The sequence below is a fragment of the Trichosurus vulpecula genome, chromosome 1, assembly GCF_011100635.1.
Source record: "Trichosurus vulpecula isolate mTriVul1 chromosome 1, mTriVul1.pri, whole genome shotgun sequence".
Taxonomy (NCBI): Eukaryota; Metazoa; Chordata; class Mammalia; order Diprotodontia; family Phalangeridae; genus Trichosurus; species Trichosurus vulpecula.
Window position 1 is genome coordinate 178,358,219 of NC_050573.1, and position 72,089 is coordinate 178,430,307.

Genomic DNA, 72,089 nt, shown 5'->3' on the forward strand with positions numbered 1-72,089 from the left:
ACAAGATTACGTAGAAATCAGGGATGGGGAGATGCCTATTTTGTATGCAGATGTATACGGAGGACATAGGACTGTGATGACAGATACAGGGGACAGAAGTCCTGTAAATCCCAAACATGCCTACACGATACTTCCTACCAATGAGGATATATTAAACATCACAGAAGTAACAAGATAAAGATTGAACACATTTGTAGGTCTGTAAGCAGGTCTCCTCTTTTCTATCTGAAACCAACATTCCATCTACACTAGAAAGGAAATCTCTAGATAATTCATGGTTGGTTTTTCAACTTGGTAACCTGTTACATACATGGGAGATGGAAATTTTGCAAATTTTCTTACCAGCAAATTTTCAGATTTTTAAATTTCTAGGATTAGCAATCATAAGGTTGTCTTTTCTTTTGTAATTATTCCAAATAATTTTCATTTCCTCTTTATTCAAAGAATATGAATTCCTACAATCTCACTCTTATAGTTTTTTTGTAGAAATTATATTTTCAGTAAAAAGAAATTTTATCTTATCTCTTTGACTCATTGTAAAGAAAATCTCTTGACTCTAAGGAATATGTTTAAGGTATATATTTAAGATCTCTACAGAGATGAAAAGCACTTGCGAGATTTTTCTTCTATTTCTGACATTTGTCCTACCCGAATCTGCTGTTATTCTAAAGAAACAGCTGGCATACCATTTGTTTTGTTGTGTTTTTAAAAAATATTACGTGCCTGTGTGTTAGGCAAAAATAAGAATAATAACACGAATTGGTAAAAGTATATTGCAAAGATTTTGAAGATAGGAGGATAATGTTAAGAAGTTGGGTTATATACTTGGATGTTTACTTCCACAAGGGTCTCTTGTTACTAAGTACTATTTTCAGCATGTGGGATATGGCAAGATGTAACATTGACCTTTTTCTTTTGAAAATATTTTTAATTTCCTTCCTCTTCTTCTGAATGGTTAAAAACTACTCCCATGCTCCACATAGTTCCTTCTCCCTCAGCTTCTCTCCTTTCTCTTCTTTTTTCTTTGGGAAAGAGAGAAGATCAAGAGAATTCATTCCAATTCTTTTTTTTTCTCCCACCATAAAGTCTAATTTTCAGAGATCTATGATGCCAGAGTATTCTAGCACCGCTGATTATATAAGTCAGTCCATTCAGCCTTCAATTTATATAAGGGAAGGATTCAATGAAAGCACCTTTAAGTAAGTTGTTTAAAACTTGGAATGAATGCATTTCGAACAACAACTCATATTTCTGAAGCATTTTGAGGTTTAAAAAGTATGCTCCTCAAAATAACTCTATGAGGTAGATAATAAGATATTATCCTGATTTTTCACAAGGAAACTGAAATATACAGATCTTAAGTTAAGGAACACAGTGTTAGTAAGCATTGGAATATGAATTCATAGAAACTCTACATTATAAATGGTGACTGTATTTCCAGGTGATTTCATAAAAGTATATTTAATTCCTAATGTACCTGAAACATACTATAGATGGTCAGGTTCTCCAGATGTTTTTGTTTGTGGATGACATTGTTCTAATTACAACAAGCTCTACCAGTACTGCAAGACTTCTTTAGAGCATATGATTAGAGGAAAGTCCTGGATTTGGAGTTTTTTAAAGTGGGATTGTCTCAGCTCCACTATATATGCTCTCCATGTGAACAACTCACTTAAAACTCTCTGTGACTCAGTTTCCTTATCTGTAAAGTGAGGGTGTTGGACTTGCCCTATAAGGTAGGTCCCTTCCAGCTCTAAATCCCTGATCCTATGTTCTTAATGATCTCTCAAAAGAAATTAGTGTAACAATCCACATAGAAAAACCAAGTAGATGAAGAATATGTATTGCTCAAATTATAACATTCAGTTGAACAGACAGTCTATGAAGTTAGTTTATCAGAATACATATTTTGGATAATTACTGACAGTGAGCTAGGCCCGGAAATGAACAGAAGAATGATTAGATCAAATTTGGAAAATGTCATAGCTTTCAATAATTATGAGCTACGTGGGACCACAAAAGGCTATCTTTTTTTAAATCCCAATATTGTTCCAGTAATGCTTTGTGGTTGTTAAGCATGAAATACTAAGGTCTCAGTTAAAAAACAAATATAAGTCACCCAAAGGGCAAAGGAGAAATACATGATGGCCATAAGCATATTGGCAATGATGACTTGCATTCAAAAAGTTTCACGAAATAGATCATCATAATTGGAAAAGGAGTTGGGCTAAGTGTGTAGGAAGAGCAAAGCGTTGTAAATAAGTGGACAGATGAGTGCTGTACTAGTATTCATGAAATATTAAGAGAATAAGAGGAAGGTCTCCAGGGAATTTGGTAGATCCTCTCTATCTGAGGTTTATTGAAAAATGTGGGCAAGGATTGCATAGATTAAGATGTGGAACTATCTGTCCTGAGGGAGGGATGCTTTCACTGATGGTATTGTTAATCCCCTGAAGCCATCAGCATCATCAAAATGGAAGGGAACTCATAGGCCCTGGAGTCTAATCCATACCAGAGTAAGAACCTCTTATACAACATTCTCAACAGGTATGTAGAGCCTTTTCTTTCAGACTTCTAGAATGATGGAACATACTCCATTCTGATGCAGCTCATACCACTTTGGGAAAGCTGTCACAGGTAGACAGTCTTACTTTATGCACAGCTAAAGGCCTGGGATTTCTCATACATAAAGTTTTGAGATGTACAGAGAGTTTAAGACCTCTTTGATGCAGTTTGCAAGAGAGGAATATGAGACTGGGAGTTAAGTGAAGCTTTGTGAAGACTTGCTTGAAATAGTAGGACAGGTAAGGCACTCACCAATCAAGATGGCGGGGAGGGGAGTCAAGCTGGCATTTAAATCTTACAATCCTAAAATATGCTACTAGGTAGGATGTGTTAGCAAAAGAGAAATTTACATTAGATGCCTTAAGTGATTTGGCTTTTTAAAAGAACCCGTCTTTGGTGATATCAGGCCCTAATTTAAATTTGGCAAATAGAGATCTGGTTCTACTACTAACTAGATGCATGACCTTGGGAAAATCCATTAACTTTTCATAGACCTAGGACTTCTATCTGTAAAGTCAGCTTTATGTCCTTTTTATTACTAAGATTCTATGAATGTGTTTCACTAAAATCTCAAAGTAACATATATACATATATGTATACTACATAAAATATGTTAACATATTGGCTTATATGGCACAAAGATGAGGTTAAAATAAATGCCGGCAGGTGTTGGGTTAAATGAACCCATCCTCTGCGGTTGGAACCACCCACATGAGTAGTTCAAGATGCAGGGACAAATGAAATCTAATGATGCCATGGGTTATGCAGTGCACCCTTGAAAGAAAAAGAACGGATAGAGTAGGAAATAAATTTGAAAATTATGCTTGTCTCAATAGCTCAGTGTTCTCTGCGTATTTTAATTAGGTTTAAAAGCTTTTCTGGTGGGCTCATTGTAGTAAATTAGCAAGGAGAATACTTAATAATATGTGTGTTTTCCTATTTACATGCAAGTATATTTGGAATGGGTTGTATATTATTGGCTAAATAATACATGATTTCAATTCTAGGGCTGAAACAATTCTAGAGAAATCACTTGGTCTCTCAGTTACTTGCTCACATGACTGTGTCTAAGCCACCCACACTGAGGGATCTATGCTATTCTAAAGAAAAAAATCCCAAGGCTTTCATTCACATCACAGGGACAGCTTTCAAGGAGGGACCCAGATACGTGGACTGGAAGTCTGGAGCAAGTCATCTCACTTTCTTGTGTCTCTCTCATTTTCTCAATCAATGTAATTAGGGAGTTGGACTAAATGATGTATGAGATTCCTTTGACCCCTGACAGTCTTTGGTTCTATGAAAACATTTTTGGGCATCTCACAATCCTTGCTTTTAGGGAAAATTATAATTAATTGAGAGGAGATAGTTTTTCATGATGTAGCCTCCAAAAATGGTATATTAAAAAGTTTCTGCACATAAATAAAATGTAATAAATATATTTATGAAATACAAGTCTGTCTCCTTTCTAGAAAGACATGATGAGTTGCTAGAAAGCACTTATTACTTTAATACCTTCTTTCATGTGATCAGATATTAAGATTTAAATGCCATTTCTTAATAACACTTGTGAACACTTTTTTACTCGTGAAGCAAATAAAATCTTGCTGTTAAAAAAGTACACAAGTACACCCTCTAAGCTATGTGTTTTGAATGAGAATGAGCTATAATGAAAATTTCGACTACATTGCTAATAAAAAAATCCTTGACATAAATAAGAAAGCCAATGAAGCCTGTCAGAAAGCCCTGCTGGGTTTTCTGAACAGTATGTAATACTAGTTGTTAATGTCTTCTACTCCAGATCAATTTGTACTTATTTTGTATGTATGTGTGTGTGTGTGTATACATACATACATATATGTATATACACAGATATGTATATATGCATACATATATGTATGTATATATACACCTATCATCTATCTATCTATCTACTTACCTATATCATGTTATTTACTTGTCTGTGAACCTTTGCATTCTTTTCCCTCCCTACCTCAGCCCCTGGAGAATGTAAACTTGCCAGCCAGGACTATCTCATTTTGGGATCTGTATCCCCAGTGCCTAGAACACTATCTGGCACATAGAGGAACTTGATAAATGCTTGTTAATTGACTGACTCAATGCTATAAAATCATGGATCACATAGTTATAGAGAGAGTACTACTACCATGGATTAGTAGTAGAGGGCTAGCCTTGGAGTTAGGAAGATGGGTTCAGGTCCTCTCTCTGACAAATTCTACCTATTAGAACCTAATACCCAAGAAATGGATTTGCCTATTGACTGCTCTTGGAAAATGTAATGTTAAATGGAATAGGAAGATCTTTCCCGTCTATCAATAGGCCTATGTGACCACGTGTTCAATCATGGATGTCTTACTGCTTTGAGCTCTGGCCCAGCTCATAGCTGTGATACATCCTGAGTCACATAGAGCCCAGTGGGGGAGGGACTTGCCTAAGGAGAATCTTGCTTGTAGGAAGGCTTTCATACCTTTTGGTACTAAGCTAATTAGGCACTGAGTCACCAGGGTTGTGATGCCTTCTGACTCTGAGCCTATTAGCCAAAAGTGTATATATACTCTGAGGTGAGATTTTGCTTTGGGGGTTCGCTTATGAGGAGGACCTTTTGACTCCCTGGACAGGACTCTGAGTAGCCATTTATTCAGAGTCCCCTGACTATTTAGATCTATCTGTGCTCCCCCGATCCAGTGGTATATGTAGGTGGTTGTATTACTTTGATCAGACATCTGGAGCCCTGTCTGTTGGTATTTGTGCTAATTTCTCTGCTTGTATTTTCTCCACATTCCCCTGAACTAGTAAATGTGAAAGTAAGATTGTTGACTCCTTTAAAAAGTTGCCTTTTCTTTAAAAGCAGATCAAAGAACTTATGCTAACAGGCCATCCTGGGTGCTTGCAGCTACAGAAAGTCTTTAAGATTATAAATTACAGAGAAGGTATCCATTTGTGAGGGTGAGAGGATGGGGATGTGGGGGGAGGAGGGGGCAGGGTGTTGCAAATCAGGCGTTCTCCATACCAATGAAATCACAAGTCAAGACCAAAACCAAAATGAATACACTGAACAAAGACTTGTACAACAATCAGCCAAGTTGAGCTAGCTTTCTAGATCCCTTTCCCCTCCTCCCAAGGTCTGAAGAAGATGGTAGCAGTACAAAAAGAGAAGGTGTAGCATGGTAGAAAGAGCCTTGCAATAGAAGTTGAAGTGACACAGTTTCTGAGTCCTAGTTTTGCAAGGAATTACCTGAGTGAACTCACCAAGTCATTTCACTTCGGTAGGCTTCAGGTTCCTCTTTTGTAAAATGAGAGAGTTAGATTACATGATCTCTAAGATCCCTTTGCAAACATTTCTGTTGGACCACATGAGATTTTAGAGATGGGAGGGAACTTATAGGTCATCTGATCTGATGAGCTTATTGTACAAATGGGGGAAACTGAGTCCTAAAATAACTAGCAGATCTGACACTTGAACTCTTCTCTTCAGACTCCAAAACTAGTGCTACCAAATCTAATTTCTTTGGGGCTAAATCATCAATAGAAACCCTTTATAGAATTAATTCCAATCATTCTTTTTAGGGCATAACCACTCTGTAAGTTGGTAAAATAGTTATCAGCTCATAAGGGGCATGATTGCTTAAATTGCTGGTTTCTAACAAAGGCATTGCAACATCTGGTTTTATTGCTACAGTCTGAGTTTCTTCACTTCCCTATCACCTATTTTGACAATCAGAGTAAAGAGCAGAAGTATGATAAACACATTAGAAACAGGAAGGAAGATGTGTATGTAGATGTGATGTTCAACATATTTGGCTATGGGCTAATGTCCAATATCTCAAGAGGATATCTGATGTTCAATGTTAAATTTGAACAAAAAAAGTTATATGAATACACATAAATCCAAATTCTGCTATCTTGAGTAAGTTACTTCATCTATTCTGTCCTCAGTTTCTTCATCTGTAATTCTAGCCACTTGATTTCTGAGGTACCTTCATTCGCTGACTTCTATGAACCTATGAGAAGGCATAATAGTGAGTAAAATCTTGATTTCCATGATGCTATAGTTAGAACATGATACTTAAAATTAAGTAATTAACTAATTTATAATATATAATTACATATAATAGTATATATATGGTTATTACTATTATATATAATTAATTAAAAATTTAAAAATCAAATTGGGAAAGGCCTATAAATGAAATGACTGCATATTCCAATCTGTTGGGCACTAGGGTAATAACTGATTACTCTTTTGACAATAAAAGAATATTGCAAGTTGGGTCTGTCAGAGCTGCAAATAGCAATTCTAGCCCTTAAGGTAAATTTTGTTGTGAGTAATAGGGGAAGGGAACCAAAAATATAATCTGTATATGTTTTAGGGGGCACATGTGAGTGTGTGTATGTGTGTGTGTGTGTGTGTGTGTGTGTGTGTGTGTGTGTGTGTTAGAACTGGGAGGCCAGGTGGAGAGGACAATAAGCCAGGTACCTGTCTTATTTGGGGAGGAAGGAGAGGAACCTAGAGGTATCTGAATAACAGTAACAAGGATCTGGACAGGATGTAGCAAACTTTAAGAAGAGAGGCAGTTTCTGGATGATTGTAACAGAGGGAATATCTGATCAGAGGGAGGAGTGATGAAGAAGTGTGTTGATTCCTTCTCCGTCTGTATGTTGGGAAAGTGAGAGGAGGACAGGAGCATCAAACTGGAGCTGAAAGGGACCTCCGAGACAGCTTAGTTCAATCCCTTCATTTTGACACAATCCTAGGCAGCATCAGAGGTGGTGATTTAAACCCTGGTGCTCTATAGCCAGCGTAGGTACTCTTGCTCCCATGTCATTATCAAATGAGATCATATTTGTAAAGCTCTTAACATAATGCCTGACACAGAGTAGGTAATTAATGAATAATTGCTATTCCTTCCCTCTCCTTCATGTTGCTTTGGTCAGGGTGTCAAGAAGATGAATTCCCTTCAGGAGAAAATTAGGTTTCTGTGAATACCAGCGAGGAAGGAACATGACAGGAAGAGTTCTAGATCCTAGATTTAGAACTGGAAGTGACTTTGGATATCATGTAGTCTGACCCCTTAATATTATAGTTGAGAAAATCTGTTTTCTTTGGAATTTAAGTTGTATTTAGTTTTCTCAGTTACATGATCCCTATCAACATGGAGTTAAAGCCTCATCAAAAATAAAGTCATAAAATAATAATTTCTTTTTTAATTTTCTAAAAAATCAGACCATCTAGTTGACTGCTTCCTTTTACACTTTTCTATAAAATTTGATGTAAACAATTGTTTCCCATCTTGCAGTGAAGACGCAGCATGAAATGTAAGCAGACTTCTTTGCAGAACTGAAGTGAGAAGTCAAAATTTCATCACTTGCAGTTGATACAGTTATAGCTGAAGGAGTAGAAGCCTTTTTACTTCAAGAGTAATTGGTAGTTATTTGTAAGTAAACTCTCAAATGGATTCCATACTTGCGCATCTTTGGAAAACTGTACCAAATAATATTGTTAATGTACATAAGTAAAATGCTGGTCACTTATGTTGGACATGTGCCAAAATCCATTCATTATCGTGTCCAAACTGAAGGAATAAGAGGGAGAGATAATAGTGAAGCACTGGAAATGGTTTTTAAAAAGGGGACAAAAGATGGGTTATGTATCTGGTCAGTGATGCTACTAGGAAGAAAAAAATGTTAAATATGTAAAAAAAAAACCCTTATTTTGTACCCTTTTATTTGAGTTGTCTTACCTAAAATAAGAATGTAGTAAAAGTCCTCTGTGAAGAAGTATGTGTTATGGTGGGCAAGTAAATATTTTATGAAATTTTACTCCATTTGGTTATAGTTTGCTTTATTTGGGGGGGGGTTAAGGTCATGTACAGGATAATTGAAAATAATGGAAAACACTTCAATTCCAAGGTTTCTGTTGAATCATTGAGTTTTGATAGTGGTTTGGAATCATTAATGAATATTTAAAATAAATCTGACCAGTATTTCCTTGTGGGTGTAGTATGTGCACCTAGCCCCAGGTACTTTGAAACACAGAAGTTCACTTTCTCATTGTTTAACCTTTTTAAAAGTGTCTGAGCAGACAGTTATGTGGTGCACATGTACAACTGCCATTCCATACTATCCTCATGATTTACCCTCATGTTACAGTTATGAAAATGTATTACTGGAAACTAGCTTGACTTTCCTGGTAATAAGTGATTCTAGCTTGAACTGAAAGTTATATAGGAGGAAATAACTCATTACAAGGGACCATTGTCAGAATGAGTAAGATTGGGTGCAGGTTTCTCAAACTATTCTTTAAAAATATTTTATTCTTTGTTGATATTGCTTAAGGCTCTGTACTTCCCTTGTAAAATAAACAAAAAACCCAGAAAATCCTGGAAAAAATATTACAGATTGATAAAGTGATTTTCATAAGGTTCACCAAACTAGTAAATGACACTTGTTTGAAATGAACTTGGATCCTCTGGCTCCAAATCTTGTGATGTGTAGCAAAATAAGGAGTCCAAATGATGCAGTGTACATGGAGGTTGGAAAAGGATAGGGGCCATGAAGGGCTAGTCATGCTTTCTATGGGGATGAGATGAAGAGATATAGCGGCAGGGTGTGTAGCAAGAGGCTGTTGGGAGGGAGGGGGTAAGAGACCCTTTGCTATTGTTGAGAATGATGCATGGTCTAGGTTCCTGGCTAGGCAGAGATGGCAGGCAATCTGTAGCACTCTGATGTAAAGACAACCAGGAGAGAACCATGCTTACCAAGAGATCCTAGGGGTAGCAACCTAATAGTCAAGTAGGGAAGCCAGTGCCAGGGCAGGCCCCCATGCATAGAAATGGCATCCCAGAGATGTTGGCATATGGGGGGGGGCCTCTCCATGCTAGTTCTGGCTTTGCTTTCCATTACATCACCAAGTCAGCTGAGGATCATAGGATTTAGTGCTTAGACATCATATAACCCCTTTCCCTTTACTGATGGGTCACAGGACTACCAGGTTGTAGTCAGGTCCTCTGACTACAAATCCACGGCATTTCCCTAGTTCAAGGTCTTACACTTCCTATCTAAAACAAAACCAGATCTTCAAGCTCATCTTTCTGGGTTAAGGGAAAGAGGTCTTGGATAAACGCTTCTGTTGCACCTTTAGCATAAAAATATGACCCCTGCCAGGCAAGCAATCCTATGAAAACATGCTCTGACACCTCGCCCTCCCAGAAGAACACGGTGGGAAAAATCCTCCACTGCTCAGGTTATATGCATTTCCCTCCCCGCCCTCGCCCCCCTCCCCCGCCCCAACAATTTTACGGGAAAATCCTTAGTGAAAACATCTTTTTTAGGGCAATGGAACTGAAACCCTAACGCGCATTACACGTTCCCAAGGGGCCCTGAATTGAAGGGGGCAGCTGCTTCTCCAAAACTAGAAATCTCTTACCCAAAGTCTCAGTTCTAGCTTCCCACTCAGCGTCCATTTCCACCCCCCACCACCTGCTTCCTCCTTAGTAGGAGAGATAAGTGTCAAAGGGTCTGTGAGTGTGTGTGTGTGTGTATGTGTGTGGCGCACAAGGGGCGGAGTTTCCTTTCAACAACCAATCAAAGCTGAGATGTGGCCGGTGGCGCTGGTGACGTTTGCTTCTGCCCCCACCCCTACCCCGCCTACCTCCACACACACGCGCGGTGGCGCGCGCTTAAGAGAAAAGAGGCGAGCAGGTCGTGGGTGAGAGTAGAATGAGCATGCGCAACAGACTCAAAAAGGCGGGGTTGGCGGCGCTAGGAATCCGTACGCGCGGGCGCGCAGGTGCGCGCACGGGGGGGGGATCGCGGGTCCTGGGTGGAGGGGGCGGTTCCTCGAGTGTCAAGGGCCGGCGGGCGGGCAGGCGGGTGGCAGGTGCCGCCGCCGCCGCCGCGGCCGCAGCGTTCACCTCCCCATCCTCTTCCTTTTCCTCCTCCTCCTTCACCTCTTCTTCTAGTTCCAACGGCGATGAGCGGGATCCCGGCGGCCACAACACCTGCTTGCTGCCTGTCACCCGGAGCTTCCCCGTCCGAGTCCGGCCTCCTCCTCGTCCGGCAGGGCCCCGCGGCGCGGCGCTGCCCCTGAAGAGGAGCGGCGGCCTCCCGGCCTCTCCCCGGTCCTCTAGGGCCTGCCCTCGGGGGCCCCTTCCTTCCCCCGGCCCGCCCGCTGTCCTCAATGTCTCCCCGGCGGGGAGGGGGCTGCCTTGGAGACGCGCTGAGCAGCCCCCCCCGGCGGCCCCTCCGCAGCAGCAGCAGCAGCAGCCCCGGCAGCAGCAGCAGCGGCCCCCGCGGCGCCCCGCCCCCGCCCCCGGCCCCGGCGGCGGTGGCGGCCTGGAGGAGCCGACCCCCGGGCGCCGACCCCCGAGCTTCGCAGCCCCCGCCGCCCCGGAGCCGCGGAGAGAGCGGCGGGCGCCCCCCGGGGAAGATGAAGGCGGAGGGGGCAGATAACTCCATGATCAACCTGTCGGTGCAGCAGGTCCTGAGTCTCTGGGCCCACGGGACAGTGCTGAGGAACCTAACGGGTAAAGTCAGCGCCCGCTGTGCCCCCAGACCGCCCGCCCCTGGGGGAGCCCGGCCAGTCCAGAGGGTGGGGACCGCAGAGGGCGGTGATGTCCACTTTCTTGGCTTGTGCGTGACCTACCTCCCTCACCCCCCCCCCCTGCCCCTTTCCCTTAGGACAAGGGGTCTTCACCCTTGATGACCTTTAAAAATATATAAATATACGTGTGTGTGTATACACATCGATATAGATAGATTTTTTTTCATCATTGGACTCCTTTGTGTTTTATTTTGTGCATGTAAAAACATTCAGAGAAAGGTCCATAGGCTTCAACAGACTGTCACAGGGGTCCATGAAACAAACAAACAAAAAAAGGTTAAGAACTTCTTAGGTTTGTAAAAAGCAATACGCCCCTTCCCCCTTCCCTTATCTCTTGCTTCCTTCCCTCTCCCGAGTTGGATGGCAGATTTCCAAGCTTGGAGAGTAATCATAATACTACTGATAGTAATATTTATATATCGCTCTCAGGTTTGCAGAGCGCTTTGTTTTTATCATCTTTTTTGATCTTCACTACAATCCTGTGAAATAATCCTTTTAGAAATAAGCTGGCAAACCAGAGGTCACAAAATTAGTAACTATCTGAGGAAGGATTTGAACCCTGGGCTTTCTGACTACTAAGTCCAGCACTGTCTCCATTTTGAGCGAGATGTATTACCACTATGTCTGGTCTTAATAGCGGAGAATCTTATTTACGTACCCCGTCCCATTTAGTCAGCCCCTATTCATTTCCTTGAATAGTGTAGAGAGAAGTTTGTAGTCCACCTCTTTGGGGTATCTTAAGGCTTGTTTAGTCTCTGTAGTACTCTTGATAGTTAGACGTGGGAATTGTTATTAGTTAACTGAAGCTCAAAATAAGTTGTTTTTTGTTTCTTTCCAGACATCTCTTCTTAGTCTTCTTAGCATTTGGGGGAGGGGGAGAGTGTTTAGTGGAAGAAATTAGATTTTTTTTTTCAAATCTTCTCAAGAAATATAATGAACTTCTATGAGCATAGCAAGTTGTCAAGTTACTTCAACAGTTCACCTTGCTCATGAGGTTGATGTCTGATTAATTAGACTACAGTGGAAGCAGCGCTGAGCCCAAGGTCTAATGAACATGCATGCACATAATCTAGAAAGGAAACAGTAAATCTGTTAAATAACTGTTAAATAAACAGTTAAATACTGTATGTGCTTGTGGTATATAATTTTCTTTAGAATTATATTTTAAGTTCACATCTAAGGCAATGAAGTATGACCCCATCTTATTTTAAAGTACAGTAACTTAAACTAAATAACTTTTGCATTTCAATCTGGAAGAAGTGATGTCTTCCCCTCTCCTCCCTTTGAAATGTAATATTATCACATCATGTTTGCTTTATGCATCCACAGTTTTTAGAAATTAGTTTGATAATAGAATAATGAAGATAAATATATACATATATGGGAACTTGGTTAGTTTTGTTTTGTGAAGCATTTAATATGAAAGTTGTATTGCTTTTTGTTAATGTGCACACCTTTAAAAGCATATTTTTTCATTACAAAAGGAAGACACAATCATAGCTATGTGCTTAGCACTATAAGTGGCCTTAGATCCAAAAAGACTTTAAGTGTAAGAAGTTCAGTTGTGCTTTATGGTACTCAGTATCAGCAATTCAAAGAATAAACTTGAAAATTTAGGATTTAATTCTTGAGAGTATCTTAGGCACATTCTATTTTTGTAGAACATTAGTATTTCAGAATGTTTGTGGGGAAAGGTAGTATAGAGAGTGCTTTACTCATTCTTGAACACAAAACAAATTAATAAATTTAATGTTTGATATTATGTGGAATGAAATTCCAGAGAGTGGATAGAGGAATTTGAATTGAATTATAGATAAGTATGCCTTAAAGAAATTTAGCTGTCTTCAATTAGAAGTTAACAAATTGTTTTGAATTTTAGGTTACCGATTTGGCTTGACAGCTTCATTTTGAATCCATGGTGTTAAGGATTGTCTTTGGACAAATTGGCATTAAGATAATAACTGTTTTTTATAGTCTTAAGCTATATTCACATAAGAGCTGCATATTATTTTGTGATTTAACTCTTAGTAAGAGCTACAACCTAAGGAAAACCATATAAACCAAACCATTACAGATTCCTTCTTTTTTTCCAGGGTTTGATATGAATGTCAGATGGAGTGTCTTCATCCACAGTTTAGCTATAGGTAACTTCATTTTTCTGGAAATTAATTGAGGAACTAAAAGGAGAAAAAATAGGCCTCTGAACAACCAAAACATATGATCAGTCTTTCAATGGCCTTCAAATCAGAACCCATTTAATCTTTCTTTATGCACAATTTGAACTAACTTTATTATGTAGTTTTCACCAGACCAAAAGATGGACCAGGACAGGGATTGTTTTAGGCTGATATGCCATCAGCAGTATTAGGTGACATGTGATTACTTGTTAGGGAACACTTAGCTTATAGTTTTATAGCTGGGAAGGTCCTCAGAAATCAGCTAATTCAGTCCTCTTGTTTTACAGATAAAGTAACTGAAGTCCAGAGAGGGCAAGTGACTTGCCCAAGGCCACATAAAGAAAGTCACACAGATATGATTCCAGGCAAGATCCTCTTACTCCAAATTCAGTATTTTTCCCTGCAGAACTTTGCAGCTTCATGATTGCAAAAGGCAGAGGTTAGGGCCATTAACTGTAGACAAATAAACTTATAGATTTCAATAGGTTCTGAAAGTACAGGGTGTTCCTAAAGTCTGGACACATAGGCAAAAATGCGTATTTTCAAGAAATGAAATGATTGAAATTTTCAACAATATTTTATTTAATTGGAATATTAGCAAATAACACCTTCAACTTCAAATAACATCATATGATTTCATATTCATATTCCAAGAGTGAATGTGCTAAAATTGATGGCAATGTGGAGTTATTGAGTTACTGCATGGAGTTTACTTGAATCTTGCAAAGCGCATCAACCTTTGCATCACAAATGAGGGAAATCATATTGAAGATGTCATTTGTTAATATTCCAGTTAGATAAAATGTTGAAATTTCATTCATTTCATTTCTTGAAAATACGCATTTTTGCCTATGTGTCCAGACTTTAGGAACACCCTGTATAATTATGCAGTACAATAATCAGTATTTGAAATGACCCTGAGTCATCAAGGAAAGGTAAAATTAGATTTAATATATTCCATTTAAGAAGGCAAACTAGTATATAAAACATTTTTAGAAATATTTTCATCTCAAAAGGTTAGAAAACAAGCTAGCCGAAATTGCTTATTCTGTAAGGATTTGGATTGGGGTTGAAAGGAAGAATTTACTAAGAGCACATATTTATGTACATTCATGCCTATGAGTTGTTAGCATATCTGAAGTGTTTTAAGATGTATTTAGAAAAAAGTAAATTATTTATTGCTTTGTCTCAACACATTTAAAACATCATGAGTTCACATTTATGGAGCACTTTTCTTAAAACAGCTGGTAAGCAGGAAGGCAAGTATTCTGACATTTTTATACAAGAGGAAGCTGAGGTTCAGAGAAGTAAAATGCTCTGACCAAGGCAACACAAATAACAGTTCTAGCATATATTCTGCTCAATCAGTGGTTTCCAAGTTGTGAGTTTGTGTATTCTGTTGAAGCAAGGCAATCCATTCTCTGCAATTTTTTTTTCTCTCAATCACTGGCTATTTATGGTATAATCACTATCATGCAAAGCTGTAAAATTAAAAGGTTGTAGAAGTTGAGAACCATTGGATTCTACTATGTTGAGTATCCTAATTGTATATAACCAAATTGTTTATTTGAAGACTGTTCATAGACTTAGTTCATGTATCAAATACAAATACAGTGGCACTAAAGTTGTACAATATGGAAGCTACAGTATTAAGAAATACTAACTTAAAATATTTACATAGGCACAGGACGAATGATGAAAAAGTATTAAGCACTTACTGCGTGCTAAGCATTGGGGATACAAATAGAAAAGCAAAATAGACACTAGTACTCAGCATAGGTCCACTAAGAACTCTAGTAGTAAGTAATGGAATTGTAGAAATTAATCCAGCATTTTACAGTGCTACTTGAAATTCTTCCTCTTAAAACATCCAAAATAAATCTGGTTAAATTGTAGCTCCCAGGGGTTATCCATTGTATAATTGTAACTCTGCTTTAATAATTCTTTGTTTTAATCTCTAACACAGTAAAAATTATATGCAACTTCAGGTCCTAGGACTGTGATGAACAGTGTCAACTTCATAGTTCAGGGATGACATCAGTTCCTTTGAAAATGGTTCTCATTGTTGTTTGAAAAGAGTAGCTTTCAAATTGAGTTAGGAAAGTTTGTCTGAATCAAATCAATTGTAAATCAAGATACTTTGTTTTTAAAGCAAAGCTTTTAATTTGATATGTCCTAAGTTACAGTTTAACAGGTCTTAAAATTATGATTTTTAAATGTAGTTCAGTAACATTATTTTAGCTGTGACTTTCAAAGGTTATCGATATGTTACTATCTAAGCTGTTAGTGGCATTGCCCACACTGATGAAAAATACAGTTCTTGGAAGTATATTACCAAAAAATGTCATTGGTTATGTTTTGGAATGGTCTGTTAATCAAACAATCTGGTTAATATCTGGACACTAGATGTTCTTAATATGAAATCTCATCCACCAATGCAGATTGTAACTCATCCATATATTCTCATGTTGTTATGATTCATATTCATGTTCTTGAATCAATCCTTCATAGAGAATCTACTCAGCATACTAGAGAACTTCCTTTTGAGTCTTAATATTTTATGAATTCCAAGGCATCACTTGTCTTGTCCATTGGTTCTCTTTCACTCTGTGTAACTAATTCAACTTCTTTTTAGGTCATACATGGCTCTGGTGGATATTTTTATTGTTATTTTGTGTGTACAAATCTTCTTTGGTAGCATGCTACGATTGACTTGTAAACTACCTTGAGTAGTTTCCATATCAGGCAGCTAAGTAGTACAGTAGATAGATTGCTGGACCTAACTTAAGAAAGACCTAAATAGTAATCCAACTCCAGACTAGCTGTGTGACCCTGGGCAAGTCACTTAACCTATGTCTACCTCAGTTTCCTTATTTTTAAAAAGGGGTTTATAATAGCACCTGCCTCCCAAGGCTATTCTATGGATAAAATGAGGTAATATTTGTAAAGCACTTTTAATGCTATCTAAATACTAGTTATTATTTCCATTGACTTTCGGGCGCCTTGCAATTTTGATTCTTCTGAGATTGTAGTGTTTTATCACTAAGTCTACCAAATGTGTGTGTGTGTGTGTGTGTGTGTGTGTGTGTATGTACATATACATCCTCATACACATTTATGTCTACATATATATCTATATATATATATATACATATGTATACACATTGTTAAAAGAGATGAATGCTGGTGGCAGGGAGCAGTTTAGGACCTAAAATTTCGTCTTCATATTTTTTTTTAGTTATGTAGTTAATCAGTTAGCTGCAATTGAACCTCAGTTCCAATTGTTTTTTTTCCTTAATCCCAATAGCATACACAACAGAATGACAAAGTTAGCACCCAAAAACATCTAGACTAGATTGCTTTCCACCTGATATTCAGTTCTCTGCTAAGCCCAGTGTACTTCAAAAATACATCGTAAAGCGATTTTATTGAAAAAAATTTTCAATGAGAAAAAAAATTTATTTTTTCTCCTTCCCACGTATCTCTTTATTGGAAAAAAAGAAAGCAAAAGTCTTTTAACAAATACGTATAGTCAGGCAAAACTAATTCTTGACTGTTTCCAAAAAACCTCCTAGTCTACATCCAGAGTCTATAACTTCTCAGCCAGGAGCTAAGTAGCATGTTTCATCATAAGTCCTCAGGAATGATGATTGGTCATTGTTCACAATTGGTTAAGTGACTTTTCAAAATATGTTTACTGATTGACTCAGAGGTCAGCAAACTAAGTCTAACGACCGAATCTAGGGAAGCTAGTTTTTGTATAACCGTTTGAACTAAGAATGATTTTTACATTTTTGAATACAATAAAACTTTATTTTAAAATGTAAAAAAAAAACATTTTTAGCTTTTTAGGCCTTACAAAAAACAGGCCAAGGCCATAATTTACCGGCTCCTAGGGTAAATCATTAGACTTTCCATTTAACTGCATTTCATAATATTCATTTTTCACCTGTATGTTTTTTCCCAGTATGCAAAATGGCCATTCTTTTTTGTGTGGGCATGGTGTTAATTAAGGAGGTCAAGTCATGTTCCAGGGCTTGATGCAATCAGCACACTGTCCTTTGTAGTCAGAAACAACAAGGGAATCTTACCATCCAAATCTATATGATACACTTCTATAGATTATGCTGGATATCTTTCATGATAATGGCAAACACCCTTCAGTAAGCCTTCCTGTTTGTATGCCTTGTTTTATATCAATAATCAGAAGATTGTTGAACAGTTGTTTCTGTGGATAGCGATAATTTACTGTAATATACTTCAGAAAAGCAGGGTTTCATGAGTTTGGACAGTCTGTTGAACAGCTCAAAAGGCAATCCATCTATAACCTAGGGGATAGTCTTTGAGAATAGCTGCAGCTAAAATATATAGTGTTACTGAACTATGTTAATTTGAAAAATCATAATTTTAAGACCTGTTAAGTTGTAACTTAAAGAAAATCAAACTAGGGACTTTGCTTTAAACTTAAGATACCTTGTTTTAAAACAGAGACTTTCAAATTTCTGATGCATTCAGACTATCTGCCTGAACTATCCAGTTTGACAGCTACTGCTTTAAAGTAACAATAGGAACCATCTTAAAGGTGCCCAGGAGACCTAGAGACTTTACATAGTTTGATTTGTTTTTTTAATCAATAGATTTCAAGCAGAGGGGAATCTTGCATTTTTTATGTTTTTTCAGTTGTGCAGCTTAATATGTGCTTTATTTTAAAGAATATGTGATAGTCTATTTTCTTCTCATGTATTCATTAAGGATACAGTAGGTATGTACATAGATTATTCCATAATGAGTTTATAGAGATGTAAGAGGATATGGGTCAGTAGTTCCTAGTGTAATTGAAAGAACTAGCAGATTGTTGAGACACCGTGAGGGATCCTTAAAGGACAGTAGTTAGTCAGTAAGCACTTATTAAGAGCCTACTATGTACCAGGCCCAGTGTTAAGTACTGGTGATATAAAATGAAGCAAAAGACAGTTCTTGCTCTCAGGAAGCTCTCTGTGTAATGGGGATCACATAGTTTAATGAGTAAAACGTGGAGAATAGGAAAGGTGCTACGGAACTAGAACTAGATAAGGTGATTTTTTTAAAGAGACTGAGGAGCTTGTTCTTGATTTCTGTTAAAATTCTAGAATATATTACTAAAGAGATGGTTTGTTAACATCTAGAAAGAGAAATGAATTGCCAAATGACTCAATAGTCAATACCAGATTAACATCATTTTCTTTTCTTTTTTTTTGACAGAGCTATTAGATTTGTAGACCGGGGACTATCATCATAAACATAGTTTACTTAGATTTGAACAAAGAATTTGACAGTCTTTTTGTGGATAAAATGGAAAGAAATGGTTTAGAAGATGGTACAGATAGGTGAATTCAGGACATGATTAATGACAAGATCAAAAGAATAATTATTAATAGGCCTAATGTCACCCTGGTAGGAGGTCTCTAGTAAGAGTTGTGCAGGGGAAAATCTTGGATCCCATATTGTTCAACACAGTGATTTGATTGAAGGAATAGATGGCATGCTTATCAAATCTGCAAGTGTCATAAAGCTGGTAGATGTATCAGTAATACTTTGAATGACAAAGTTAGCATCCAGAAATCTCTGGACAAGCTTGATTGATGGACTGAAACTACCAAGATTCAGTTTAATGGAGATAAATATAAAGTCAGAAACTTAAGTTGAAAAGAATCTGCTTCTTGAGTACCAGATGGGGAATCATTGCTATGCAGCACTTTCTCTCAAAATGGGCTGTTGTCCAGAATATTAGAGGTCCACTGTACTCTGCTGTGGTCAGACCACATTTGAAGTAGCCATTCATTATTAATAAGCTGAAGATCATTTAAAGAAAAGTGTGAATAGGGGAGATGTGTTTTGAGTTAATTTCCTAGGAGAATTAGTTGAAATATAGGGATGATAAGCGTTAAAAGGTTGTCGTGTGGAAGAGGGATTAGATTTGTTCCTCTTGGCTCCAGAGGGCAAAACTCTGTAGGAGCAATGGGTAGAAGTGGCATGAAGGCAGATTTTGACTGTTGTAGGGAAAAGCTTCATAACTATTGGAGCTGTCCAACAGTGGAATGAGATGCATTGGTCTTTTTACAATTTTATTGAAATTATTTTCATTAGGTTTTTAGATTTGAAGTCTCATCATAATGCCTTTTTAGTTATATAATCAGTCACCTGAAACTGAATCTCAATTCTAGTTGATTTGTAGAAAAATCTCAATAGTGTGCAAAAAGTTTTTGTATATGTTTCTTCAAAATATAAGGACATTATTACCTGGCAGGTCCTGTGTTATGGCTTTATTTCTGTAGTGGTTTAAACTTGAATTCATATTCTTGTATTTAGCTTGGGTTTTGATTGTTTAATTGTTGGATGTGTAAAAATAGTAATTTCAGTGTTTACTATAGGATAAAGCCTACTTCAATAAACCTGACCCATTATAAAAGCAAAAGCAAAAGAAATAGTCCTCATTTAAATACTTCTTGTAGAGATAGTCTCCAACTACAAATCAGGTTCTGGAAATTTTTTTGGTAATTTTGAATTTAGAATTGTTTTTTCTTAGAAAAGCTATATGACAGAAGCTTTTTGAAAAAAAGTATAATATACCTGGAAAGTATGATACTCTACGAATAGTACTGCAGAGTGAATTACTGTATGTATCAATGTTTTGCTTGAGAAAATGCATTTTGTCTTAAAATTTGCCATACCAGAAACATGTCTACCCTTGTTGAAATTATATCAGAGACTTGCCACTTCCTAGCCTGTAGGATCAAGCATCACACCAGCTCCTAGTTATTGGTGATGACATTGAAGGACAGCATGGGGTAAAGAGTAGAAAGAGAAATGGGGACAGGAACTCTAGAGAATCACTGGATAAATTAACAATGTAGGGAAGTGAGAAAGAACACTGGTCTTGCAACCAGGAGAGCTTGAGTTCAAGTTCTAGTCTTAAAACTCAGGAGTTCTGCAACCTTGTGCCTCAGCTTTTTCATCTGTAAAATGAAGATAACTGTCACCCTCATAAGACTTCAAGGAAAAATTACTTGTAAACTTTAAAGAGCTATATAAATGAATTTTCCCCTTTTCTTTTTAAAAAATTGTTTATTTATACACACATATCTGTATTTCTTTTTTCTATATTTGTAAAACCATACTATGTATACTTCTATTTATCAGTTCTTTTTCTGGAGGTTGATAGCATCTTCCTTCCTAGGTCCTTTGTAGTTGATTTGTGTATTTATAATACTCAAATTAAATTAGTTGTTCACAGCGGTTCTTTGAACAGTATTGCTGTCACTGTACAGAGTGTTCTCTTGCTTCTACTCATTATTTCATTTAAGTCTTTTCATGTTTTTCTAAAATCAACCAGCTCCTCATTACTTAGAGTTTTCCTCCTTTAAAAAGACACCTTGTGTGGGTATGTGTGTGGGGAGGGTGGAGTTTGCAGCCTCTTAGTAATAGTAACACCCCCTCTCCTGTTTTATTAATTGAGTGACAATTCACCTTTTTAGCTTTAGAGACTGGTAACTTGGTTTTCTTTTCTTTTTTAAAAAAATAATATTAGCTAATAGCTTAATTATTTTCTTGATTTTAAAAAAACTAGCTCCTACTTTTCATTATTATTATTAGCTTTCATTTTTGTTTTTTACCTTTGATTTTCAAAATTTCTATTTTTGTGTTTATTTGGGGGTATTTAATTTGTTGGTTTTCTAGTTTTTGTAGTTTCATGTCTGTTTATTGATCTACTTTTTTGCCCTTTTACTGATAAACTATGTGTTACGTATTGGTATGCTGTCTCATTGTTGCCATTACCTTTAATGAAATTATTTATTATTTCTATGATTTGTTCTTTGGATAACTCATTCTTTAAAGTTATTTAGTCTCCAATTAATTTTTATTCTTTGCTTCAAGACCCTTTACCAAAAGCAATTTTAATATATTTTGTTCAGTAAAAACATGCATTTAATATTTCTCCTGTTCTGATTTTTTGTGAGTTTTTTAATGCCCTTATACGTGGTCAATTTTTGGTAAAGGTATGATATACAATTTGGAAATAGGCATATTCCTCTTAATTTAATATTCTCCAAAGATCTATCAGATCTAACTTTTCTAAAATTCTGTTTGGAGCCTTCATTTCTTTTTTGTTTATCTTTTGGATAGATTCATCTAGGATTCATAGTAGTGAATTGAGGTCCTCTACTGTTACAGTTTTATTGTTTCTCTCTGTAATTAATTTAACTTTTCCTTCAATAATTTATCAATAATTAATAATTTATATTTATTTATATAAATAATATATATTTATAATTTATATATAATAATAATAATTTAATAATGCTATACCATTTGGCATATATGTTTAGTGTTGCTATTCATTGTCTACCAGCCCTTCTTAAACTGTGGGTCAGGACCCCAAATGGGGTCTTAAATTGTGTGGTTGTGACGCACAGTTTTAAGAAGTGCTGAAGGGGTCACAAGTGGAAAAAATTTAAGAAGCCATGGTCTATGGTTATGGTTCCTTTTAACAAAATAATAGTTTTCCTATTTATCTCTTATAAGTGAGTCTATTTTTGCTGTTGCTTTGTCTGAAATCATGATTGTTGCCCCTGCCTTTTCTGTTTCAGCTGAAGTATAATAGATTCTGCCCTACGCTCCTATCTCAACCCTGTTGATTTTTCTGTTTCAAGAGTGTTCCTTGTAAACCACATATTGTTAGATTCTGGTTTCTAATCTATTCTGCTGTCGTCTTCCTTTTTATGAATGAGTTTATCCCATTTACACTCACAGTTATGATTGCTAATTGTGTATTTCCCAGAATCCTATTTTCTTATACTTTCCCAACCTCCTTCTTTAAGAGTTTTTTTTCTTATTACTAATCCCTCCCATGATCTAGTTCAGTCTACCCCTGCCTCTTCTCTTTCTCTTAACTGCCTTCCTCCCTCTTTCCTTGTTGGGTGAGATGTATTTCTGTACCCAGCTAATTCTGTGTGTATGTGTGTGTAGTCCTTCCTTTGACCAGTTCAAATGAGATTCAAGTGTTACCCTCTCCCTCCCACCTTCTTGTATGGATTTTTATTTTTGTACCTCATGTTTGTGAAATAATTTCCCCCTCTCCCTTCCCTTCCCTCTGGGAGTATTCTTCTTCACCACCTTTTCCATTCTTTTTTTTGCAAGTTCATGAAAATAAAACAGTCACTCCTAGGCCCTCTGTCAAATGAGACTCCCTCTATGACCTCTGATGATGATAGACTTCTGAGGGGCTAGATGTATCATCTCCCTGTATAAGCATGCAAACAATTTAACTTTGTTTAGTCCGTTATAATTGCTCTCTCATATTTACCACTTTATATTTTTCTTAACTCCTGTGTTTGTTACATTTTCTATTTAGCTCTGGTCTTTTCCTTAGGAATACTCAGAAATCCATTTCTGAGGAAAGAGAAGTTTATTTTGTTAAAGGTTCAATTTTCTCCTACAGGATTATACAAATTTTTGCTGGGTAAATTATTTCTGGTTGTTAAGCATTTATACTTTGCCTTCCGGAATGTTGTATTCCATGCTCTCTGCTTCTTTATGGTGAGTGCTAAATTATGTGTATCCTCTCTGTGTCTCTTCAGTAATTGACTTTCTGGATGCTTAGAATATTTTTTATCTGGATTTTGGCTATAATGTTAATATGGAATTTTCACTTGGAGATTTCTTTCAGTAGGAAGTCAGTGGATTCTTTCTATTTCCACTTGGTCCTCTGGGTAGGTCTGGGAAGTTTTCTTTTATGGATTCTTGAAATATTAAGTTTAAGACTTTTTTTTGGTCATGGTTTTCAGGAATTCCAGTGATTCTTAAATTACCTCCCATTGATCTATTTTCTTGGTCAGTTATTTTTGCTATGAGATAGCTCACGTTTTCTTTTCTTTTTTCAGTCTCTTGACTTTGTTTTAATATTTCTTGATGTCTTGTGGAGTCATTGGCCTCTATTTGGTCTTATCTAATATTCAGAGTTCTGTTTTCTTGGGTAAGGTCTTGTTATAAGCTGTTAATTCTCCTTTCATATCTTTCTTCCCCAGTTCTCATATTTTATCCCGTTTTTCCTCTACTTCCTTTGTTTAATAATTTTAAGCTGTTTTTAAAATTTCCAAGAATTTTGGTTGGACTTTTGGCATTTTTCTTTGAGACCTTGTCATCATTTTGCTTTGTAATCATTTTCTTCTTGGTTTGTTTCTTGAACTTCCCTATCACCATAAAAACTGTTAATGAGAGATTTTTTGTTTATTTGTTTGCTCATTCTTCTAGCCCAGTGCTTAAACTTTTTCTACTCTTGACCTCTTCAGCACTTCTTGACTTTGGAGCTTTCTGTTAATTTAGGGCTCTGTACACTTTTGGGGAGAGTGTCTGGTCTGGACTTTGGCCCTTTTATCTCCTGTGCTATTTTCACAGCTCAGGCTGCAAGCTGTCAGAGCTCCTGGAGTGATGTAATAGGGATAAAGTCTGCTTGCTGTCTTCATGGTCTAAGTTCTACAAATTCTTGATTCAGGTCTGGGTCTGTCAGCTTCCCCCAGTTAGATATTTTAGTAGACTGCTGCTGAACTTAGCAACTGTAGAGCCAGAGAGGCTTCGAAGGTTCAGAGTGACTGAACTGCAGTCTCCCCTTTGATCTGAGACTCCAACTCTGGTTATTCCACTATAGGCTTCTACACCTGGGCTGGAGGCTAGAACTAAGTCCCTGATTTGCTCCTGGGATTAGAGCCACACAACTTCTGTTTGCTTCTGAACTTGTTTCTTGATCAGTACATGGACCGGGTTCACTAGTGATCCTTTCTGCTGCCCTTTTTTGCAGACTGCCCCCCTCCACCCTGCTCAGTCCAACCAGCTACTAAGGTGCCAGATTTTCCCTGTACCTACCTGTTCTCTGTGATTCTCTGTACCTACCCTGTGATTGTTCAGGTATTTCTGGTGATCTTTTCCTGTCAACGTGCTCCTCTTCTTGGTGCACATCTTTAGCTCTCTTTAAGTTCCTAGGCACAGGCTCACATTTTCCTGGCCAGACCCCATCCTTGGTGTCTACAGATCTATCTGTCTGTCTCCTAAAGCCTCTGTGGTCCAACAAAGACTCACTATAGCTTTTTGGAGACTTTCCTAGACAGAAATGGGTCTGATATTTCTTCTAGTTATTTGTAGAAGTTTGGTGGGGTAGCTGTACTTCTTTGACTCTTACTTGACCATATTAACTCTGCCTCCCCTTGTCACTCTCTGTAGAAAAGAATAGTGTCTCTCCTACCTTTTTGTCACAGAACTAAGCATAAAAATCTTGTTAACTTTTAAAAGCCATTTTATTTCCTGTGGACAGCTATAGGTTTGTTACTGGCAACTTTATAGAACACAACTAGTAAATGATGAGAACTGATTGTATTCATAGTGGCAAATGACATCTTTGTTATACTTATATGGTTTCATTTGATCCTAAAAACTCTAAGGTAAATACTACAGTATAATAGTTATGTAGCCTATATGCTGCACTAGTATTCACAAACTATTAACAGAGCCAAGGGATGACCTCAGTTGAAAGAAACTAACAGGGATTACACAGAATGAGATAGCATGGATGGGCTATGAATTCCATCTTTATAAGTATCCACTGTTGCTATAACAGAAAAAGCAAAGAGGAGATAGAGTCAAGATGACCAAGATATAACTAATATATCATTGTCTTAAAAAGAGGCATTCTTCATTAACAGCCTTTTCTGTGTGGATTGTTTCATTGAACTCTTGAGTGATCGCATGTTTCATTTAGAAGAATTTGTAGTATTCTAGGATACAATGCTATCCATAAATGGGGACATCTAGAAGACCTCACCATCTGTAGGTAAGTCCTCTTTCATTTAGATTTTGCACTAGCCACAGTAACAGCAGCCATCAGAAATTGGGACAGTGATTCAAGCCCTACACTTTAGACTCAAGAGGGTAGACTTCATAGAATTTCTGATTCTCCCCACCCTCCCAAACTACTGTTCCCCATTCACATAAGAATACTGTTATTTAATTACTTTGTATATATATTGTATTAACTTTACATTTATGTATTTGTGTTTATTAAATGTATTTATGTCCCCCATTAGAATGTAAGCTCATTGTGAATAGAGACTATTTTAGTTTTATCTCCAGAACCTAGCAGTGTTTATTAGCATGTAGTAGCTTATAAAATACTTGTTGATTAATTGATTGAACTGCATCTTAAAGGAAGAGAGGGACTCTGTTAGTTAGGGATTAGGAAGGAACCCATTCTAGTCAAGGGTGACAGCCAGTACTGAGGCACATAGATAGGAAATGAAATGCCATGTGTGAGTAGAAGGCCATTTTAGCTAGTTTGAAAATGGGGAACAATGTTTACTGAAGCTGGAAAGATAGGTTGGAGCCAGATGCTATAGGATTTTAAAAGCTAAACACAGGAATTTATATTTTATCCAAGAGGCAATAAAAAGCCTCAGAAGTTGTTTGAATAAAGGAGTTACATGGTCAGATCTGAGTTTAAGGAAAAGTGCTTTGGTAGGATTGTATAAAATAGATTGAAATGGTGAGAGGTTTGAGGCAGAGACCAAGTAGGAGGCTGTTATAATAATCTAGGTTAAAGGTGATGAGAGTCAGAACCAAAGTATTAGTTGTGAGTGGAGAGCAAGGTTGGGATGTAAGAAATGTGGAGGTTGAAAAAGCAAGATTTGGCAACTCACTGGATATGTAGGTTGGGGAGATTGAGGAATTGAAGATAATTCTGAGCTTATGAACCTGGGGGAGTGGAAGGATCTTGGTATCTTTAGCAGAAATTAGAGATTTTGGAAGAGAGGGAAGGTTTTTGAGAAAAGATAGTTAAGCTTTGTATATGTTGAGTTAAAGATGTCTCTGGTATATCTGCTTTAAAATATCCAATAGACAGTTGACAATGTGGAACTGAAAGTCAGGGAAGAGTGGAGTTTTATGTATGTGTGTGTGTGTGTGTGTGTGTGTGTGTGTGTGTGTGTATGTGTGTGTGTGTATATAGACAGAGAGAGAGAGAGTAGTAACATATGTATACACACACATGTATATATGTGTGTGCATATATATGTCATCCTCATAGAGATAGTTAAGCCCTTGGGATCTGATGAGGTTACTGAGAGCAAGCGTGGAGAAAGAAGGGAATAGAACCTAAATAGACCTTTGGGGAACACGTACAGTTAAGGGATGTGAGAGGGATTATGGGTCAGTAAAAGTCACTGAGAAGGAGCAGCCAGACAGAAAAGAAGAGAAATAGAAGAGGATAATACTGCAAAAACTCAAGAGAGGAGAGAACATCTAAGAGGAAGAGAATAGAGAGCAGTGTCAAATGCTAATAGGTTTAGAGCAGATAGATTTAAAAGGATGAAGGTTGAGAAAAGATTTTGTATTGAAGAAATCATTGATAATTTTGAAGAGAGCAGTTTCAGTTCAGTGATTAAGTCAAAAGCCACATTACAAAGGTTTGAAGAGTAAGAGGATAAGTGGAGGTTGCATGTATGGACAACTTTTTCAAGTAGTTTTTAAAAGTGAGGAGATGGAGCGTGGTAACTTGAGGTGATGCGGGAATCTAGTGAAGATTTTTTTCAGGATAGGGTAGACTTGAACATGTTTGAAGGCAGTAGGGGAGGAACCTTTTTATAAAAAGAAGCTAAAGATTTGAAAGTGGGGATAATTGACTTTGTAATTTTCTGGAGATGATTGAAGGGTTTGGATCAAGTGCAGATATTGAGGGGTTGGTATTTGCAAGCAAGTCTCTCTGTGAGAGAGTGAGAGAAAGGAGAGGTGTGTGAGCTATGAGATCAAGGAGTTTTGTGATAAAGAGAAGGGGAGAAGTAGGATCTCATGTTTTATGACCTCAGTTAAGATACAAGTTCTTCAACTGAGAAGGGGAAGCAAAGTAGGTGGGCTTTGTGAAGGAAAAGGTTTGAAATAGCTTCTATGGGGAATGAGATAGAGAATCACTTAAGGAGGAATGAAAATTCTTCCTCCTTGCACTGAGAGCCTAGTTGAGGACGAATAAAGTGACTTTGTCTAGGAGCTAGGTGGCACAGTGGATGGAGAATGTGACCTTGGAATCAGGGTGTGTCTTCCTGAGTTCAGGTATGGCCTCAGATACTTATTAGCTGTCACATTGTCCAAATTGCTTAATCCGATTTGCCTCAGTTTCCTTATCTGTAAAATTAGTTGGAGAAGAAAATGGCAAACCACTCCAATATCGTTGTCAAGAAACCCGCAAATGAGGTCATGAAGAGTTGGACACAAATGAACAACATGAACAACGTGCAACAACAATGTGAATTTGTAATGTAACCAGTCAGCACTGTTGTATGACTTCTTCCAACTCCAGTAGCTCTTGAGTAGGAATAGAGGAGGCATATGGTAGAAGTAAGTCAGGGCTGAAGCTTGGCAAGAGATGAGCAATGAATAGCACAAGAGGGCAAGGCATACAAAAACAGAGAATATTGTAGAGTTGAGTTGTCTAACTATTGAGGTGAGATTGGAGATGGATGAGAATGAAGTCCAAGCAGTGGTAGTGTTTGGAGAAAGTACTAAGAGGTGGAGAGATTAGAGGTCTTGGTGAGGGTAAAGAATAGATTTAAGTGGGATGAAGCAGTTAGATTGATAAGAATTTATGTTTATAAGGAGAATATCAGACTTTCCGGAAGTGGAATATTTATGGGTAATAAATATTTGAACATCTTTGTGTGGCTGAGTAAAGTGAAGAAGTAAGTCATGGCATTTAAGTAGACTGATTAATTGAGAGATTAAGGAGCTTGAAGGAACATCAAAATGGATATTAAAGCTCCTCTAGTATAAGAGCAAGCGTTGAGGAGGGGAAGGTATTTCCTGGTTCTAACCTAGAAAAAGAAAGGAGAATGACCTAGGGAACTACGCAGTTACCATAGTTTGGACTGAGTGGGCTTTAAAAGATCAGTGGTTCCCATGTGAAGGAAGTGAAAGGAGAGTCTGGAAGTTACAAGTATTCTGACTCCTCTTCCAGGGGCTGTGAGAGATGGTATGGCCAATACTAGAGTAAGAATACAGAGGGGAAAAAAGTGAAAAAAATCCCCACTCCCAAGGAGCTTATGTTCTAACAGGGAGAGACAACATGTACATGCAGAAGTATCTGTTGGTAAATATATGTAGAATAAATATATGGTAGTTAGAGAGGGGTCTGCCAGTTGTGAGGATGAGGAAGAGCCTCATTTGGAAACTGGTGATTAAGATGAGCCTTGATGAATGTAAGGGATTTTGAGATGCAGGTGAGGGGGAAGCGCATTGCAAGCATGAGATATAGCCAGTACAAAAGATGGGAGATAGTGCTATCTGTGTGATAATGCTGTCTACAAAAGGAAAGCAAGAAGGACCATTATGTTGGACTCTAGCATTTGGGAAAGGGGATGTGTGATGAGGCTAGAAAGATAAGCTGTGAAGGGCTTTTAAAAGGTAAACAGGTGTTTATAGTTGATCCTAGTATTTTTTTCATAAAGTCCCTCCAAGAAACAAGAAACCCCCTGGCCAGGTACCTTTTGATCTCCCTGCCTCCTTTCCTGCCTCTTTTTGTTTGCTTTTTACTCCTTTAGATTGTAAATTTCTTGAATGTTCTTGTTTGTTGGAGTTGAAACCAGGCAGTGTTGCAAATGCAGAGCAGAGTGATCCAAAAAATTCAGTTTTTGTACTCTATAAAGGAAGGCTTTGGGAGGAATTTGGTACTCCACCCTCTAGCCTTCCAATTAAAGGAGAGAGGAGGCTTTGGGAGTGATGTCAAGGCTTGAGTTAGCAGCATGGGGATGAGATTTTTGTTGTTTTTCTTCAGTCATGTCCTACCCTTTGTGACGCCATTTGGGTGTTTTGTTTGTTTGGCAAAGATACCAGACTGGTTTGCCATTTCCTTCTCCAGATCATTTTACAGATGAGGAAACTGAGGCAAACAGGGTTAAGTGAGTTGCTCAGGGTCACACAGCTAGTAAGTGTCTAAGGCCAGATTTGAACTCAGGAAGATTAGATTTCCTGACTCCAGCCCCTGTATTCTATCCACAGTACTACCTAGCTGCCTTTTGTGATGAGATTAAAGGAGAGGGTGGGGCATCTTATTAGGTGAAGTTGAAACCAGGCATAATAGCAGATGTAGAGTCCCATGAAGTGGTCACATTATTTGAATTTTCACTATTTTGAAATCACAGCGATATATTAAAATATGTTAATGGTTTCAACTCAATGAAAATATACAATGAAAAGTTTTAAAATAATTATTTAAAAAATTCTTTTAACATAGTATAATGACAAGTTGACAAAATAATGGAGTAGTTATGGAAAGCAAAATTGAAAAAAAGATTATTCAATATCAAATACTAAAATAGTTTTAAACTACTCAACAGTTTGTATTGTTTAAAATATTTTATCAACCATCATAGAGTGACCTGCCTTCTCTTTCTTTAAATCTTCATAAATTTGCTGGTTGGTAAACACATCTTGGCAAAATTGTATGCTCACATTCTCACACAAAACTAGTGTAGTTGTATGACATGGAGCATTATCTAAAATTATTAATTCTTTAAACAAGATAAAATCACAACAATATCATAAAGACAAACAGCTTGAAAGACTTAGAAACTCAGATCAACATAATCCCCAACCACAATTGCAAAGGACTCATGATGAAACATGCTACCTTCCTCCTGATAGAGAGGGAATGGAGTCAAAGTGAATATCAAGACAGCTTTTTTTTTTGAATGTGACCATTGCAGGAAGTTATTTTGCTTGGCCATACATGTTTACAGCCGGGGTTTTGTTTTTCTTACTTTCTCAATAGGCCTGGGGGATGGAGAGGAAAGTTTAGGAGGGGGAAAAAAGGGCTGGTCTTTCTTTGAAAAAAAAAAAAAGAAAGAAAATTTTAAATATTATGTAGGTTCCTAAAGCTAGATACACAATATATGAAGGTAATCTGAAAGGGGGAAGCATTAGCAGCTGGAGGTACCAAGAAGGATGAAATGATCTAAGTCTTAAAGGAAACCAGGGAAACCAAGAGGCACAGGTGAGGGTTCAGGTACTGGGGACACCCCCTGAAAAAGGGACTGAGATGAAGTGTCATATTTGAGGAACTGAAAAGTAGGCCAGGGTAACAGTAGGCAATCTGTGACAAGAGCATCTTCCTTTTCTGAATGCTCCTTTAATAACACATTCTAGAATTTTTTCAGGACTCAATGTCAAGTTTACTGGCCTATAGTTTGAAGAACCTACACTCTTCCCCTTTTGAAAAGAGTGACATTTGTCCATATGAAGCCCAGGATGTTGAGCAAGAGCAAAGAACCTGAAATATAAAGAACAGCCAGATCAATAACAAGTGGGGGTGGACCTTATTTTTTTTGCCACAGTGTTCTGCTGGCGACAACATAAAATATATGCTAAGAAAAACTGATGTTTATTCTCTCAAAGGACCGATTGTAACTGGAGACTCCATTTCCGAAGAAGGACTTAATGTCATGTAAATCATCTATGGCAGTGTCATAAAAGCAAAGCTATAAATATCTCTGTGATCAATTAAAATTGTTTTTTTAAAACACAATGAATTATTTAAAATCAACAAATGATTATACAGTTTACCTCAACATACCATGTTAAATGATCTCCACTTCAAAAAGAACATTATGCAAAAGGCATAAGTAGAAGTATGTAATTAAGGAATAATATAAAGAAGTGGTAAGGACCTGTAAGAATAAAGTCCCAAGTGATGATAGGATTAGAGATTTAAAATTAGAAAGGAACATAGAAGTAGTCTAGTCCAGCCCTCTCATTGTACAGATGAGGAAGACAGGCCCAGAGAGTTTAAATGACTTGCCCAAAGTCACACAGGTTGTAGAGGTAAGAACAAAGCTGGGCTTGAGGAAAATAAGACAAAAAACATTTAAAAAGCTTTCTTCCACTGAAGATGTGAGACAAAGAATGAGCCCACTTTACTGTTTGTGGCAGATGGTGCAATGTTAACAGATGACAGAGAAAGCAGAACCACACAAATGGTGTTTTGCTCTCTATTACCTAGAAATATGATTTTCAGGCTTGGAATGATAGAATAAACATGGTTAAGAAGGAACTGGAATGGAAGGAACAATGACCAACTACATTGGTACTTTGAAGGATTCTGGATTTTATTGGCATAAGTATTCTTCTCCACACTCTTTTATCCTTTGTAAATTATACTTGTGTCCATGTTTTTCCATAAACCATCCGCAGAAGAGGCTTTGTATTATAAGACTTTTTCTATCTCTTTTAGCATCTAAAGGTTATCAATATACAATAAAGCTATCCATTTCTAGTCTGTTATTCTTACTGTATGCCCAACCCATCTCCTTTACTGGTCCTGAATAAAAGATCTTGATAATGCATGTGAAGTGGCAGCAAATTAGTCTTTGTCATTAGCATATTAAAACCCATTTGTATCCACCATGCATCTTTCTGCTACGATTTTTGTTGCTTTTAATTTTGATTTTCTGAGATCATGATGTTCTATGATTTGCAGTCACATAGCATCGATGGGAGAACATTGATGTTAAAGAAATGAACTGTTCCCAGCAATGCGCAGTTAGAGATTATTGAAAAGTACTATGCAGATTCCTCAGTGAGAACCAGTCTGATGTCTTCCTAATTTCTTCCTAATTATCAGTTCTGGATCAAGCTTATTGTTATCTTTGTTGTCCAAGATATATATGTTGATAGACTATTTTGGTAGGCTGCCCCAGAAAGTACCTAGACTTAAATTTTCTTCCTTTTTTTTTTTTTCGAAGAAAGAGCAACCTTTTCTTCACTCTTCCAAACCTCTTTCCCTCTATCGCCCAGGCTTATTGAGAAAGCAGGGGGAAAAAACCTCTGCTACATGCATGTATAGCCAAGCAAAATAAAGTCATGTATTAACCACATCCAAAAGAATGTTGTCTGAGTCCATCACCTCTCTATCAGGAGATGAGTAGCATGTTTTATCATGGGTCCTTTGGAATTGTGGTTGGCAATTGTGTTGATCTGAGTTCCTAAGGCTTTTACAGTTGTTTGTCTTTATGATATTGTTGTTATTATATAAATTGTTCTCCTGGATCTGATTACTTCACTCTGCCTCAGCTCATGCAAGTCTTCCCAGGCTTCTGTGAAATATATCCCCTTCATCATTTCTAACAACATAATAGTATTCCATCACATTCATATACCATAGCTTGCTTAAGCCATTCCCTGATGGATGTACACTTCCTCAGTTTCCCATTCTTTACCACTGCAAATAGAGCTGTTTTAAGTATTTTTGTACATATAACCTTTCTTTGACCTCTTTTGGGGTGTAGACCTAGTAGTGGTATTTGTTGGGTCAAAGAGTATACGTAGTTTGATAACTTTTGGGGTATAGTTCCAAATTGCTTCACAGAATGGCTGGAGTAGTTCATAACTCTACCAATAGTGCATTAATGACCTGTTTTCCCCTTAGCACCTTCAGCATTTGTCATTTTCCTTTCTTTTGTTGTCAGCTTTGCCAATATGGTGAGTTTAAAGTGGTACCATAGTTTTTTAAAATTTATATTTCTATAATTATTAGTGATTTAGAGCATTTTTCATGACTTGGTCGTTTGTATTTCTTTCTTTGAAACTCATAACTTTGAAATTCATAACTTTGACCATTTGTCAGTTGAGGAATATACCTAGATACTTACATGTTTCCTCCTCTATTAGAATGTATACTCCTTGAGAGTAGGCACTGTGGGATTTTTTGTTTTTGTTTTTGTTCATCTCTCCAATACTTACCACATGGTAAGCATTAAATAAATGCTTGTTGATTTGACTATATTATTGATGTAGCCTCTACTATCATATTATTATATTGATTATAGTATTACAGTTGGACTCTGTGCCTCACTTCTTTTCCCTCTTCAAGGTTTCTTCTACATAGCTGCCAAACTGATTTTCTTAAATCACAAATATGACTCTCAGTATATTTCACATTATTTCTGTGTACATCATAGCCCAGTCAAACTGGCCTTCTTGCTGTTCTTTGTAGGTTGTACTACACATCCTACCTCGATTGCCTTTTCACCCCTTCTCCTTCATGCTTGGAATGTATTCCTTCCTCTCCAATTTCTCTCATTATCCTAAGTTTCCTTCAATACTTAATTCAAGGTTCAGTTTCTACATGAGGTCCAGTTCTCTTGTTTTGCAGAAGAGGAAACTGAGGCCACAAAAGGTTGTGACTTGCTAGTTATCACACAGGTAATAAGTAGTAGGGCTAGAATTTGAGTGTAGGTCTTCCAGTTCCATTTCTCTGACTTACAGCATGCTTCCTACCTTTCCTAACTAAGGTTAATGATAGCATTTTTATATGTAATTCTTAAAGAAATAATAAAGGACAAAACAGACAGTTTTATTACATAACTTTTTAAAAATGCGTGAAGACAATCAGTGAAGACTGAATAAAAATAATCTGTGCAGTTAGGAAAATTGTTACATTATCACTTATAAAAGTGTGGAATTCCAAGTATATAGGGATGTGACACAAGTGTCTAATAATAATAACAGCTAACAGTTAAGCACTTTATACATTTTTTCTAAGCAAAGCAGAATTGCAGTAGCTCAAAAGAAACATGGGATGCACAAATTTAAAGCCATCTCCACTCTACATGTTCATATGGACTATTTGTGCCTGACCTGAGGTAGTGCCTTCCAACCTTATATTGGTCTGAATAGCTACAGTTGGACACATTGTACCTTTACCTCAACCTAGGAAGGTAATTTTGGTCGTCTTTGTGCAGACAGGACAGTGACCAACCAACTTAATAATTATCATCTCCTTTGATCCTCAGAACAACCTTGGGAAGTAGATACCATCCTATGCCCATTTTATGGATGAGGCTAACAAGTGACGTGCCCAGAGTCAAGATAGCTAGCAAGTGCTTGAGGTCAAATTTGAATTTAGGTCTTCTTGACTTAAGATCTAAAGCTATTCCCCTGATAAAGGGTTCCAGGGATATGAATAAATACCTTTCAAAAGAAATTGAGATTATAAATGAGTATTTTAAGACATACTCCAAATCAGTAAGAGTATGAGAAATGTAATTAAAACCACTCTTAGTGATTGCACTTAAAATCACAAATAATGCATAATGAAGACTAGTTGAAACTTTGGGAATAGAAAATTATTAGGGGATACTTGATAGGCATTCTTAAGCCTTTGAGGGGATGGTGGGGGGATGCTGGAGCCAATGTTTGGTGTAAGAATTTAATGCCTCATAAATTGGCAAATGGTATAAATCAGGTCTTGATTTATATATTGGCAAATGATATAAATCAGGTCCTTTGATTTTCTGAAATAGTGGTGTCAAATTCAAACAAAAATATCATTAAGGCCACATATTGACCTAGAAAATCACATATCACCATTATCTATGTTGTATTTTATATTTATTGTATTGAGCATTTCCCAATTGTATTTTTATTCTAGTTCTTCCCCACTAGGGAGTAGACCTGTGGGTCTCCTATTTGACATCTATGTTCTAGGTCATCATGGCTTTTACTACAGTTTCCGTAACTCTGGTTTGCTTGATGTTGATATTCTCATAGAGGAGAAAAGGAATTTGTATTAGCAAGGCAAAAAACACAACATAGACAATAATTGTCAGTATGCCTATGTAGTTCTGTATTGCAAAATATGAGAGACTCCATATAGAAAGTAGAAGGAGTAAAACATTTATTCAGACACCAGAGGACCAAATCCCATAATCAATAAGTCCAACCCATCCAAGCAGCAACCAACTCCTAAGACCAGTAAGCCCACTTTATCATAACAGCAAGGAACTTGAGATACAATATCACAGCATGGAGCCTGACCAACCCATTAGCCTTCTACCTCCTGCTGGGGCCTTGCCACAAATACACTAACAGCACAGCTAGCATGCCTGTTCTCTCCCTCAGTTCTAACTGCTCTCTTAGCATTTCCTGCGACACACTTTCCTTTTCCTCTCAGCAAGCTCCTCCAACCACATATGACTTAGGCTTCCTGTGATGTAAGTAGGTCACATGGCCTATTAATGAGTGGGAAAGATCTTCAAATCTAAATTGTCATTACAAAAGTATATTTTATAACTAAAAAATAATTAAGGTATCATTTAAGAGCTGTATATTCTGATCATCATATAAGCATGCCCACTTAAAATATTGCATTTGTCATGGAAGACACAAATAAAACAAAGACAAATGCCAAGGGTACGCCACTAGCATTAGGAAGTAAAACTGCAATTGGTAGAAATAGGTCAAGTGCCAAAAACTTAATTATAATGATGAATTCAAAATATTTAACACAATCTTTGGAGGTTTCTTACAGTAGTGAAAAGACTGCAGGAGCAGAATGCTATTGCTATGACAACCATTGTTAAAGTCTTTGAATAAATCGCTCTTTTTGGTTTTGATAACACTTTCAAGATATCTTACCAATTGAATTACTGGGTGATAGGTAATGATTATTTTTCAAACTTTTACTGCATATTGCCAGATTGCTTTTTGAAAAGATGCTGCAAGTTTGTGATTTCATTAGAAATGTACAGGTGTGCCTGTTTTCTTTACAACCCTGCCAGATTCAAGTTTTGTTTCTTTTAATTATTTTTGTCAATATGATGAGTGTGAAAGTAGTACCACAGAATTGTTTTTTATTTTTATGTCTTTCATTATTAATGAAGTTGACCTTTTCCCAAATGGCTATCAGTATGTCATCTCTTTTTAAAGTTTCTTGTTGCCATTTATTCATTTTGTACTTGAATTGATAATTAATTTATGGAATTATGAAATGGAGCAGGCACACTTGTTTTTGGGTACTCGCTGGGAAATACCATGACAGCAGTGGGCATTAATGCTTCATTCACACTTTAATAATGCACAGAGGGTACAAGGTGAACAGCTCAAAAAATACAGAGACAAGTGGCAAAAGGGTGGGGGGTGCAGAGGCAGATGGTGTATGGAGGAAGGTGGGGTAATGAAATGAGGCAAGGCAGTGTGGAGAAGAGAATAAGAAGGGGGAATATCACTTGTGATGGGAGCACTGGAGCAGCATGGACCCTTAGGAGATGGAAAAGTGCTCAAAGGGCAGGAATTTGGAGCCTCATTTTTCTAGGACAGAACAAATTTGTTCTTTTGCTGTTTCCTTCACAATGTGTGAGGAAAGTACTTTGGCAAATTGTGAAGTACTGTAATTTGTTCTGTGAAGTTTGGATTCGGTCAAAGGGCTGCACTTGAGGACCTAGAGGCCCACATGTGGCCTCAAGGCTGCAGATTTCTTACCCCTGTAGGGTTTTGGTGGGGAACAGACTTAACTCTTATTCATGTCACCTGGGGTTATTTCATTAGCATAGCAACATAATCTCAGTTATCAGCACCCTTGGAGTTTTGCTTGTCTTACTGCCGACATCTGGAGGTTATCTAAAGTTTGCACATCATAGGACCAAAAAAGGCCCTGACAGCAAGGCTTAGACAGCTTTCCCTATTTTAGCGCATGGTCTCAGGATGGAATTTCTGGGAATTTGAGATTTTGGGGAAATCCTTTCCCCAGTTATTATTTTCTGTAGGTTTACCAAACACTAATCTTTTGTTTTTGTTTGGTTAGATAGATGGCATGTCTGTTCCCTCTCATTGATATATTTCTCACTTTTTCCTATTTCCAGGTAGTTTTAATAATAACCATTTTGTAATGCATTTTAAAGTGTGTACTTTAAAGCCTCATCAACTTTTCTCTTCAGTGTGTCCCATGACCTTCTTGTGAATTTGTTTTTCTACATAAATTTTATTAAGATTTTGTCTAGTTCATTACAGAAGCCCTCTGTATTTTGATTGGCATCATAGTGAATATGTGAATTGATTTATGGATTGTTGAAATTTTGCTATCCAAGAACGTTGACTATCCCCCCAATTATTTGTCTTTTATTTCGGTTGTTATAGTTTTAAGCTTGTTCTTTTATATTTGTATCTTTTATATTCCTAAGTAGGCTGATTTCCAAATATTTTATCATTTCCATTATTGTAAAAAGAGAATAAGAAAATAATAAAAAAATCCATTTTTATAATAATGGAAATTAGTAAATAAGGATGTAGATGGTAATAATAACTAACATATATATCACTTTAAAGTTTGAAAAGCACTACATATTTTTGGTACTTTTGAGGTCATTTTGTGTCTTGCAACTTTAAGATACCTATTTTGTATCAATCATTCAACAAAATTAATGTTTTGATTTTCTTTTCAGAGATGTGGTACTGGATTTTTCTGTGGGCTCTCTTCTCTTCTCTCTTTGTCCATGGTGCTGCAGGAGTGTTGATGTTTGTCATGCTACAGAGACATAGGCAGGGAAGAGTCATCTCTGTCATTGTGGTCAGCATCGGATTTCTGGCTTCCATAACAGGAGCAATGATAACCAGTAAGTGGATTTGTGTAAAAACACAATTTAATTTTACAGTTTTTCAAAAAATTTGACGAGACTAAAATGTTCAATTATAATGTCCTCTTAATAGTACAGCCTTTTATATATAATTTATTTTTTTATCTCTGGAACATTGAGCTGGAGCTATAGCTATATTTATTTGTTCTTCTTCCAAACCAGAGATATTTAAACCCCAAACCTGAAACTTTAAGGGAACTCAGTAAATAGTTATGCTTGTCGGAGAAATGTTAGATCTAGAATTCAGGATTTGTGCTACTAATAACTGTGCAAATCAGAATGAATCACTTGTTTCTGTGAAAGATGCAAATGCACATAGAATTCTTCTTCCAACTTTTGTCTTAAAATTAAAGTTTCATGGGGGAGAAATTAGCTCGCTGAATTGTAGGAACTGTCAAAAAAGCCTTTTTTATGTAGTTTGTTCAACTCAGATATTTATTTAATATCTTCATTAAAATACATTATGCTAAACACTATCAGGGATACAAAAATAATAAGAGACACCGTTCCCACCCTAAAGGAATTGAAGTAAAGAGGCAGGGTATGGACAAATAACTATAGTGTTAGGCAGAATATGATAGATAATTACAGTGTGCTGGAATAGTTCATGCTGTGAGGTTATCATATCCTATCTGGGGCAATCAAGAAAGACTTCATTAATTTGAGATGGACCGTGAAGGATGGGTTAGTGTTCTACAAGTGGAAATGGGGGACTAATGCCACTGTAATCAAGGGAAACAGCATCTGCATTGCCTCAGAAGCAGGAAAACATATTTGAGAATAGTGGAGTCAGGCCAGTAAATGGCATATTTCAGCATAGGGAGAATAGTCAAAGTTTGGTTGGAGCTATATTGTTTAGGGTTCTTGAGTGTCTCATTAAGAAGTTTAGACGTAATTGAATAGATAGTGGATAATCATATTGATATATTTTTAACTTGTGTAAAAATAAACTTTGCTCAGTTTTGTTGTCTGAATTCACCTCAGAATGCTGAGTTCCCTAAGTCACCTGTTCAGAAGCTTTGTTGAAGTTTCAAAAACATACTAAACTTGATAATGTTTACTAAATTACTTTTGAGCTTGTACTGATGCTTAAACCACCTCTAGATAGTGACACACCTTTAATAAACAAATCTTTGGAAAAGTAAAAGCTACCCACTTAAATTCTTATCTTCTAAAGGAGCCCCATCTTATTTTTGTCTTGAAGAGGCTGGGAATATGGTTCCTGGTTGCTCCGAGGTTTTGTTGGATTTTTAAAAAACACAATATATTGTTTTCAGGCTTCAGTTTTAATTGAATTTGACACTTGAGGGAAATTTAATATAGTAATCATTCTTTACATGTGCAACTTGGAGAAGTTAAATGGCTTGTCTGAGGGCATAGGCCTAAGTTGGTGGCAGTGCAAGGACTAGCATTTTATTCTTAATTCACTGCACTGATGTAATACTTCTTGGTTATGAAGTTTTTTGTGTACATTACTTCAGTAGGTCTTAAAACTCTTTGCAAGGATTAGAATTCCCATTTTTGTCAATGAGCAAGCTTAGGATCAGATAGGTTGACTTGCTGAAGGTCACACATATGCATCAAGTAAGTCACAGAGCAGATATTTGAACAAAGAACTGCCTAACTCAAAATCCAGTGCTCTTACTGTGACACTAATGCAGTTAATGGAGTGAATATTATAGTTAACCAAGTTGTCATAGTATATGTAAATTATCTACTTTTAAATAAATATGTGATATGAAGTATTATAATACTTAAAACCTACTCATACCTGAATTAGAGTGAGCTTGAAGCACTTGAAGACTGTGTCAGATGAATTAAAAAATTAGCAGGCCCACTTAACTAAAAAAGTGTTCTAACACAGACCTGGCAGCAAATTGTCATTAATTCTACCACTTCTCTTCCTCCAAAGTTTCCCCCCCCACCCCCCCACCAAGAAACAGCTTACATTCAGAGAGGCTGATTGCCAGAACTGTGGCCATTAGATAGATTTTTTTTTTCTAGAAAAATTCAGGCATTGAATTTTGGTTGGCATCAGTAGAGAGATTCATCCAAATCAATTAAATCGTAGTTTCTTTTTAAAGAATATAAATTTTAAAACATTTAAACATTGTCTTTGATAATGTAGTATTCATTTAGAGTTTTGCTTGTAATGACAATCCAAAACTACATCAGCTCTTATTAAAGCAGATAGTGCGATTTAATTTAAAGAATGCTAGGTTCTGGGAGTCAAGACCTGGGTTCAAATTCTGATGGCCACTTTGTAGTTCTGTGACTATGGACATATTAATTAAACTCATTGGGCCTCAGTTATAAAATCAGGGTGGTATGCTAGATTGCCTCTAGTCTTTTCCAGTTTGAAATCTGTGGTATAGTTTTGTAATCATAGATCTTGAAGTCTTGAGAAAAACTTGTCTCTTGAACTGGTAGAGTTCAAACATTAGTAGAAAGATTAAGGCATTTTGCCAGTTATTTACCATTTAAACTATAAAATTGGAAACTAATGTTTTGTTCTGTGAATGAATAAAATTAAATTATAATTGGATCTACAGATAACATTATTTAATAAATTAACATGTTATTTTACTTCTCTTCTTTCTCCTGTAGGTGCAGCAGTAGCTGGCATTTATAGAGTAGCAGGGAAAAACATGGCTCCCTTGGAAGCGTTGGTGTTAGGGGTTGGACAGACTGTACTGACGTTAATCATCTCCTTTTCGAGGATCCTTGCAACACTTTGAACTTCTCAATTGATATAAGGAAATGCACATGCAGATTCCCTGAAAGTAGTTCCAGTGGCAAGTGGATAAGAAATTGTCTGAGAATGTGAATTGTGCCCTTCCCGCCTAGAGGCCTTCAGCTGTGGGAAAAGACTGCCCTCTAGTGTCCAAGATGTGGCACTACTTACTGCATTGCACCTTATGTGCCTCTGTCCCAGGCAAGGTGCAACTGTTCCACTGCATGTGAAGGAAGCTACAAGAAAACAGCACCTTGTTTAGCTGCCAATCAGGGTAACATGAATGATGATCATTATTCTTAACAGTGTTATGACAAAGTACAGGGACATTTCCGAAGAACTGATATGTGCCAAACTTGAATTTTTTTTTTTTAAACGCTGATCTTGTGGATGATTTGCAAGTGTAGAAGTAGGATTGCTGTGAACATATTTCACATGAATTCAGGTAAAACAGTAAGACTAACTTTTCTAATACTAAATCCCAGTAAGAATGCTGAATATCCGTTCAATATGGGTATATAATTACTTGATTTTTAATATTGAGCATTACAGAGATGTAGGGATCTAGTATAATTGTCTAGGAATAATTGTGATTTGCGTTAATTTATGTGAAAAAATACTTCATGGAAAGCTCTAAACCAATTTGAAGACTCATAAAGTAGATGTGTGGTACATTTTTCACTGTCTGAAATAAAACTCTTTTAATGGTTTTCCCTCACAAACATATACATATATATATATTCTATTCATTTATATCCAGAAGTCAGAGACTTTGTTAGTCAGACATGGATTACAGTTTGTGTATGCACAAAAATATAATTTGAACTGTTTCTTATAAATTTTGTAAAAAAAAAATCTGAAATGCATGTTGCATACCTTAACCCTTCTAAAGAAAGTATTTGCTATGTATCTCATAGGAAAGCTTTTCTTTCCTAATAATTGCAATGGGATTACACTACTTGTTGCAGTTAAATCTTGATTTTTAACAACATTTTCAAAGGTTTTCATTCAGAAGCATTAACTGTAACATGTGGCCTAAATTAGGCAGTGTGGGGGGGGAAGACCTCATTGTAGATGAGTCAAGAATATAGGTGGGGGGTGTCGGGAGGGGAAAATCATGTTTGGACTATATGGCAGCATCATAATTCTGCTGAATACAATATTTGAAATATAGATTATCAATAATAGAATTGGAAAATTGTGTGGTTCTATCGGCTTAACCCATTATTGAGTTGAGCTTGTACTTTCAGTGTGACGGTCAGGTGTTTTAAAATTTGTTTCTTTTTTCAAGTTCAAGGATTAAGGTGCTATGCATGTGAAACATGTCTTTAGTACAAAACAGTTTAAGAGGCTTTAGAATTTAAGTAATTGTTTATAGGGGGTTAGAAAATAAGGAAAACAGGAAGATGACAGAACTTAAATCTGCCTCCTGCTGAAATGTTCTATACCATTTACACTTGTGGATGACTGATAATTTGAACTAATGGGAAGAGAGGTAAATTTTAGAAGATATAAGATGATTGACAATCTCCCAAATTATTTAAGCATTGCATTCTGGCCATAATGTAGTTCATATTGGGTGTTAAGCTTACTACAAACCCCATTCAAGACTGAAAAAGTGATCTTTATTCTGTCCCTCCTCAAAATCCAAGTGATCAAAAATCTGAGCAGAAGGAAAATAAAATAGAAATTTAATAATTTATGTGGACAAAAGAGTTGTTGGGGTAGAACTATCTTAACCCTATAGTTTAGGAATCTGTAGAAATGGGACATACGAGTCTGATCTATAAATAGAAATACTTTAGCAAAGTAGTAAATGTAAATTTATTTTGATAGGTTATTAGAGCTATAAAGGAATTTAATGATCATCTAAGCAAACCCCGATGATTACAGATGAAAAAGTGAAGTGACTTGTTCTTGGTTCCAGTTACCATTAGTGATAAAGCCAGAACTAAGCTGTCTCTTGACTTCCAGTCCAGTGTACCCTGCTGCCTCCCCTTATATTCTCTCAGTTATAGAGATGTGCCCTTTTAGGCACACTAACCTAAAATAAATTTTCTAAGTCCATGAGAAAGGGTTTTTCTTCTCTTTAAGTTAGAATATATTTTCTTTATGTTTATTCTTCTTAATATTAATGAAAATAGGTCCCTGTTTTTAGTAGATATCACCAGTCACATTTTGAAGTTGGTTTTTCTTAAAACATAATGCTGAAAATTAACTTGTTTTAATGCATTTTCACTTTTAACTTAAAGATGATCACATTATAACATGCTCATTAATAATGGGCATATTCTCTATTATAAAAAATATTAACCTAGTTGAATTTATGAAACAGACCAAAGAGGTTTTCAAATTCCTGTTTTTATTGTAGTGTAGAAATATAATTGGATATGTTCATTGTATAGGGATATTGTGGTCATCTCATTACCAAGATGTTTTAGATAGGCGTTTTTCCCAATTTTAAGTTATGTTTATTTTGTTATTTGTACTGTGATTTTGTGAAGCTTACTTTTAGTGTGTTTTAAAGCAGATGATTAGTGTGAGTTTGTCAATTGTTCCAATAGCCATTTCTCTGTGGTGACAGTTTTTAGCTTAGTTTGTCTCCCATATAGAGGTTTTAATGTGTTATATAAACAATTAAGGCTGCTATAACTGAATTGTTTCTTAAACATGAGCATGTTCTAGTGGATACTTTGACTAGTGAATCACTTGAGTTAAATCTTCCAGACTTGCTTGAATTTAGGTGAAATGTTTGTACTTTGAAAACATTTCCCAGTTAGTAATGGTGAGAGGTTGTTTTCATCATAGAGCAAAAGCATCCTTATTTTCCTTCATATCTTCATTTTCCTACAGCTTGTACCTTTTAAAATTGACTGTTTCTGTTTCCCTTACTCCTGCTCCTCAGAGATCCTCCAGTTTGAATTGTATTTCTTGCACTTTGCACTCCCTTTTCACAGATGTTTGGGAAATCTTGTTTACTCTGAAGAGGGTTTCCTATTTAAGCAGTCTATGAATACCAAGTATTGAATCAGTCTTTCTTCTGCCCCATAGGCAAAACTCACCGTATAAATTACAAGTTGTCTGAGTTATTGTTGTCCATTAGGGCTGATTATCAAGTTAATTCTGCGTAGTTTTAAATAACTTACTCCTTGAGAAGATTCTTTTTGGTTACCAGTGATAAGGAAAGGTTTGTAATAGTTATTCCTTCTGTATACTTTATGGCAGAAATGATTTTAGTTCATTAATTTTTCTTCATCCCAGTAACTTATTCTTTAAGTGTCCAGGACAGTGTAAAGAAAGGGATAGGTTATTCTATTTTAAGTGAAAATCTACTATTAGAGTTTTCTTCATGATTTAAAGTGAGGATTAAGGAAGTTAAAGAATTTGTATAACCAACTTCATAGAGTTGTGAGGATGAAATGAGGTGATTTATATAAGGCACTTTGCAAAAAAAAGTGATACTTAACTGTTAGTCGTAATTGTTATTTTAATTTGAAAAGAAAAGAAGTGAGATGATTTATTAACAAATACCTTCTTTTTAAAAGGGCAAGTCCATTGAAAACATAACAAGATAGTTCCAAGTTCAAAAAAGATTTGGATGATATCTTTGGAGCCCCACTCATTTTTGTCTCTAAATTCTAATTTTCCCAGTTTATCCAGTATCAAATATAATTCCATAGTCTCATTATAAGTGAGATAGAGGCATTGAGAATTAATGGTCATTTGTAATTTGCAAGAAATACCATTTGGGTTACAACTTTTCCAAATTTACCCATGTCCTTTTTCCTTTTGGCATATTCTTCCCACGAGCATCTTGAGAAGAATTTATTTATTTATTGACATCTTTCCATTCCAGCCTCTAATACCTTTGAAGGACCCATCATTATTAGCAGACACTTCTTTTAGTAGAGTGTCCTTTTTTTCGAGGATAGACAAAAGTTGAAATAAGATTTGTCCACTGGTTGGAGTGGAAGGATTTTAGAATTAGTTAAGCCTCAGCCCTACCATCCCCTCCAGGGTACCCCTCATACTTTTATCTCCTTATCTCTGTTTCACTCCTTTCTTCTCACTGAAAGTGAGGTTTTTATGAAAGGACCTTAGTATATACTGCCAGTTATGAAGATATGAGCAGTGAATTGGGCAGACAGGAGCCACCTCCTTTTCCGGAATTAAAGGTATTTCAGTTCTAAACTTGACACTTGAAAGGAAATAGATTTTTTTTGCACATGCAATGGAAATTTTTTTTTAATTAAGTCCTAAAATTAAACATGATTTTGGAAATTTCTTTTACTTTGCTTTTTGGCTCACCTTACTTAAAGCAGCTCTAAGCAGCAAAGAACTGCTGAAAAATATTGAGATAACTATATCCCCAATAACTATGACACTTAATTACCCTTTAACTGTGGGTAAATTCATGTTTAATCTAAAGGAGTAAGAATTTTAGGCCTAGTGAAAATTATTGACAGTAGCTATGAACCAGGACCCAAGTGTTCTCAGAATCCCCCCGCCCCCACACACACATACCCAATTCTTAACTCTCTAACATTTTAGAGCAAAATTGAGGGGAAAAGAAGAAATTATGTGAGTTACTACAATAAAGATTTTCAAATATATTTTGTACTATTTTATAGCAAAAGGAATCATGGTGTTGTTTTTCTTTGTGTTATGTAAATGGTCCTAATATATTGTACATCAAATTAAATTTTGTTTAGCCTTTCCAGGGAGTCAGTATTAAAGACTTGTGCTAAGGTTATAGACTTTTAAAATGTAAACAATGGGAGGGATCCTAGATCATATAGTCCTACCTTCATGGTATCAGATGTTACATTTCCCTTTGATAGTCTCTATTTGTAGGGAATACAGTATTTTTATTATTGTCAAGATTGAATACTGATGCTGGTTAAATTACTTGATCTATTATCAAATTCCTATTTGTGAGTGTTATTTAATTTTTGTAATGTTTCCACTATAATTTATTACATATGCCAGTAAATTTTACATTAATTTAGTGGAAACACTGAAGTTGATTTAATGACTGTAATTTTCTTTTGCCCTGAAATTAACAAACTCATTTTACTATTTATATAAGTTTACACAGGTACAACTTTTACATCCTTTGAGGTATTATTGAGGTCAATTTTGCTATTACTTTAAAGCCCCCTAGCTGGAAATTTTAATATAATTTAATATAATTATATTTAATTATATGTACCACATATAGTTTTGTTGATGACCCTGGTTTAGAAGAATATACTCTAAATAGCCTTCTGGCTATGTATCTGTTGTTTTTAGGGCAAAACAAATACTGTAGGAAAGTCAATTTTGTGAACCATTTACATATTTTTAATTTGCATATTAACCCAGTATATTCTTGATGTTCAAATGACAGCATCCTTTTCAGGAAATATGTATGTAAGTGAAATTTAAGAATGTGATGTCTAAGCATAGAGCTACTGCTTGTAATTTATAATTGTCTAAATTCCTTAATTGCTATGCCTTTAGTTGCATTATTTTATACTTTTATTTTCCCAATTATTACTCTCTATTGGTCTTTCTAATGAATTATGAATTGAGTTTAGTCACTGGACCTACAACAATGTTATCTTAAAAATTCTACTGATAACTATGAGGATTTTTATTTTGCATGTAATTGAAAGTGTTAGTAGTCATTATCATGTGTCTTTGGAATGAAATATTTTCAAGGGATCTTAATAGAAATCAAAATATATTGACTTCCCTGAATTTAAAAAAAAGATTACTTTTTAAGTTGAAAGTTTTTTGAATGATGCTTTTACAGATGGCATTTGTTTATCTTTGATAAAATGCTGTTCTAAGAAAGTGATTGCTGGAAATATTTTTTAGAACTGGATTTTTTTGTACTGGATGAATTTTTGCCACGTAGGATTGAAAGTAACTTCCCTCGCTGTTAGTCGCTGCATTAACATGCATGTAGTCTTCGTTAAGCAGAACATCATTTAGGTGTTTGGAATTCTATACAATTTTCATTTAGTAACATGGTTGAATTCAGATTATTGCAACAGTAAGTGCTTGTCTCAGATTTTAATCATTCTAGAAAAAGGATTAAACCTTACATAGTTTCAGTAAAAATCTATATACATTTAAATTGCAACAGTGTAGAAGTACTGATAGGACCAGTAAAAGGCTCACTTGAAAACTATGTTAATTCTGAGACCGCTAAAGAATCATTTAGCAAATTATCATTCTGTTTTTAGTGCTAAATGGTATCTTAGTGCCTTCTAAGAGTTAGGACATATTTGCAAAGTGAATTTACTGGATTCAGCACCAAGAAGGGATTAATAGGATTTGCTCACATTACTTGTGCTTTAAAATAGTATAATGAGGTATGATATCAAGAAACTGAACCAATTCTGGAGAGAATAAAATTCTTGACAGCATGATTCTTATACTACTACCAATCTGATTTGGGGGTTACTAGTTATCTCTGCCATTGACTATAATGTAAGGACCATAATGGAGAAATGCTTTCTTTGAGTTTTAATCTTTTTTTTTTTTTTACTATTTTTCTTTGTGCTTTCCTTTACCAGGTTGATGTATAATGGGGAAGAATGTAGCCAAGAAAATCAAATGTAGATTCTTATTTTATTTTTATTGCCAATGAGAGAATCTAGTGTGGCAGTGTTAGTTTTATATTGAACTCCTGGGGCAGACATTTTGCGTAACCTGTAGAAATAAGTTTATCATCAGGGATTTATTTTTGTTATAAAGATTTTCAATGTACTGTGAAGCTTATGGATAGGGACAATAAAAGCTAAGAAGTAATTTAATGCTGTAAAAACAAATACATCTTTGGAAATACCCTACATTATGTGAAAATGGTTTTCCCCTCCAGTTAAGAATATAACCTACACTACGAGTGTATGTATACTGCATGTTTACATATATAGTTTAAATTAATTTGAAGGATGGTAAAAGTTTATGTTTATGATATATAGCTGAAGTTGTAAATATTGTATACTATTGATTTTTAATTTTATAAAAACAATTTTTTAATTTCCCTATTCATGTATAAACCTCATTATGTATATAGTATAATTTCTTGGACAATAAAAATTTTGCAGTGAGTTTTATGTATTTTAATTTCAGTAAACATCTTAGTATGGTCTTAGATGTTCATTTTGCACTCCCATTTTCCTCAAAGGGCAGCAATAAACATATGCAAATTATTTTGGTTATAGAAAGTTGGTCTGCAAAGACAGGTTACAGGTTACGATTTATTGCTTTAAAGCAAAGATGCACAATTTGTATCACCCAGTGTCTAATCATCAGACCATTTCTGGGATCCATACATGGTACTTGTCATTTGTAATATACAGGGTGAACTCTTTAATAACACGGACAAACAACTGTTATAAATGAATCCAGCACTTAAATGTCATTACAGATTTATTGGATTAAAACTTTGTAATATACAGTATTTTAATAAACTTTGGGTATTCAATTTCATGCACTTATAAATAAACCTGTCTTTAAAAGCCTTATCTAGTACTTTTATTTTCATGTTGATAATGTGAGGGAAAGGAGTAAAGCTTTACTTGGTAATAATTCACCGAGGCTTCATTCTGTCTCTGCCATTTTCTGAGTTTTCTAGAACAAAACATATTGACTGGGTTGGTAATAACCAAAAAAAGATGTAGGCGTAGTTCTGAAAAACATTGGCTCTAAGTAAAATTATGAATAGGCCAAACTGATCTTCACCTAAGGATTTCATTAAAGATATACAACACAATTAAAGATTTCCACAGCAGTAGAGGCTTTGTTAGCTTCTTGTTGTTCAGTCATTTCAGTTGTGTCTGACTCTTCATGACTCCATTTGGAGTTTTCTTGGCAAAGACACTGGAGCGGTTTGCCATTTCCTCCTCCAGCTCATTTTACAGATGAGGAAACTGAGGTAAACAGGGTATGACTTGCCCAGGGTCACACAGCTACTAAGTATCTGAGGCCAGATTTTAATTCAGGAAGATGAGTCTTTCTGACTACAGGCCCACCACTCTATCCACTACACCACCTAGCTGCCCTACATTGTTAACTAGCCTCACATTAAATCAAGACAGTAGTAAGATGGCTATGTATACCCCAAAGAAATAACTGAGTTTTGGTTAAGGAATGAAAACTCACTCCTCTAGTTTGCTGTGTAGGAAATTTTTGTGTATTGGAGTAGCTACATTATTATACCAATATAATTCTTGGGCATAGATTGTAGCTAAATATAAGCTAGGATTTTGTTATATTTTTACTTATGAACATTCTGGAAATGCCATTTTCCTACACGTATGCATATATGTTTTACATATATGTGCATGCGTTCTTTTTACCTAGGTTTTCAAGATGTAGAACGTATTTTAGGAATTGACAATTGGAAAGGACATTAGAAGTCATTCATATTTTACAAGTGATTAAATAGCCCCAGAGAAAAAGTTACTTAACTGAGTAAAAGAACAGGCCAGAGATAAAGCCAAGACTAGAACCCTTATCTCCTGATCAGACCAGTGCTAATTTCCTTTAGGAAATTATATTGTTTCTTATCTCAGATTCAGAATTTATACAAAGATCTTCATCAAAATTGGATTCAGTATGGATTCACTGAAGCCTTTATTAAATAATTTTGCATTAACTTGAAATTGAGAAAGCAATTGGAAGTAAGCATTGAATGTTTTCATCTACAGGATTGAAGCAGCTTTTAAGTTTCAGTTGGAGTCTTCTGTGTTCCTCATTGAAACAGCAAATCAATCATCCCATGGAATTGACTGTGCAGAATAAGACTGTGGAAGAGTAGATTGGTTACGTAGACATGCAACGACAATACAGGTTGGTGTGTAGAAAAGAAGATAGATTAGTTGGTATTGGCAGAAAGTCAGAAGTGAAAAGGTGGAATTTTCAGACAGGAGAAGAAGTTGAGGAAGAAAGCAAAAAGGAGGTGAATAGAGAAAGGAAAATGATTGTGGAAAGAGAAAATAGAGGGACATGGGAGGCATTGGAATAGAAAATAAAGATCATAGGATCATAGGTTTAGAACTGGAAGGGATGATGGAAGCCATTGAGTCTGACTTCATTTTATAATTGAAACAGACAAGTGAATTGTTCAGGATCACAAAGCTAAAGTTCATAAGATTAGGGAATGAAATGGACCTCCGAAAATATCTAATTCCATCTTTTCCATTATACTGTATTTCTGTAAGGGGAAAAGATGACAATGTTATAAATGTCTAATTACATATTTTCTAGGTTGTTTTTAATACTAGAAACGGACTATACACTTGAAAGTTAGGGTTATCCAAGTTAAGGTGTCCAGAGCTCTCAAGTGTGTGTTTCACAGAATCTAATAATTGTTTGAGACTGTTAAGGCTATTTTGTTCAACCCCTACCTGGCCTTAAAATACCTTAAAATATCCTGAGAAAGTGGTCATTTAACCTTTGATTTAAGACCTTTAAGGAGTTAGAATTCGCTGCCTTCTGAGACAACCGTTCCACTTTTGGATTCCTTGTAACCACATTTGTTATTGTTCAGTCCCATCTGATTCCATGACCCTGTGAACCCACAGCATTGCACCACTGTCCATGGAGTTTTTTTGGCAACAATACTGGAGTGGTTTACCATTTCCTTCTCCAGCGGATTAAGGCAGAGGTTAAGTGATTTGCCTAGGGTCACACAGCTAGTCAGTGTCAGATCTGATTTGAACTTGGGTCTTCCTGACTCCAGGCCCAGCGCTCTATCCACTGAGCCACCCAGCTATCTCTGTGACCACACAGTGAACCTCTACAACTTCCCCTCACTGCTTCTTATTCAGTTCTTTGAAAGTGTGTATTGATAGTGTGGAGACATTCAGTGCTTCATGGGAAAGATTTGTATGACTTGATGCAAAGAAAGGGAAACTAGAATGTCATATACAATAAAGACAACAAAATTAACATATATTACATTGATTCCAGAAGACTAAGGTAAAAAGGCATTTACTTTTATGTTAAAAAAATGTTATGAGTGAAAAGCTCTCTGTTGTTCAGTTACATATATTAGATGGTTTTGCTTGTTATGAGAAGGAACTATGGAAGAGTGATTTATTAGAAAGTAACTGATTTGTCAAAACAAAAGCATAATTCCTTGATCAATTAAAAAATAATAAAACGACCTTTCCTCTACTCTTCCTTCTTTCACATCTTACTCAGCCAGAGATTTTTTAAGTCTTTCTTAACTTTCACTGAGTTTTTGGACAAGTGTGGAGCCTTGCCCATAAAATTAGGAATTGTTTAGGATTCAGTGACTTAAAAGTTCCATTTAAAGCATGGTGTTAATTACTTATGAGATCATTTTTCCAATTCTCTAAAGATAGTATGAAGGCTCACTGAACTCATTCTAAGGTTGGATAGTAACTAATGTATGAATTCTTACCACTGTATAAAGCTCTAGAGTCCAGACTGATATCATGTGGTAAGGTTTTCTATCATGTAGCATTGCAAAGACAAAACAGATTAAAAAGGATTCAAGGCCCCTAAGAAATTAGGGTTCTCTTTTTAAAAAAAGTCTGGGAGTTAAGAATTTAGATAATGAAAAAAATGACTCCTTTCATCATCATCATCATCATCAGAAATGCATTAGTAATTTAAAATTGTGTTGGAAAAGTCACCAAACTGTTCCTATATGTTTGATGTACTCATCACACTTCAGGTACATATCCCAAAGATGTCCAAGACAAAAAGTCCATTTATATATGAAAATAGACGTGTTTGCTCTTTTTATAATAGGAAAAAAACTGGAAGCCAAGCAGGTACCTGTTAATTAAGGAATGACTAAACAAATTGTTATATATGAATATTCTGAACTATTGTGCTATAAGAAATCATAAATACAAGGAATTCAGAGAAGCCTGGAAAGATTTGCAGGAAGTGATGCAGAGAACAGAACCAGTAAAACAACATATACAGTAACTACAATTATCTAAATAACACTAAAGGCATTGCAAGTCCCCTCCTGTTAAATGCTATGAACAATTTCTATCCCAGATAACTGCTACTGAAACACAGTTTCCTCTACTAAGTAGAGAGCTGAGGGTCTACAAGCACGTAGTGTGGTACATACATGTTAGAAATGGTCACCGTGTCTGTTGGTTTTGCCTCAATAATTTTTCTTTGCTATAAGGGAGGGCTGGTGAGGGGGAAGGGAAAGAAGAGTTTAAGGGGAAGTGATGAATAAAAACAAAAGACATTAATAGAACTTTTAAAAAATAATACTTTAAAATATGTTATCTATCGATTAGAGAAATGCAAATTAAAGTAACTCTGAGGTACCACGTCACACTATCAGATTGACTAATACGATAAAAGGAAAATGTTTGAGGGGAGGTAGAAAAGTAGGGACACTAATACACTGTCGATGGAGTGGTAAATTGGTCCAACCATTCTGCAGAACGATTTGGAACTATGCTCAAAGGGCAATCAAACTGTATACTTTTTGACCCAGCAATATCCCGCTAGGTCTGTATCCCAAAGAGATCAAAGAAAAGGGGAAAGGACCTATTTGTACAAAGATACTTATAACAACCTTTTTGTGTGGTGGCAAAGAATTGGCAATCAGGGGGATGACCATCAGATGGGGGATGGCTGAATAAGTTGTGGTATATCATTGTGATGGAATACTACGGTGCTATAAAAAGTGATAGGGCAGCTAGGTAGTGCAGTGCATAGAGTCTGGGCCTGGAGTCAGAAAGACCCATCTTCCTGAGTTGAAATCTGGCCTCAGACACTTACTAACTGTATGACCATGGGCAAGTCACTTAACCTTGTTTTCCTCAGTTTCTTCATCTGTAAAATGAGCTGGAGAAGGAAATAACAAACCACTCTAGTGTCTTTGCCAAGAAAACCCCAAATGGGTCACAAAGAGTCAGACATAACTGAAATGACTAGATAACAACAAGAATAAAGATAAGAAATGACAAGCAAGATGGTTTCAGAAAAGCCTAGGAAGACTTATGTGAACTGACTCAAGGTGAAGTGAGAAGAACAATGTACACAGTAACAGCAGTATTGTAAGAATGATTAATTGTGAAAGGCTTAGCTACTTTGATCAAGGCAACGATCCAAGACAATTCCAAAGGATCCTTGATGAAAAATGTTATCCACCTCCAGAAAGAGAACTGATGAACTCTACGTGCAAATTGAAGGATACTGTTTTCATTTTCTATACGCTTCTTGCCTTTTATTTTTATTTTTTGCAACGTCGCTAATTTGAAAATGTTTTGCCTGACCTCATATGTATAATTGATATCATATTGTTTTTATTCTCAAGGGGTAGGGGAAGGGTTGGGGTGAGGGATGAAACTTGGAACTCAGAATTTTAAAAAATAAATGTTAAAAATCAATTGATTTTTAGAAATGTGTCACTATCTCTTGTGTTAAGGCTTATAAATACATGTGATGCTCTCTAGGAGTTCATAGTATAAGATAAATAGTGATCATACATAGAATTTCAGAGTTGAAAATTACTTCAATGGCCATGTAGTTCAATCCATTTAAGAAAATAAATTACCCCTATGATACCTGAAAAATTAATGTCCTTTGCTTGAAGATTTCTAAGGATACCATTACTTGTTATGGGTTTTGCAATCCACTTAAAAAATGGTTCTCAAAGTGTGGCCTTTAAACCCTTTCAAAGGGTCTATGAGGTAAAAATTTTTCATAATAATACTACTAAGCTGTTATTTGCCTATTAAAATGCTCCTTTCTTTTCCAACTGCATTATCTATGTAAGGCTAGATTTTCTTCATATATTTCAACCACAACAACATATCACAACAGATTGAATGCAGAAGCAGATGTGAAATCCATCCAGACATTTAAGAAATTTGAAAAAAAAGTCAAACAATGCCCATTCTATTTCTTTTGAAAAAATGTTTTCATAAAAATATGTTAACATGTAATGAGTTTATTATTGTTTTTAAATATGTATTTTTAAAAATGTATCATTTCATTTCTAATATAGTCAAGATATGTAGAAATAACCTACATAAACAAAAACTTTGGAGTTCTGAATAATTTTTAAGACTATAAAAGGGTCAGACCAAAAAGTTTGAGAGCCATTGCTCTAAAATAATGGCATCATTGAGTAAATTGGCTTTGGAGGAATGCAGAATAGTTGTATAGAAATCAAGGGAAAGTAGCAATCTCAGGACTGCTTGAAAAGGGATGAAGAACAAAATTGGAAGTGACACAATAAGTACTAGGAATTGGGAGATAAGAAACCTGGGTCCCACAAGTCGTGGTATAAAATTGTAACGGAATACAATTGTGATTTAAGAAGTGATGAGCAGGATGTTCTCAGAAAAACCTGGGAAGACTTACATGAACTGATGCAAAGTGAAATGAGCAGAACCTGGCAAACATTGTACAGAGTAACAGCAAAATTGACTTAGCTATTCTCAGCAATGCAATGATCCAAGACCATTTCAAAGGACTCATGATGAAAAATGCTATCCACCTCTAGAGAAAGAATTGATGGAGTCCGAATGCAGATCACATTCTTCCCTTCATTTTTTTCATGGTTGTTTTTTGTTTGTCTGTGTTTTCTTATAAACATGACTAATATGGAAATGTGTTTTGCATAATCACATGTGTATAACCTATATCAAATTACTGCTTCAGAGAGGGTGGAGGGGAGGGAAGGTAGGAGAGAATTTGTAACTCAAAATTTAAAAAAAAACATTAAAAATTGCTTTTAGTTGTAATTGGGAAAAAATTTTTTTTTAAAAAAAAGAAAAGAAACTTGAGTTCTAGAGCTAGTCCATCACTGTGTGATCCTGGAGACTGGACTGGGTCTCTAATGTTCCTTTCAGCTCTAAAATTCTATGCTTCTATATTTTGTGAGGCAACTCTATGGCACAGTGCTAGATTTGTAGTCATGGAGATGTGAGATCACATCCTTCCTTAAATGCTTACTAGCTGTTTGACCCTGGGCAAGTCACTTGACCTCAGCTTCATTTTTCTCATCTGTAAAATGAAGTTAATAATAGAGTACCTCCCTCCCAGGGTCGGTATGAGAATCAAATAAAATAACATATATAAAACTCTTTGCAAACCTTAAAGAGTTATATGGACGGTAGCCATTATATTATTGTTGTTACAGTTAAGCTTTCTGTAGTATAATGGGAAGTCATTTCAAGTAGTGCAGTGGAGAACAGACTGTACGGGGAGTCAGAGGACCTGAATTTAAACCCCAGCTCGGCTACTTTCTATTAGTGTCCATTTCGATGAGTCACAACTGCCAGGAGCCTCTGTTTCCTCATTTGTCAGCTAAGTTGACAGTGCTGCATTTGGACACTTCCTAGCTGCCCACTCCCTGGGCAAGTCTTAACCTCCATCTGCCTCAGTTTCCTCATCTGTAAAATGGGAAAAATAGCACCTACCTCTCAGGGTTGTTGTGAGAATCAAATGAGATTATAATTGTAAAGCATTTAGCACAGGGCCTGGCACATAAATAGTTCTATAGGAAATGTTAGCCATCATTATTATTATTAAAATGGAGATAGTAATAGAGTAATGACACAACTTAAGTGTTTTGCAAACTTTAAAACACGACATATATAAATAAATATTAGTTATTATTATCTGTAAAAAATGAGAGGAGGACTTAATTGTTGGTCTTCAAATTTTTTGATTGTATACCTTGATCATTAGAAATATTTTGAGCATGTACTCCCCAACATGTGTATATTTACTTCTTTATACATTATATTCTTATCCTGAGAGTCAACATGATGTGGTAGATAGTTCACCTCAGAGTCAGGAAGGACTGGAACGTTAATCTTTCCTACACGTTGGATGTGTGACCCTAGGCAAGTCACTTAACCTCTTAGCACTCTTGAAAGGTGTCAAACTCAAAGAGAAATAAAACCATTAAACCATACATGATCATCCCTTCAGATGGCATATTGACTTAGAAAAGTACATATTAATATTGTCTAGGTTTTATTGTAATTTTCTTTATTTTGTTAAGTATTTCCAAATTGGGGGCGGAGCCAAGATGGCGGCTAGTAAGCAGAGAATAATGTGAGCTCCCTACGGAGACCCTCCAAAAACTTATAAAAAATGGCTCTGAACCAATTATAGAACGGCTGAACCCACAAAACAGCAGAGGGAAGCAGGGCTCCAGCCCAGGACAGCCTGGATGGTCTCTGGGTGAGGTCTGTCCCGCACGGAGCTGGGAGCTGGGAACGGAGTGGAGCGGAGCCCAGCCTGAGCGGCGTGGATCATCAAGACCGGAAGCCGGGCAGAGGGGGCCCTAGCACCCTGATTCAGTGAGCTGCGGCAGTTACGACTTCTCAACCCACAAACACCAAAGACTGCGGAGAAGGTTAGTGGGAAAAGCTGTGGGAGTAGAAGGAGTTCGAGGTTCGGCTTCCAGCCCCGGGGGCAGCGGAGATGGGGCAGCTACAGCTGTTGTTACTTCCGGCTCCAGGCCCACCTGGTGGGAGGAATTAAGTGGCGGATCAGAGCAGGGGTGCACAGCCTGCCGAAGATCTGAGCCCAGTTCGGGTTGGGGGCTGGGGAAGGAGCAGTGCTGGGGTGGCAGAGCTGGCACCTCCCCCCCAAACATGGAACATAGAACTCTGTAATCTACAAGCAGTCGTACCCCACTAAAAAACTCAAGGGTCAAGTTAGTTGGCTGGGAACATGGCCAGGCAGCGAAAACGCACCGAGATTCAGTCTCAGACTTTGCATTCTTTCTTTGCTGACAAAGAAGACCAAAATATACAGACAGAAGAAATTAATAAAGTCAAAGAGCCTACAACAGAAACCTCCAAGAAAAACAGGAACTGGTCCCAGGCCATGGAAGAGCTCAAAAAGGAGTTGGAAAAACAAGTTAGAGAAGTAGAGGAAAAATTGGGAAGAGAAATGAGAAGGATGCGAGAAAACCATGAAAAACAAGTCAATGACTTGCTAAAGGAGACCCAAAAAAATACTGAAAAATATGCTGAAGAAAACAACACCTTAAAAAACAGACTAACTCAAATGGCAAAAGAGCTCCAAAAATCCAATGAGGAGAAGAATGCCTTGAAAGGCAGAATTAGCCAAATGGAAAAGGAGGTCCAAAAGACCACTGAAGAAAATACTACTTTAAAAATTAGATTGGAGCAAGTGGAAGTTAGTGACTTTATGAGAAATCAGGATATTATCAAACAGAACCAAAGGAATGAAAAAATGGAAGACAATGTGAAATATCTACTTGGAAAAACCACTGACCTGGAAAATAGATCCAGGAGAGATAATTTAAAAATTATTGGACTACCTGAAAGCCATGATCAAAAAAAGAGCCTAGATACCATCTTTCAAGAAATTATCAAGGAGAACTGCCCTGATATTCTAGAGCCACAGGGCAAAATAGAAATTGAAAGAATCCATCGATCACCTCCTCAAATAGATCCCAAAAAGAAATCTCCTAGGAATATTGTCACCAAATTCCAGAGCTCCCAGATCAAGGAGAAAATACTGCAAGCAGCCAGAAAGAAACAATTTGAGTATTGTGGAAACCCAATCAGAATAACCCAAGATCTGGCAGCTTCTACATTAAGAGATCGAAGGGCTTGGAATGCGATATTCCGGAAGTCAATGGAGCTAGGATTAAAACCTGGAATCACCTACCCAGCAAAACTGAGTATCATGTTCCAAGGCAAAATATGGATTTTCAATAAAATAGAGGACTTTCAAGCTTTCTCAGTGAAAAGACCAGAACTGAATAGAAAATTTGACTTTCAAACACAAGAATCAAGAGAAGCATGAAAAGGCAATCAAGAAACAGAAATTGCAAGGGACTTACTAAAGTTGAACTGTTTTGTTTACATTCCTACATGGAAAGATGATGTGTATGATTCATGAGACCTCAGTATTAGCGTAGTTGAAGGGAATATGCATATATATGTGTTTATGTATATATATATAAGTGAATGTGTATGTATGTATGTATCTATGTGTATATGTATGCATGTGTATGTAGGTATATATATATATGTGTGCTTTTATGTGTGTATATACATATATATATATGTAAAAGAGAGAGAACAGACACAGGGTGAGTTGAAGATGAAGGGAAGACATGTAAAAGAAATAAAATGAAATTAAGGGATGAGAGAGCAACATACTGAGAGAGGGAGATAGGGAGAGATAGAATGGGGTGGATTATCTCGCATAAAGGTGGCAAGAGGAAGCAGTTCTGTGGGAGGAGGGGAGAGGGCAGGTGAGGGGGGAATGAGTGAACCTTGCTCTCATCAGATTCAGCCTGAGGAGGGAATACCATACATACTCAGTTGGGTATCTTACCCCACAGGAAAGAAGAGGGAGGAAGATAAAGAAAAATAAAAGGGGGGGGATGATGGAGGGGAGGGCAGATGGGGGTGGAGGTAATCAAAACAAACACTTTGGAAAGGGGACAGGGTCAAGGGAGAAAATTCAATAAAGCGGGATGGGTTGGGAAGGAGCAAAATGTAGTTAGCCTTTCACAACATGAGTATTGTGGAAGGGTTATACATGTGTGGCCTAGGTTGAAGTGCTCGACTTCTTAGGGAGGGTGGGTGGGAAGGGAAGAGGGGAGAGAATTTGGAACTCAAAGTTTTAAAAAACAGATGTTCAAAAACAAAAAAAATTTTTGCATGCAACTAAAAAATAAGATACACAGGCAATGGGGCGTAGAAATTTATCTTGCCCTACAAGAAAGGAAGGGAAAAGGGGATGAGAGGGGAGGGAGATGATAGAGGGGAGGGCTGACTGGGGAACAGGGCAACCAGAATATATGCCATCTTGGAGTGGGGGGGGAGGGTAGAAATGGGGAGAAAATTTGTAATTCAAACTGTTGTGAAAATCATGCTGAAAACCAAATATGTTAAATAAATAAATTATTTTAAAAAAAAAAGTATTTCCAAATTACGTTTTATTCTGTTTCAGTGTACTTGGAAGATTGTGGGCTATATGTTTGACACTTTTGATTTAGGCAACTCTGTAAGATAAGGTACAGAGAAGGGAGTAGACTTCGTTGATGAAGGGAGTTTGCTCACCTGGGAATTTCCCTTATTAATGAATTCCCTATCCATGTAGTATTGTACTAATAATTATGTGTGTTATAAAATTTACACATAGAAATTTAAGAAGGATGACATAAAGATAAAATAAGATTTAATCCTAGAATAAATAGGAGGTGTCTGAGATTTGTGTAGGGGAGTGACATCATCAGTCCTGTGCTTTAGGAAAACTTTGGCATCTGTGTGGGAGGCTAATTTGGAGAGGGGAGATAGTGGAGGCAAGGAGACCAAATAAGATGCTACTGCAAAAGTCCAGGTGAGACAGGTGATGGGGACCTAAATTGAATTGGTGGCTCTGTGAGTAGACAGAAGGGGTCAGATGTAAGAATGATGAGGCTAAAACTGACAAGATTTGCAACTGATCATATATATAGATGTCAGATGAAGGAAAATAAAGAATTGAAGGTGACATTAAGATTTTAAAAACTTTGGTGACTATAAGGATGGTGGTGTCCTTGACAGTAATAGGGAAGTTTGGAAGATGGGTGGATTTTTTTGGAGGGAAAGATAATGTAATAGTATCTACAATCCAGATCACAATCCATCCATGCCTACTTAGCTTACGTGGCTCCTTCTGTCCCACCCAAAATGAAAATGGGGGAGCTTGAGGCTCTTACCAGTAATTAAAAGCATAGTGAGAGCCAAAGGGTGTTTCACTCCTTCCACTGAAACCTTGAGTGATCTTGGACGGTTGGATGGGACTGGGATGAGGTATGATTTTCCCAGCAGCACTTGCACAGTTGCTGTGGGCATCAGTTTAGTTTAGGTTAGAAGTGCCCTAAGGTGCTAAAACCTCTCTCAGGAGGTTGGTAGTTTGCCCAGAAGAGGGAAAGGGCAGAGTGGAGGATTTTTGGAGGATAAGGAAAGATGTGGCCATTTTGGAGATAACTGACTATCACAGTAAGGATGGGATGAATCCTATATTTCTAATCTCTTGCTAGAGGAGCAGACATCACTTGGTGTCTGGCAAAGTGTCCTTGGGGAGATTCTACAGTATCAATTTTGGAACCACTGGATCTAAATGGCCTCTATTATTTTTTCCAGGTCTTAGTCTATGATCATGACACTATGACAGGTGTTGAGGACAGTTTTGGCAATGAGATTCACATTGAATAAGTAAAATAGTTAAAAATGAAGAAAAGGGGGCAGCTAGGTGGTGCAGTGAGTAGAGCACTGGTCCTGGAGTCAGGAGGACCTGAGTTCAAATCTGGCCTCAGATGCTTCACTAGCTCTGTCACCTTGGGCAAGTCACTTAACCCCAATTGCCCTGCCTTCCTGCCCCCAAAAAATATATAGGGAAAGAAAAAATAAAAAAAATCCAGGTCTAGGTCCTATGTCCTTTTATTAAGGGGATTTGTTTTCTGAAGTTTAGATTCAGTCAGAGGGTGGCATTTGAGGACCTAGAGGGCCCCATGTGGTCTCATGGCTGCAGATTCCCCACCCTTGGTAGGAGAAAGGGTGAATGAAGCTTTGATTTAGGAGATCTTTAAAGGAAAATAAAAGGAAAGACTTGTCAAAAGCCTAAGAAGTATAATGCGAAAGGGGGAAATGAAGTGACTGCCTCTGAGGAGTGTTTCTTTTGCCTGCCTGTGTGGGAAATCAGAATAAATCTTAAAGAGTTAGAGGACAATTACAGCAGGCTCACGTTGGCAGATCTGAATTGAGGCTCAGGTTATCAAGGTGATGATATTGATGTAGAGATCCATGGAGCTGAAGAGGAAGGGCATTCAAGCTATTATGGGTAAATCGTTATATTATCTTTGTGCAGCATTACCCCAAGTCCAGGGCAGAGGTATCAAACGCTGCAGTCTGCAACACTCCTGATTGTGTCCTAAACCAGATGAAAATATAATTGGTAAATATTTAATAAAATAAATAAAATACAATGATATATGGAAGAAGAATAAGGTGGGGGGGGGCACAGCAGAGCTTGGGGGAATAGAAAGTGAGAAGCAAAGAAACAGAGGCTTCCTTGATGCATTGTTGTCTCTCAAACTCCAGGTTTCATTTGATTCCTGCTACCAAACTACATTGCTATAACCCCTAGCCTAAAACCCATTGGTATGGATCTTTATCCTCAGAGATGGAGAAGAATGTCCTGCCCTACATAAGGGTCAGGGTAGAGTTAAGAGAGCAGATGAGCTCTAGCCTTTTTCAATCTTCTTGGAGTTTTGAGTCACCCTGGCTTTCAGCTTAGAGAAAGAAGGTGGAAGATGCCAACCCCGTGAAAGATGTAAGAGGAGCTGACAGTCTCTAGCATATCCCTGTCTCAAGCTTGCTACACTAGAAACTGTGGGGAGTTTGTTCTTGGTTGAGTTATCTCACTCCCAATGGGAGAGCTCCTTCACTCTGTATTGTTTGATATATATCCTCCTATGTAGACTTTCTCCATTTTCTGTTTTGCTATGATTTGGATAAATGGATTTCTATGCTTATATGCTATGTGTGTTCATTGCAGAACTGGAATTTGAAGGGAAAAAGATAAGGTTTTGCATATAAAGCCTGGATTCCTGCTTCCTCCCAATAGTGACACAGTGATCAGAAGTGATATCGAACCCATCCATATTCCCTAGACTAACAACATCTAAGGGAGAAATGAATCTAGCTTGAGGAGGAGAGCAGAACAGACTCTAGTCTCAACCTCCTGTTTTTCCTCCTGGCGGGAATGAAAGTCTCCCTTAGAGAAGGGTGGGGAGAGAAGAGGTAGGAGATGCTTATTCTGCCTCCCTTTGAGCCACATGATGACAGCCTATGCTATAGACGGGAGACAGCCCATGCTACATATGGGATAGTGAGTTGAATATCCTACAGGCTCACAATTTTGTGATGTGATCTGCAAAGCAATACACTGCTCAGAACACCAGGGTAGGCTTGGGAAAAAAAAATCTCTCATGCTATCCTTGGGTATATAGCTTTGAGTTGCTTTGGGCACTTGTGACTTTGAGCTTTAAGAAGGGAAATAGAAAATGCCAAACCTACTTCAGGTTGTTGAAGGAAAAGATTCTGGGAAGAGTCTGACATGAGGAACTGGCAGTCTCCATCATGTCCCTATCCCCGGCTTGCTACTCTAGAGACTATGGGGACTTCCCCTTGGGTGAGATCTAGGATACCTTCTCTTGGTTAAGTTGAGTTATCTCTCTCCCAAGAGCAGAGCTCCTTCACTCTGTATTGTCTGGTATATAGTCTCCTATGTAAACCTTTTCTAATTCTGTTTTGCACTGGATTTTGAGTCAGAGAACATAGGTTTAAACCCTAGGACCAGTAACTCTACAGCTGGGAGGGCCATCAGATGCCATCTAGCCCATCCCTTTCCTTCTTGAACCCTGGTCCTCAGTTTCCTCAGGAGTGGGATGAGGTGATCCCCAAGGTTTCTTCCATTTTTTTTCTTTTACTTTTAGCTACAGGATTCTCTAAGTAGGTGCCAGGGGTGATCATATTTCAAATAATTTCTTTGCAGAGTACCAGGTTTGCCACTAGATGGCATAGTAGATCTTTCTTAAAATTTTTTTTCCTCTTTTTGATCTGGGCATTTTTGGTTGCCTAAAAACTTGGTTCCTACTTTCACATCAGACTGTCCCGAGTGGAAGAAGAATGTGTTGAAGGCAGTGCACAATCCATAAAGAAGTCAATAAATCATGAGCAAATAGAAGTCTTCCACAGTTTGTAATTACAAGGGCAACTGACTTCCCAAAGGCTATTTGCAAGTCCAAATTGAACAGCAGGCTGCCACTGTATATCTTTAATTGATAGGCTCTTTTGAGGGGTGTTTTAGAGGGAAATCATCAAAATTGCATAAGGATATTCTATAGCATTTCTGAACTAGATATTGCTACAAGTCTAGAAAGATTCAGTGCTATGGTAGAAAAATGGCTGGACTCTAGAAATTCACTTTCTAGACCCAACTCTATGACTGTGACTTTGGACAAAGTCATATCATCTTTCTTGGCCTCTGCTTTTTTTTTTTTATCTGTAAAATGAAGAGATTCATCTTCGAGCTTAGTGGAAAAAGAACTGGATTTGGAATCATAAAAACTGGATTCAAATTTGTAATTCTACCACGTGCCACCTGGATGACCTTAGGGAGCTCACTTCACTCCTCTAGGTCTCTGTTTTCTCATATATAAAATGAGGGGTTTGGATTAAATGTTTTCTAAGGTCTCTTTCAGTATTAAATCTTCAATGATCTTTCAATTACATTTTTCTAAAATTCCTTTAAAACACGTGTGTATTTTGTTTGCTTTTTACACTGAGGGACTGGGGAACCATGAATTTTTTAAATTGATTACTATGTTTCAATATAATTGGTTTCCTTTGTAATCCTATGCATTTTTTTTATTTAAAAACTTTATTCTGAAAAGGTTTCCATTGGCTTCACCAGACTGCCAAAGGGGTCCAGGATTCCTAGAAAGGTTAAGAGCCCCCTTTCATAATGTTATCATTCTATTCTCACAAATGTACTGGTCTTTATTTTATTTTATTTAGGCGTACAACAAGTTTTGGAGACCAATCACAGAACGATAGTTTGCATTTATCCTGACCTATTTCAGTACACAGTCAAAACATCTCTTTTGCCATCCATATTTGCCATCACCTAATCAGAGTATTCCACCTTAATGCTATCATTGTACCTGGTAACACTGCCTGGTGGTTCTTGGCCTTTATTTGTAAGTTCAAATGTGTCCCTTTAGAAGATGGAGCCAGAGTTTTCTCTTAAATGTGCACAGTGAAGCTCATTCCTACAGAGGGTTTGCTCCAAATTTAAATAGGCCCCTGGAACTTTGTAACTTTGGGGTCATGCCCACTGATGGAATTTTCCTTTTAAAAAAACTTTACAAAAATTAAAAAAAATATATGCATCAGTGGAAAAGAGCCTAGAGACAGAGAAAAGAGGATGAATAAATTTGCTCAGCAAGCAAATTCCTTGCATTCCCTAAACCAAATATGTACAGCTCAGGAAGCCAAACCAGCCAACATAAATTAAATCCCCTGAAAGATAGTTATGACTTGCCCATCGGCTGAGCACATGGTCATCAGTCATTTCAACTGCTATTACTAGTGGCTCTCCTGCTTTGCTTGTTGTCTTGCACAAAAGCCAGCTATAATCCAATCACAAGAGAAGAAGGTTTGACCTCCTTTTAAATTGCAAAGGACATGACTTTTAAACCTGGCAACAGTCAGAAAGTGTAGTGTTGCAGCTGCAGAAGTAAGCACCAACCTCTGAACCACAAAACAAAACAAAAAAAAAAAAGGAAGGCCAAGCTGAGAACCATGTTGTTGACCCCAGAGAACTGACTCACATTTCACTTTTTCTTCTCCTTTTTGTTGTTTTCACTCATTCAACAAACATTTTTTAAAAGCACCTTCTGTGTTTAGAGGGCTCTACTGAGCCTGGGGAAGACAAATTTTCTCATGCTGTCCTTGTAGAGGAGATGGGAGAGATATGGGGTACATGATTCAGAACTAGTTAAAAAAAATTAGATCTGAAAGAGCAGCTATCAAGGGATCAGATGTCAACCTGGAAAAAAAAGTCTCTGCTTGAGTGCCCCAGGAGTCTGTTCTATTTATCATTTTTCTCTGTGACTTGGATAAAGGCATAGCTGATATGCTTATCAAATTTGCAGATGACACAAAAGTAGAAAAAATGAATAATAATAACAAAAGACAGAGAGCTAGCGTTTATATAGCCCTTTAAGGTTGTGCAAATTTTACAAATATCTCATTTTATGCCCACAACCAACATGAGATAGCTGTAGTTATTATCTTCATTTTACAGGTGAGGACACTGAGGCCGAGAAAGGTTAAGCACCTTGATCAGGGTCCCACAACTCATAAGAGTCTAAGGTTGAATTTGATACTGTGTTGGATGACAGTGAAGATCCAAAAAGATTTCAAAGGTTAAAACATGAAACTCATTCTAACAAAATTAAGTTTTATGGGGATGGATAAATATAGTCTTTCTCCACCAAAGTCCTACTCTGATACCTCATATTAGCTTATGTGTGACTTCTGGGGTTTTGAAAGCTATGTTAATAGAAGCTCTTGAAGGATCCCACGTGATGTAAAGCCTGCTACCTGAAGACCAGGCTCACTAAATCCAGAGAGGCTCATTACCAGGTTAGCCAGAGGGTAATTAATCTTAAGCCATAGAACTTCTCAATAGATTGTCTTGTAGACATCATCTTCATTTGTCTTGTAGACGGATCATCTGCATAAGTATAAGACATAGAGACTATATAGTTAGCTCTTATTGTTACTTGGTCACTTTTCATTCATGTCCCACTCTCCATATCCCCCTTTGGGGTTTTCTTGGTGAAGAAACTGCAGTGGTTTGCCATTTCCTCCTCTAGCTCATTTTGCAGATGAGGAAACTAAGGCAAACAGGGTTATGTGACTTACCCAGGGTTGTGTGACTTACGGTCACACAGCTAGTATCCGAGTCTTTCTGACTCCAGGCACCGCACTCTATGCACTGTGTCATCTAGCTGGCCCTGCCTAGATATTAGTTTATTTGGAAAAAAATAATCAATGAGTCAACCGTGAAATATGTCAATCAAAAAAGCTGATTGGACCTTAGGTCATATAAATAACAATGTGTAGAATGAGGAAGGTGATAGACCCATGGCTCTCTGCCTGAGTCTAACCAAATCTAAAATATGGTGTACATTTTAGGAAGGACATTAATAAGCTAGAGGGCATCCCTAAAAGGAGTATTTAGGGTAATGGAGGACTACAAGTTCAGGTTATAGGAAGGGTGATGAAGGAACTGGAGGTATTGAGCCTCAGGAAAGGTAGACTTGAAGGAAGCTCTAGTGTTTTCTCCAAGTATAGGAAAGATTATCATCTGGAAAAAAAAGAACTGACCTGTTCTTGCAGAAGGCAGAACTATGAGCAAGGAGTAGAAGTTGTGTAAACGTAGTTTCAAAAGAAAAAAATACCAAAGACAAGTGCTGAGAGTAAAATGGTCTGCTTTAACAGGGGCGTGGGGGTAGGGATGGGAGGGAGAATTAATCTGATGAATTTAAATGAATAATGTAACTCATACCTAGAAAGGTGACTCCCTAAGACTCTGGATTTTAGAACATTGCTCATCTGCTTTGGGAGACGGAGTTTCCTCACTGGGTTTTTCCCACACCACTGAAATCACAGGTGTGGATGAAAACCAAGCCAAAGCAAACTCCACATTTATAGAACACATGCAAAACACTTTCCTCACCACAACCCTACTGGAAATATTATTATCTCCTATTTTACAAATGAAGAAACCAAGACTCAAATACACTAAGTGAGCTACCCAAGGTCATAGAACTAGTAAGTGTCAGAGACAAGATCTGAACCTAAGTCTTTCCTGACTCAAAAGCCAGAAATCTTTTTGAGGAAGATGGTCCTTGGATGCCATTATCATGAGCTCTTTTTTTTGGGGGGGGGGGCAGCTAATGGGAAACCTATGGAACTTCTTGAGCAGGGGAGTGAAGTGATCCGATCACCTCATCAGTCACATTACTTTGTCTACTATGAGGAGGACACATTGGAAGGAATTCTTCCTCAGGCAGTGATTTAGGTTTGCTGGCCTCTGTGGTCCATTCCAACTCCGAGGTTTTACGATTCTGACATACCACCTTTAAATAAGACAGGTACTCTTCTCTTCAGAGAATTTACATGACATTCAGCATTGGTGGGATGACCAACAATTCAGGCAAAAAAGAACCTAGTTACGGAATCAGATCACCTTGGTTTGAATCCCAAGCCAACTGTAAAGTGGGGCAAGTCATTTAATTTCTCTGGCCTTCAATTTCTCATAATCTATGAATCCTATGACCTTAAAAAGGTGATTAGGCTAAGCTTATACAATTACAATTTTTATTTGTTTGTTTTTTGGCCTGGGGAATAGAGAAAGGTAGCAGAGATGGGTGGGAGGCAGAAGCTTTGTTAAGTGTGGGTGTGGCCTATGCAAATTTGGGAGTAATTAGAATTTTGTCAGATCTAATATATTTTGGAAGGGAGTCTGAAGAGCTGACCTACTGGACCAGGCAGGATTGTGTCTGCAGAATTCTCTTCTCAGATTCGCTGCCTCCTCTCTATGTGACTAGGTCAAGTCTCAAGTTATTCCTGTCAGTTTCTGTTCCAGTAAATGGAAAAAAATAATATCTTCTTTCTCTTTCTCCTAAGGGAAATCTGTGAATGTGAATGAGAGCTATTATTCTCAGAGACTTTTCTGGATGAGGATGGATTTGGCTTCACTGTTAGTCACTCTGTCAAACAAGCAACAAAGTAAGCTAAGTGCGTACTATGGTCATTGTTCTTGTCTGTTGGTGTCTTTGTCCATTTCCAAATTTGCTATCATTTGAACTTTAATTTTCCTACCAAAAGTAAAAGAGGAAAATAAAGGATGAAAAAAAAAATCCAAGTCTAGACAATAAGTACAGGCTTCTTTGTTTATACCATCAGTTGTCTGCGTTTGCGGAAATATCCAGGGAAAAAGATGTTCGGGTCCCAATATCAATAGGGTAGGAATCCTCCCATGCAGTTGCAGAGCACTTTTACTTTCAAAGCTTTTTCTAATCCATAATCTCACTTCATCCTTCCAAGCAGATAGCTGTTCTTATTCTGGGTTTAAATGAAAGTGCTTGTTATCAAAGTTATTCATTTGCTAAGACAAAGGCCCATTCTGAGATGCAGACTAGGCTTTTGGTCAGGGGCCAATAAAGCTCTCTGGCAAACTCAAAATGGCCTCTGGAGTCTGTTTGGCTACAAGTAGGTATTGCCCAAGGGGTTCAGATGTTCAGTCTGGAGCCAAGGCACACCCCTGGTATGCCCAAATTCCCAAAGTGCTCACTCACTCTTACTTGCAGGAACAGGCAGCTTCTGAGCCTCAAAGAAAGGAGGGAAAAACCCAAGGGGCTCAGGTGTGTCCTAGGAAAAACTTCTCTGGGGAACGCTTGTTAGTGTTTTATTTCTGTCAGAAGCACCTAACACGTGGTAGAACCACTGGATCATAAATTTGGAACTGGAAAAGACTTTAAAAGTCATCAATACTCTCATCTTTACAGATGAGAAACTGAGGCCTATAGACATTGACCAAGACTTGACCGAGGTCACACAATATTAAGAATCTAGATTTGAATCCAAGTCCTTTGAGTGTCAAATTCCACACTCTTTCTGCTGTATTTTGCACTTAATAAATCTTTATTAGATGGAACAGGATGGAAACCTCCAACTCCTAGGGCCCCAAATCAGTATCCGGTATGTCAGAATCACCAACGCTTTACTAGGACAGATGTTACAAGCAAAAACTGTCTGTTTCCTTGGGAAGTCAAAAGGCTCAGCTTTCAGACTTTTGAAGTGCCATAACTAGTCCAAACCACACCACTAATTATCTGGGCAGGAAAAGCCAACCAAGTCAAAACAGAAAACATTGTCAAGGCTTCCTGGACATGCTGAGTCCCTGTACTACAAAACTGAACAACAGGAAGAAAGGAGTGTGGCTCTTGCATCACGAAAGAAAATTTGCAAATGGCAAATGTTTGGGGATCTCTGTTGGGCAGAAGCTTGACTTTCTCCTTGCTGTCAGATGATACCCAGAGGCACTGCAGAGAAAGTTCATTGGTTAGGATGGAAAAAGTGAGCACTCTACTGATTAAATTGAGAATTGATGCCAAGTATAGCTCCTAGGAACCCATGACATAAGGAACCAGATCCCTTGTGATTCTGTGAAACAAAATTAGAAACTGCTGGCCTCCCTTAATTCAAAACTAAATCTTAAATTTAGATAATGATGATACCAGTAGATAAACCTTAGTATTAAATTAATTTGGAATTACAATTAGTTCTCAATTTTCTGTACAAAGAAGGACACCAAGGAGGCAGTAATCATTCAAAATGACAAGTAATAATAATAAAGAAATTCCCTTTGGCTTTGGAATGTGTTTTTGTATTCACGTTTGAGTGTGGGTGTGTCTGAGGTTCTGGGAATTCATTTCAGTCAAAACATTTGTGACTCAGACTCAGGAACTGGGGAACCCAGGGCCTTTCTGTAAGCAACGCTAGAGTCGTGAAAGAATACTAGTTTTGGAGACAGAAGATATGGGTTCAAATCCTCACCCTGCTGGTTACTATCTTGAACAAGTCACAAGACCTCTCTGGGCCTCAGTTTCTTCATTTAGAAAGTAAGGGGCTGTGTGACCTTGGGCAAATCACTTAACCCCAATTGCCCTGCATTCCCCCCTCCAAAAAAAAAAAAAAGAAAGTAAGGGAGTTGCTCTCAATAACATTCCTTTTAGCTCTAAATTCACGATCCATGATCCCATGAGGTTTGCCAGTCTCTAGCCTTCCCCGGAAACAAGGACTAAGTGTTTGGGTTTCAAGATTTTTCTACGTGCAGAGCAGATAGAGGAGATTAGGAATTAAATGGTATGTTGGCAACATTGGCCAGAGATCAGTAGAGTAAATAAAGTAGATACTATCAGTAAAACAATATTTCCTTCCAGTAACCTAAGTTAAGGATAATCATCCTTGTAAATGACCAAGACTTGACATATTCTTAACATTTGCTCCATTCTCTAGAACCACAGAAAAAAAAAGAAAATATGAGGAATAGTTAAAATATTTTTTGGTGTATGCTATATCATGCAGATTGAAGAATTATGTGGTCATTTCAGTTTCTTCAGCTCAATATCATTCTAAGATCTCAGTGCTTTTGTGACCACACTCTGTCTTCATTTGTCTCTTAACTGTCTCATTTGATATGTATGTGTGTCTATGTATATGTGTCTGTATGACTCTAGTTCCCCTCTTGTTCTGCCTAGCTGCCTCCTTGGTGAAGATTTAATAAACAAGACAGGCTGGAAATAGATTATGGAGGGCCCTGAATACCAGAATCAGGAGTTTGAATTTGTCTCATAAGTAATGGGGAACCTTCAACAGTTTTTGAGCCAGGAAATACCATGCTCTTCCATCTAGCATAAGAAGAAAGGATGGAAATGGAAATTGGCTTCCACTTTTTCTCCCTCCCTTCTCTTTAGCTAATCTAATGGACACACAATTTGGGAATGGAAATGAGCATAGACCGATCCACCATTACCAAATAGCAGTTGTACACACTGTCTTTGATTCTTGCTCTGCTTGTTTGGGAATCTTTAACTCAGGCTTTTGCCATTTGTCATGACTGCTCTCTTGGGGGCTCAGTGACCTTTGCTAATTCTTTTTTCAACTTGGTTTACACTACTTTTTGAGTTGCTATGTGATCTTTTTTGATCTAATCCTTTATTTTGGACTGAGACAATTATAAAATGTTCATCGAGTTGCCAGATGTCCAAGGGCAGAAGCAGATACATCTGCAGCTGTGTTTGACCATCAACTTGCTTGTAATACAACCCAACCAATTACTTACTTTGACTGGAAGACAGGTTAGAACCAGGTTAAATCAATTGACCCCATACTGACATCCAGGCTGAAACCTGAAAATGAAAATTATCTTTATGGGTTAAGGAGTAGTTTTTCTAAAATGATAATTAATTAGAAACACGATGGGGTCCTCAACTTGCAGTACCATATGTATCTCATTAGTAGAAGGCTAAGAGTCTGAGCAATACCATGTAAAGATGAATGAGATACCTCAAGAGATAAGAAAATGAATTTTACTCTCTTCATTGACAAGGTGAGGGAAAATGGGTATGAAACATCAGTCTCAGTTGATATATTGGTTAGTTTTGATGATTTTTTTTCCTTCATCCCTTCTTTCCTTCCTTCCTTCCTTCTTCCTTCTTTCCTTTTTTTCTTCCTTCCTTCCTTTCCTCCTCCTCCTCCTCTTCCTCTCCCTCCTCCTCTTCCTCTCCCTCCTCCTCCTTCTCCTCCTCCTCCTCCTCTCTTCTTCCTCTTGTACCTTCTCCTCCTTCTATACTTTCTTCATAATTTTCTTAGGACATTGTTAAAAGGGATGGAATTCTGAGCAAGAGATGGGGGAAAGAATATTTGGAAATAAAGGTGATATAAAAACAAAAGATACAGATAAAATTGGGGTGTTGTACTGGACAGGGTGATAATGGACAATGGAAAGAAGGCAGAATTATTCCATTCCTTTTTTTTCTATTTTCCAAGGATAATTATCTTTAGGCTTGAAAGCATAGAAAGGAAGTAGTTTACAGAAAGTTGAGAACCGAGATAAATGAGGAAATGGTAAAACAGCATCTAGCTGCACTATGGATTCACAGAACTAAAGAATGCAGAGTTGGAAGGGACCTCAGTGCACTTTAGTCAAACTCAACATGAAAGGAATCCCCACCATAACATGTGAGAATAATCATTCAGCCTCTGTTTGAAGACCTCCAGATAGGGGTCTCATTGGGTGCAAGTCATTAGTACCAAACAAGATATATTTCCCAGAACTGAAATAAATAGACAGAAGGCTAGATTCCCAAAATCTTTATCTTGGGGTTACTTGTGAGACAATCGCCAAAATCAGCATTGCCTAGGTAATTTCCTCTTTTTTGCCTATAAGGCTGGAATCCAGAACTCTCAGCTTTGGGAGAGCTAAAGAGTTAATTCTAGGGAACACCCCCAGAAAACTGGGGCTCCAGAACACATAGTATCCTGGAACTCTATTCTCAGTCAAGTAAACAAGCATCCGTTATGCACAGACTATGTGCCAGGAACAGTGCTAAAAAGAAAGGTAAAAACAGGGTCCCTGCCATCAATAAAATTCAATTCAATAAACATTTATTAAGTGCCTACTATATGCCAAGCGCTGGGGACACAAAAAGGGGCAAAAGACGTTCTCTGCCCTCAAGCAGCTTACAATGGCTTAGGTGCATACAAAATGTATGCAGAGTAGAGGGAAGATCCATTGAGAGGGGAAAGCATTAGCAGCTTGGTTGGTTGGTTGTTGTCTTTCATTCTTGAAGAGGACCAAAATGACATCACTATGCTAGAGTCAAGTTACAGTTTGTCTGACTGGCTGATCAGACTAATATGAGCTGTACTGGGAATCAAGATGGGCTCTTAGCACACTTATTCAACCAAGTGCCCTTGAAGAGTTTGGCCTTCGTTTCCTTGATTAAATTGCGAGTCTTTGATGAGCTCCTTGACTCAAGGGAAAGCCTAGTTTATGTAGGCTTGAGTGACATGTTTATGACATCAGAAGCTTTTAGATCACCTGGGTTTAAGTCGCATTTTTGTGACGATTTTAGGTCACGTGTGTGATTCACCTTTGACCCTGAACAAGATATATAAAACCAGAGGTAGGCTTTCTTTTTTCAGAGCTCTGAACCACAGCACCAGCAGTGCTTGACTCTAGGCCAGCCATTGTTATTAGCTCCCCGGCTTTGATGTTGATGCTTCTCTGCTAACTATGAATTGAGATTTGAATCAGACAAGGTCTGCCTGTTGATGCTTGTAATTTGTTTGTATTTTCTCTGAAGCTCAGGG

General features: G+C 37.1%; 1 protein-coding gene across 1 annotated transcript; it reads left to right on the forward strand.

Moving 5' to 3' along the window:
• The first annotated feature begins 10,762 nt into the window (after positions 1 to 10,762).
• On the forward strand, positions 10,763 to 41,290 carry TMEM170B (transmembrane protein 170B). Its single transcript, XM_036759418.1, has 3 exons — positions 10,763 to 11,108; positions 37,647 to 37,817; positions 40,446 to 41,290. The coding sequence occupies exons 1-3, from the start codon at positions 10,763 to 10,765 to the stop codon at positions 40,574 to 40,576; spliced, it is 648 nt and encodes a 215-aa protein (XP_036615313.1). The 3' UTR covers positions 40,577 to 41,290.
• Positions 41,291 to 72,089: the final 30,799 nt, after the last annotated feature.

What these genes read in the sequence shown, in the direction of transcription:
- TMEM170B (XM_036759418.1), top strand. Translation starts at nt 10,763, where the DNA reads ATGTCTCCCCGGCGGGGAGGGGGCTGCCTTGGAGACGCGCTGAGCAGC. An exon ending in AGTGCTGAGGAACCTAACGG is followed by an intron (nt 11,109 to 37,646) that starts GTAAAGTCAGCG and finishes TTTTCTTTTCAG; the next exon opens with AGATGTGGTACTGGATTTTT. An exon ending in AACAGGAGCAATGATAACCA is followed by an intron (nt 37,818 to 40,445) that starts GTAAGTGGATTT and finishes TTTCTCCTGTAG; the next exon opens with GTGCAGCAGTAGCTGGCATT.